At 47.8% G+C, this 60948-nt stretch overlaps 2 protein-coding genes and 1 long non-coding RNA gene across 3 annotated transcripts; all 3 read right to left on the bottom strand.

Annotated features, from left to right (window-relative positions):
* Nucleotides 1-1433: 1433 nt before the first annotated feature.
* On the bottom strand, nt 1434-42937 carry LOC137438757 (ferritin heavy chain B). The gene is made up of 4 exons (XM_068134081.2): nt 42642-42937; nt 2274-2420; nt 2020-2145; nt 1434-1866 (listed from the first exon to the last, which is right to left on the bottom strand). Exons 1-4 carry the CDS (start codon nt 42750-42752, stop codon nt 1717-1719), a joined length of 534 nt encoding a protein of 177 aa, XP_067990182.2. The 5' UTR covers nt 42753-42937; the 3' UTR covers nt 1434-1716.
* LOC137438758 (uncharacterized) lies at nt 39983-42635 on the bottom strand. Its single transcript, XR_010986784.2, has 2 exons — nt 42068-42635; nt 39983-41657 (listed from the first exon to the last, which is right to left on the bottom strand). It is a non-coding gene; the product is annotated as an uncharacterized LOC137438758 (long non-coding RNA).
* Nucleotides 42938-50022: 7085 nt separating the features above from the next.
* On the bottom strand, nt 50023-52735 carry LOC137438755 (ferritin heavy chain B). The gene is made up of 4 exons (XM_068134080.2): nt 52440-52735; nt 50983-51129; nt 50547-50672; nt 50023-50455 (listed from the first exon to the last, which is right to left on the bottom strand). Exons 1-4 carry the CDS (start codon nt 52548-52550, stop codon nt 50306-50308), a joined length of 534 nt encoding a protein of 177 aa, XP_067990181.1. The 5' UTR covers nt 52551-52735; the 3' UTR covers nt 50023-50305.
* Between the last annotated feature and the right edge of the window lie 8213 nt (nt 52736-60948).

The following is a 60948-nucleotide window of genomic DNA, read 5'->3' as shown; positions in this document are numbered from 1 at the left end:
AAATGTAATAAATTCATCTTTGCATCAAAATATATGCTTTTTCCAAATTTGGTCAAAACCCCATCACTGGTTCACAAGTTAGCACGGCAACAGAATTTACCTAATGGGACCTCAGACCTTTCACCCCATAATCTTAGTTCATCCTTACATCATTATACAAAGTTTGACTCGTATCCTTTCAGCCATTCTCATGTTATCGTGGTAACGAAAACCTATCACGCACGGATGGACGGACAACCCAAAAACACCTGGTGCCCCCCCCCCCCCCCCCAAAAAAACGTTGTTTTGAACTGTGACCCCCAAATCTCCACGCTTTCCAGGCATACACCAGGACCAAAATCCCCAAAACAATTTCACGTCTCATGCACCCCTCAATGTTGGTTGAATAGTTTCAGTAAAAAAAAAAAAACCTTTTTTTTATGTTGGAGGCTCCAGGCACGGACTATGTTGACCTCTGAGGAGAAATACATAGAAGAAGAAGAAACTTACATAGAAGTAAGTACATATTTACATAAACATAGAAACCTTACATAGAAGAGAAGAAAAGTTTATGATAAAAAGTGAGAGATTTTTGTTTGTGAGAAAGATTGAAGTTAGCCCGGCAGCGATAATGTGAGCGAGACAAAGTAAAACCAGCAATCAATGACGGAGTGTAAAATGGTTCCGGGCACCACTTTAACGCTCCGAAATCAGGACAGTTGAACGACGCTGTCTACAACCTACAACCTACTACCTAAGGAAGCGGTCCAACCGGATGAGTGTTTTTTTGGACACCATCTCCTTACTGGATGGCCGTTGGCTCCCAGAGGGAGCTCATCCGCCCTTTGACAGGTATTGTCCTGCATTTTTGTCCGCATTTGATCTTGTCCTCTTCTCTCCCTCCCCCCCCACAACACAACATGCATTTTAAGGCCATTTTCCCTGCTAGAGCGGGGGTTAGCCTTGCGGTCCCCATGACTATCTTCTCCATTTTTCCCTATTTTCTGCATCTCCCCTTGTTAACCCCCTTGCCCGCATTTCTTCTTCCACCATCTTTAGCCAAGTCTTTCTCGGTCTTCCCCGTCCTCTACATTCATTTCCATCACTCTTCTCAACCAGTCACTTTCATCCTTCCTCAACATGACCAAACCATCTCAACCTGTTTCTCTTCACAGCATCCATCACAGGCTCTATTCCCATCATTTGTCTTCCTCTCTTACGATACTCCACACATCCACCGAGCCCTCCCTCCAACCTCGGGCCCTATATGATACTGCTCACACCTTGCCCAGTGGTGGCAATAACGACCAAGTTTGGCGCTTTCTTTTTTTGACAACCATCTAGATTCTAGGAGATAGCCTGACAGACCCGATTACAATATCCGCCATATATATATATATTTAATTATCTTTGAAAGTAAATGTGGCTTTTGAATATCCAAAATAAAAAGAAAATTCCATCCTCAGCTTTTATTTCCACAATTTAGTCCAATACCAAAGAGCAAGCAAAGGTAACAATATAATATTGCAATGCCAAAGGATTAAATCATGCTTGCCTCAAGCAACTTCCTCCAATTTATGCGAAAGGTATGGGTGGGGTGGATGTGAGTGGCAAGTTTGCAAACAGGTGAACAGATAGTGACGTAGGAGGTACAATGTCGTAGATGTTTAGATAAAGTGAACCAAAGCGAGCGACAAGGAAGGAAAGAAGCTGAGGTTACAAGGCCTAATCAGACGCCTAATCCTTGAGGGTGAGCTTATCGAAGAGGTATTCGCCAGTACCCTTTATAGGAACACCGAGGCGCTTCAGATTGGTCACGAAGTCCCCAAGTTTCTTGATTGCTTGAACTTGCTCACCAAGGAACTCGCGCTCCAAGAAATCACACATCTGGAATGACAGGAGTGATTGATTATGAAACTTGTGATGTGATGAAAATTGTGATGATGAAATATGTGATGTGATGAAATAAACTTGTGATGAAATAAATTAAAGATCTTAAACGGAACCACTTTGGACAATTGGACTTGGTGTTCAAATTACTTCAGGATCATTATTATCCGAAGCAAGAGCATGGAGTTTCAGCAGTGACTTGTTCACGTCCATCTCCAGTCCCAAAGCCGACCGCATGGCCTCGAGTCCGTTGGACCAATCGTCCTTTGGTGGTTTCTGCAAATCGATGTTTACTTTACAACATGAGGTACCGCCATTTTCAGCCCCAGAAACACCATCCCAAGCACAGGCAATTTGTTCAAAAACAACCAATAATACTATAGACCAAGTCGATCCGCACGTACCTTGATGTCCTTCAGCACAACGTTTCCTCCACGCTGGTTCTGGTGACGCATGAATTTCTCTGCATGCTCACGCTCCTCGTGACTCTGCTCCCGGAAAAACTTGGCGAAGTGATCCAAAGCCACGTCTTCCCGGGAGAAGTAGGAACTCTGGGATTACAGAAAGGTATTGGTAAGGATAAGACCAGTGATGAGGATTAGACCGACTGGTGTCATCGTGCGAAACATCACAGAAGCTGCAAAGGACATTTGGAAGTTATACAAAGTGCTATCTACAATCTCAAGACTTACCTTTGTGTAGCTTTCCCTGGTAGAGCATTAAATATACATGCATATCATATGTGTACCAAGAAAAGGGGGGGAAAAAAAATCTGTGTTCTATGCACAGCCACATATTTACAAACTCAGGGGACAAATACAACTTTGTGTGAGGAGGAAGGGGCAACATGGCGATGTAGCCATGCGAGGGGAAAATGAGATGTGTTGTGATTGATAGAACTTTCCCCATGGTTTTCTTCCTCATTGCCAAACCTTCATTTTCTTTCTCCATCATTTCTTCATGGAACCTCATTTCCGACACCTGTACTCAAACCGCCATGTTCAAGCACCCATACTCAAACCTTTATTTTCCATCACCCAGCCTCATTCTCAAGTATTTCGGCCAGATAATCGACATTCCAGTGCTGTAATTATTGTAACCCATTCCTACATCTTTCAGTGAAAAAAAACCTGTGTGTGTGTATATGTGTGTGTGTGTGTATATATATATATATATATATATTGTTGCGGATATGAGGATTGAGTTTTTTTTTTATTGTGTTGTATTGTATAGTAAATGGTTGTGAATTATTGTTTTAGTCTGAGCCCTCCTTGCTCCAGTGTGTATAAAGGTCAAAGGGCGTTCCGGTAGTTAATTCCATAAAGCATACATTGAAGGACACTATAATACCCTTGTTCAGTAGTTTATTTCCTTATTCTGTGTATTAGGTTAAGGCTTTGTCTTCCATTAAAATGACACTCCATTGCACCAAATGAAATAAGATAGATTCCCTTCATTCTTCATTCCCAAAACCTCCATTTCCCCTTTCGTCATGGCCAAGCCTCGATTGCCAATATTACATCCCCTCCAAAACCACCATTGAACATGTGCTCGGGTCGGGGAAGAAAGGCGTGCCCGCCCGTCATCAAGGGTGGAGCCAGAGGGTCGCGCGACCAACCAGGGCCGAGGTGAGCACACCAATGGGCATGTCCTGAAGGTCGGCGGCTTGATCGCCAGATGCGTTATAAAAGCGCGCGCGCAAGGTACTGCGGAAGGAGATCCAGATGAGCTTTGAAGAGAGAGAAGGTTCAAGGTCAATTACAAGCAGTTGCGCCAGAGACGGCAGACACGTCCTGAGGTGAGCCAGAGAAGCAGCTTTGGCTCCACAAGCAGCGTTGACTCCACCAGGCAGCTTCAACCCGTACCCCGTGGGAACCAGATAGCGGTGGCATCGGTGGCCGTCGAGGTCCAGCCGACGTCCCGTGCGGGATCAAGCCCGAACCATCTGCCCCAGCTGAACCTTCCCAATCCTCCTTCCAGCATTCATTCCTGCCATCCCATCCTTCTTGTGTACGTGAGTTTGTTCTGTTTGTTCTGTCCTGGGTATTTAATTAAGTTTGTATAAGCTAGTATTTTCACTGTGTCACCTGCTTTTTCCATGTTCCCTGTATATAACTTTGACTGCTCCTTTTGCTTGTGTGTGTAAATAATAAATCCCGTTACTCTTCTGTACGTCTTCTTCTTCCTCTTTACATTCGGTCGCTTCAGAGGTTTCCAAATTGAATATCTGTGGCGCGATCCGGCCAACGTTCGGGGATCGGGTTTAGTCGGGGAAAACTGTTCGGCCGCGGTGCCTCCGCTCGGCAAACAACATCCTTATCCGCGGACCGTAACAATATATATATATATATATATATATATATATATATATATATATATATACATATATATATATATATACATATATATTGTTGTGGATTTGAGGACTGTATATATTTTTTTGATTGTGTGCTGTATTATTATTATTATTGTTGTTGTTGTGCTGTGCCTCCTGCCTCCGGAGCTGTGTAAGATCAAAAGGGCGTCCCATAGTTCACAAGCATACATGTCAGCCAATCATAGGATATTCATGTTCGATAGTTATATCTTATTCTGTGTATTAGTGTAAGGCTGTGTCTTCCATTAATTGAAATACTCCATTGCACCAGTAAAAGAGATAGATTCCCTTCATTCCCATTCCCACAACCTCCATTCCCCCTTTTCGTCGTTTGGCAATTACCTCCCCTCCAAAACCGCCATTGAACCTGTGCTCGGGTCGGAGAAGAAAGGCGTGCCCGCCCGTCGTCATCAAGGGCGGAGCCAGAGGGTCGCGCGACCAACCAGGGCCGAGGTGAGCACCCCCGATGGGCGTGTCCAAAGCGCCGGGGGGCGTGATCGCTGGGGGCGCTATAAAAGGGCGCAACCGGAAGTGAGCTGGGAGAGATGCACTCTGGGTTGGTCGGAGAAAGAGAGAGAGAGAGAGGAGGAGTTGGTCGCACCAAGAAAGAGAGAGAGAAGAGTTGGTCTGAGTCGGTTGCAAAAGGAGGGTCAGTGGTCACAGTTGGTTGCGGTGGTGAGGAGTCGGTGGTGAAAAGCGAGTGAGACAAGTCCTGGGAACGCAGCGGACGGAGGCCGCAGCCGCAAGACCACCCAACCGCCAAAGGGGGCCTGAACGGCGGTTTGGAGCAGGGCCAAAGAGGAACGGCGGCTGCTGAACGCGCCGGTTGTGCTGCGGGACCCCCCTTGGACCTCTCCCTCTCCCTCCAGCCATCCACCTTCTGCCATTCCTGGCATCCCCCGCGTGAGTCAGCGTTCTGTTTGTTCTGTCCTGGGATAAGTTAAGCCTGTAGATAAGCTAGTATTTGCACTGTGTCACCTGCGTCTTATGTGTTGTAAATAAACTTAATTGCTCCTTTTTGCTTGTGTGTGTAAATAATAAACCCCATTACTCGTCTGTACGTCTTCTCGTTTTAATTCCTTTTCCTCTTGCATTGCGTCGTTTTTGTCTTTCCCCTCATTGAGCAGCTGCGGTGCGATCCGGCCAAAGTCTGGGTGAATCGGGTGAGTTTTGTTAGGTCGCGGTCTTACACCACCGCTCGGTCTATAACATCTGTCCGCGACCTGTAACAATTGGTTGTCAGGAGTTGGATTCGGACCTGGGACTAAATTTGTTAGGCCCAAATTTTGGAACACCAATTGTGTTATTAAGTAACAATTGGTGTCGGGGAGTGAGATCGATCCGGAGCGCGCTTCACGCGCTCAAAATTATAAAGTACCGAAATTTATTTTGTCTTATAAAGTAAAACCCGAATTTTGAAATCGCGCCATGGCTGTTCAAGGCGACGGGATGCCGGTGGGAGATAGAGGGGTTAGAAGTAACCCAGGACTTCGGGGAAGAAAGGGAAGAGGAGAGCAATGAGGTGGTTGAGGGTGTATCAGGTGCACAAAATGGCGCTCTCGCGCACGTGGTATCAGACGCACAAAGTGGCGGCTCGCACGAGCGCGGGGTAGCCGCGCCCGCTGCGCAAATAGCGGGAATTGATGTGCGGGACCTCATGGCGCAGATTAATGCAACCATACTAATGGCAAATATGGGGCTAGAAGCAAAAATGGATGCTCAGGGTGAGCAAATGAGGGTAATGGGAAACCAAATGGGGGTAATGAGGGACGAAGCGAGGGGTACCGGTGAGGAGTTAGACAATAAATTTGGGAAGTTCGACAATAATTTTGAGGGGTTAGACAACGGGATAAAAGAGGTAAAGAATGGGTTAACGGGGGTGGAAAACAGAATGGCTGCCCAGGAGAATCAGTTAGAGGGGGTGAAAAATGGGTTAATGGGGTTAGAAAATAGGATGGAGGACAAATTGCGGGAAATAGGGGAACAATCTGCCAGGGAAATCAAACAAATGGGAGAGCAAATAGAGGAGGTGAAAATCGGGGTAGAAACCAAACTGGATGCTCAGAGGGATGAATTGGGACAGATGAGGGTGGCATCTACAAAAGAGATGGAGGAAATACGACGAGGGGTGAGTGAGGAGGTCTCGGGGCTACGCGAGGAGGTAAAGCGAGGCGAAAAGCGTATAGAGAAAGAGGTGAGAAATAATACGGCAAAGTTACAGGGGGGAATAGAAGATCTGACGGAGGAGGTGGAACAGCTGACAGAGGGACAAACGAAGTTAGTGGAGCAGGTTCAAAGGAACACTGCAGTACTCGGAGGGTTAAAGGCGACACAAAAAGAAATTAAAAATGACTTGATAGCGACACAGAGGCAATGTCAGATGGTACGGGAGGAACTGACAATGAGGGTAGAGGAGGTGACAGAGATAATGGAGACAAAGGACCGGCAGGTGAGGATGCACATAGAGACGGTCACGGTAGCCTTAGAGGACGAACTTGAGGAGACGCACCGAGAAATAAAAGAGGTTAAACAAAAACTAGACGAAGTGGAAGAGGGGGTGAGTGAAATTAAGAAGAGACGGAGGGAAACTAAGAGGGAGATAAAGGAGGAAGTCATGGAATATGTACAAGGTCTGTGTTCAAATCATGATGAGGTGCTCACTAACCAAATAAAGAGTTTGCAGGTGGCAAAGGAGGTGCGGAGACGATGTACAGAGGTGAGTGGCAATGTATATGATGTGAGGAAAGCTTCAGTCGGCTTGGGGATTGGTTTGGATCCGGGTGTTCGTGAGAGGCCGTTGGTGAAGTGTGCGACAGGTCTGGTGTGCGAAAAAAGAGGTGTGCGAGAATGTCCGACCATGGGGTGTGTGAGGAAAAAGTGCACGCCGAGGAGTGAGGGTGCCGTCAGGAGTGAGTCGGTCGTAGCGCGTGTGCGAGGGAGCACAGGGAAGCGCGGTGTGGTGAGTGTTACGGAGGAAGTAACGAAAAAGTGTGCGCGGGAGGATGCGCGAGAAAGGTGTGTAACGGACGGGTGCATGGGGAAAGCGCATGCTGTCAAGAGTAAGGGAGAATGCATGCCTGTGGTGAGTGTTACAGAGGGTGTAACGGGACAATGTGCGGAAGAGTGTGCGCGAGAAAGGTGTGTAACGGACGGGTGCATGAGGAAAGAGTGTGCTGTCGAGAGTAAGGGTGAGTGCGCGACCGAGAGTGGAGGTGAGAGTAGTGAGAGTGAAACGGAGCGTGAGTTGGTTGTGGCCGGTGAGCGAGGATGTACACCTGGAATAGAAGGATGCACACCTGGAATGGTAGCGCGTGAGTGGGAATGCACGCTGGAATTGGTAGTGAGGCACGTGGTTGGGTGTGCGGGTGAGAGCACACCTGTGATTGTCACAGAGGAGGTGACCGAGAAAGGGGCGCGAAGAGGTGTGTTGGTGAGGTGTGCGAGCGACGAATGTGTGCCAAGGTGTTCGGTGGTCAGGTGTGTGACCAAGTCGGTGAGCGGAATGAGTGTACCGAGGTGTGTAAGAAGAGGTACGACGAGGAGCATGGAAACGGCTGCATGTATGAGCAAGAAAGGGGTAGCGTATGCTTGTAAGCATCCAGGTGAGGCGTCGACGATAACCGGGTTAAAGGTTAGAACGACTTATAGCCGACTCGGGCCCTCGGTGCGTGCCGGGCTTCGCGTGCCGCGAGAACCAGCGGGGATCCGAACCACGGCGGTTTCGAAAGAACCGCCGTGCGCGATCCACGCTGGGCCTCGCGTGGAACGGCCGCGTCCGGGCTCCACTAGGCGGAGCGGGCAGCTTGATAGGAAGGGTCGTCATGGCGACCACTTTTTGTTGAGACGTGCCGGCAGGTCGAGATCGGGACATTGGATGGCTCCACGCCGAGGTGGTGCGTGGGATCTCGGCCCGGGTAAGCCCCCGTCCCTACCCCGAGTGCGGCGGGACGTATCCAGCCGCTGGCACAAAACGACCCGCGTTCATTGCTCGGCTGTACGAAGCCGGGCTGTAGATGTGAATTGGCGCACCGAGAGGACCTAATAAGTAGACGGGTGATGGTGATAGTGATAGTAGTGATTTGATACAAAATTTAGAAAAGTGAATAGAATTGGCAGTAAATGGAAAATTTTTGAATTGGTTGGAATCTGGACGAACAAAATTGATAGTGAGAGACCCCCGATGTGGAGGGATGGCAAATCCACCATCCCTCACACAGTGGGGCAAAGGAGCAATAGCTTATGGGGTGTATGGCAGTGAAAACTAGCCCGGGTGGGTTAGGTTATATTGATAGGGCTCTAGAAGATGACATTAGGTGACGTTAAGGTTAGTTAGTGACTGATACCTGTAGTGGGGACGCAGGTAGATTAGTGTGGATTATAATGACGTGGGAGCGCAATAGTTTAAAGGGACGACTGGGAAGCGCAAGTTTCAGAAGGGAGTAGTTCGCTGAGATGATGCCGTGTGTGTGAGAATTGAACAGGTGTGATTGCACAGGTGTGCAACTGAACAGGTGTGTGGAGCAGTGTATGAGGGAGTAGTGGTGATTGTGTGTTGTGTTGACCAACTGGTCCAGGAAGAGGAGGAGGGTGCAGGTGGCACCAGGTAGGATTGCACAGGTGTGCAACGACAGGTGAATGAAAGACAGGTGTATGGAATAAATGGTATGGAGTATTGGAATGGATGGTCGTGGAGTGAGTATGGTGGAAATTGTGGAGTGGAGTGGATGGTGCGAAGGTGTGAATGGGGGAAGAGTGGACCCCCATCACGGATACCCGGGGCGGGTAGTGCAAGTGTTAGGTAGAGGGTATAGGTAAATTGTGGTTGGATATTGGCATCTGTGGTGCGAGGTGAAAGAATGGTATTTGGATGGGTGCATTAGTGTCGTGGAAATGGCTGGGCGTGTAGCCTGTTAGTGTGTGTAGTTGGTTTGGGCACTCCACCACTGTGAGGATGTCGGCCAGGTGAGGCCGCAGGTGGGCTCTGGGAGCCGGTAGTAGTTGTTGTGGATGGGGCCCGAGGATCTGGAGGACGGACCCGGGTAGCCCAGTGCCAGAGGGCACCATGGGGTGACAGAGCCAGGAGAGGGGCTGTCCCCAGTTAGTTAGGTTAGGGTGAGGAGCTAGGTAAGCTCGGGTGGCAACTACAGTGGTGGAGGTGTGCAGGTGGGTAGACCTGTTGGGAGAGCTAGACGTCGCAGCCCAGAAATTGTGCGAGAGCACCGGGAGATGAATCGGGGGAGTGAGACCCCAAATTGGGGAGCACCACAGTTGATCAATGGGAATTGGTTATTAGAACCCATAGTGTAAGCTGGCCAATGGATTGGCAGGGAGAGACCCCGGGTAGTGTAAAGTGTGTTAAAGTCATTTAGAGGATAGTTAGGATGAAGGATCTCCTCGCACCATCTGCATCCACTCACCTGAGGTGACAGGTACTCCGCACCATGCCATGTTTTGTTATTTTTACTGTGCAAATGTTTGGATGGTGAGACGCATCATGACGTGGGTGTGACATTGTGCTTTGATGTTCCATCTCTGCCTCCTTATGAGGATTGATGATGAATTTGGTGATGGCAAATTTTGCAGTAGAGGGATTGTGGAGACGAATTTGGTATAGGGGAAATATGGGGAAGACGTGACAGTAGTGACGAATTTGTAAATGTGTAAATTTTTGTACATATGGGGTAAGGGTAGGGTAGGTGACAGGGGGGTGACGTACGGTAGGGACGAGCTTTCTCACTTCGCCCTCCGTACGCATTTCGCCTTGCATTGCCTTATTGATGTGTACCCTTGTGACCTTACCCCTCGCTCAATTGTCTTTCCCCTTTTGTCTCCCACATGACCTGTGCGCCGTTGGGCGCCGAGGGGAGCGTGCGTGGGTCGGCCATTGTGCGCCCGAAATTCCCAGAACCAGCTGTCTGCATCGATGCACCACATTATGGACCACATGTCTGTGGCCGAGCACCACTTATGGACCCCATGGGTTGGGGCATGGCCCCTCTGCTGGAACCGGCCATGAGGGCCCGAAATCTTGCTGGCGGACCTTGGCCACAGGGCACCGATGCCCCACAGGTGAACCACACATAGTCGGCCCTGTGGGCCATAAATAAAGCAAATAAAAAGGACACATTGGGCACACTTTATTGAAAATAGGCCGCCAGTAAGCAAAGCAAAAGAATGACAACATCTGGAAGACCAAATAATAATAACCAGCAGAGGGAGCCGAAGAGCAAGAGATCACCTGCAGGGTTAGGGGTTGTTGAATTTATTTTTATTCATTGAACAATGGTGACTGCACCGATTGGTGCTTGGGTGTGTATTGGTGCGTTTTTGGGTGCGTTCATGGTGCGTCGATGCAGAGCAGACTGTCTCCCCCCCAGAAAGAACAATCACAGGTCCTGGGTTAGTTTTGTAAATAAAAATAGCGTCATTGTAAATAATGCTCCCCACCGTCAGTGTATAGTTTGAAGACCATTCCGCAATTCGGTTAACTGTGGGCGAAAGTCTGTTAGGCAGGGTGCAATGGAGCAGCGGGACACTTATTTATGTTTAAACTGTCGCACTCAGGGTCAGGTTAAAAATAGAGGGAACTACACCTACGTGTCACGCTAAAGATAAAAGTTGTAGGCCCGGGACGTGCCTAAGAGGAGGAGGGTGCAGTGTTGTGGATTTGAGGACTGTATATATTTTTTTGATTGTGTGCTGTATTATTATTATTATTGTTGTTGTTGTTGTGCTGTGCCTCCTGCCTCCGGAGCTGTGTAAGATCAAAAGGGCGTCCCATAGTTCACAAGCATACATGTCAGCCAATCATAGGATATTCATGTTCGATAGTTATATCTTATTCTGTGTATTAGTGTAAGGCTGTGTCTTCCATTAATTGAAATACTCCATTGCACCAGTAAAAGAGATAGATTCCCTTCATTCCCATTCCCACAACCTCCATTCCCCCTTTTCGTCGTTTGGCAATTACCTCCCCTCCAAAACCGCCATTGAACCTGTGCTCGGGTCGGAGAAGAAAGGCGTGCCCGCCCGTCGTCATCAAGGGCGGAGCCAGAGGGTCGCGCGACCAACCAGGGCCGAGGTGAGCACCCCCGATGGGCGTGTCCAAAGCGCCGGGGGGCGTGATCGCTGGGGGCGCTATAAAAGGGCGCAACCGGAAGTGAGCTGGGAGAGATGCACTCTGGGTTGGTCGGAGAAAGAGAGAGAGAGAGAGGAGGAGTTGGTCGCACCAAGAAAGAGAGAGAGAAGAGTTGGTCTGAGTCGGTTGCAAAAGGAGGGTCAGTGGTCACAGTTGGTTGCGGTGGTGAGGAGTCGGTGGTGAAAAGCGAGTGAGACAAGTCCTGGGAACGCAGCGGACGGAGGCCGCAGCCGCAAGACCACCCAACCGCCAAAGGGGGCCTGAACGGCGGTTTGGAGCAGGGCCAAAGAGGAACGGCGGCTGCTGAACGCGCCGGTTGTGCTGCGGGACCCCCCTTGGACCTCTCCCTCTCCCTCCAGCCATCCACCTTCTGCCATTCCTGGCATCCCCCGCGTGAGTCAGCGTTCTGTTTGTTCTGTCCTGGGATAAGTTAAGCCTGTAGATAAGCTAGTATTTGCACTGTGTCACCTGCGTCTTATGTGTTGTAAATAAACTTAATTGCTCCTTTTTGCTTGTGTGTGTAAATAATAAACCCCATTACTCGTCTGTACGTCTTCTCGTTTTAATTCCTTTTCCTCTTGCATTGCGTCGTTTTTGTCTTTCCCCTCATTGAGCAGCTGCGGTGCGATCCGGCCAAAGTCTGGGTGAATCGGGTGAGTTTTGTTAGGTCGCGGTCTTACACCACCGCTCGGTCTATAACATCTGTCCGCGACCTGTAACAATATATATATATATATATACATATTGTTACGGATCGCGGTTAAGATGTTATATTGACCGAGCGGTGGTGTATTACCGCGACCTAACAGTTCCCCCGATTCTTCCCCAACTCACCCGATTCACCCCAAACTTTGGCCGTATCGCACCGCAGCTGCCCAATCTGGAAAAGACTAAAACGACGAATGCAAAGAGGAAGACAAAGGCAAAGAAAGGTTTGGAAATACTACTAAATTTATTTACTATTTACACACATAAGCAAAAAGAAAGCAGTCACGTTTATTTACAACACATAAGACGCAGGTGACAGTGCAACGCTAGCTTACCTACAGTCTTAATTAACCCAGGGACAGAACAAACAAAAGACAGACTCACACGGGGAATGATGACAGGAATCGGCTGGAAGGAGAGGATGGCTTGGAGCTGTATTGTGCAGCACGATCGGCGCGTTTAGCAGCCGCCGTTCCTTCGCGGCCCTGCTCAAAACCGCCGTCCAGGCCCCAAGTGGCTGTTGGGTGTTGTTGCTGCTGTGGCCGCCGCTGCTTTCCCAGGATTACAACAGGCTTTGTGCTTTCTGGGATGTCCTCTCCTTGGATGTTCCCTATGTTCTCTTGGTCCAATCACTCCTCACCACCGACAACTCAACGCAACCAACGCAACCACTGACCACCACAACCACACAACTCAGCTCAGCTCTGCTTCTTGGACCCTCTCTCTTCTCAACGGCTTGGGCTCCCTTTTGTCTGCCGGTCAAAGCTCATCTCTCAAAGCTTGTCTCAGCTTCTCTTTTGGGAGCGTCGCGCTGCGGATTTTAGCTGCGGTCACGCCTGCTCATTCCCTCCTCCCAGCGCCTCTTTCTTCTTCAAAGCTCGACTGCTTGGGGAGCGTCGAGCTGTGTGTTATATAGGCCCCGCCCCTCAACCTTTGCGAACCTCCCCGATCGCTCTTCCTCCGCCCTCCCTAGCCAAACCCCTGGCTCATGGTTGGTCGAGTGGGGCTGGCTCACTCCTCCCCTCTGACGAGGTGGAGACACGCCTTTCTTCTCCGACCCTGCCTCGTGGTCAATGGCGGTTATTGGAGGGGAGGTAATTGCCAAACGACGAAAAGGGGGAATGGAGGTTTTGGGAATGGGAATGAAGGGAGTCTATCTCTTTCACTGGTGCAATGGAGTACTTCAATTAATGGGAGACACAGCCTTACCCTAAAACACAGAATAAGATATAACTATCGAACAGGGGTATTCTATTATTGGCTGACGTGTATGCTTGTGGACTAATTATGGGATGCCCTTTTACCTTTACACAGCTCCGGAGGCAGGGGGCGCAGAATAAACAATAATAATAATTCACACAATCAAAAAAATATACACAGTCCTCATATCCACAACAATATATATATATATATATATACATACATATATATATATATATTGTTGTGGATATGAGAATGTTTTTTTTTTTGTTGTTGTTGTAGTGTAAATTGTTGTAAAATATCGCCCTCCTTACTCCAGTGTTGTATAAAGGTCAAAGGGCGTTCCCGTAGTTAGTTCCATAAAACATACATGAACACCATAATATCCCTGTTCAGTAGTTTATTTCCTTATTCTGTGTATTAGGTTAAGGCTTTGTCTTCCATTAAGATGACACCCCATTCCACCAAGTGAAATAAGATAGATCCCCTTTCATTCCCATTCCCAAAACCTCCATTTCCAACTGCGTCATTGCCAAGCCTCAATTGCCAGCTACATCCCCTCCAAGCCTCCATTGCCAACTGCACTGGGCAGTTTGCCAGGTTTGCTACAGCAGTGGGTTGTTGATTTCGCCCCAAAACCACCATTAAGCATGTGCTCAGCTCGGGGAAGAAGGGCATGCCCGCCCATCTTCATCAAGGGTGGAGTCAGAGGGCCTGTGCCCACCAATCAGGGCCGAAGCGAGCTGACCGAGGGGCGTGTCCTGAAGGCCGGCGGCTTGATCGCCTGAGGCGCTATAAAGGCGCGCGCGCAAGAACCGAGTGGGTGGTTGGACTGAGCAGGAGTTGAGTACGAGAAGAGTCGAGTACGAGAAGAGTTGAGTAAGGGATCCCGGAAAGAGCAGCTCCAGCCACCGCAAGTTCAGCCACAGCAGCTTAAGCCACAGCAGCTTTGGGGCCTTGACGGCAGTTTCGAACGGGGCCGCGAAGGAACGGCGGCTGCTAAACGCGCCGATCGAGAAAGGGGCGGCGGCTGCTAATCCCCGACCCGACCGTGCTGCGGGCCCAGCTGAACCTTCCTCCCCCTCCAGCCATCCACCTCCTGCCATTCCTATCATCATTCCCCGCGTGAGTCTGTCTTTGTTCTGTCCCTGGGTAATAATTAAGACTGTAGGTAAGCTAATAATTGCACTGTGTCTCTGATTCTTCTGTATATTATTTTATTATCCTTCCTTCTCCTTGGTTACTTTGAGCGTGTAAATAGTAGGAATAAATTTAGTAGTATTTCCAACCTTTTTGTCTTTTTCTTCTTCTTCACATCCTTCGCTTTAGTCTTTTCCCCATTGAATACCTGTGGCGCGATTTTTGCCAACGTTCGGGAATCGGGTTAGTCGGGGTAACTGTTCGGCCGCGGCGCCATCCGCTCGGCAAAACAACATCTTGTCCGCGGTCCGTAACAATATATATATATTTATATATATACACACACAGTATATTGTTACATGCTCTTAGGTGATGGCAAGTGGTAAAGCATGTGGTGAGGTGGAAAGAACTGGGAAGTGGCCCTGTGCTGTGTGCAGGAAGGGTGTCGAAGTGAATTCCATTCAATGTGCGCTGAGTGGGTTCATCAAAAATGTAGTGTCTGAGGGTCATTAACCAATGTGGCAGCTACATTCAAATGTAAGGTGTACACAGAGGGAGCTGCAGATGGAGCAAATGTTGAGTTGGATCTTGGAGACGGCGTGAAGCTGGAAGGTGTGAAAACATTTTGCTACCTCGGAGACATGCTGAATGGAGAAGGTGGATTAGACTCGGCAATGGTTGCTAAAGTGAGAAGTGCATGGAAGAAGTTTTGGGAACTCAGTGGCATGCTGATGTGGAGGGGAGTGTCGTTGAAGCTGAAGGGAAAGGTGTATGCTGCATGTGTGAGAAGTGTTATGATTTATGGGAGCGAGACATGGGTAATGAACGTAGAGCAGCAACGAAGGCTGGAAAGAGTGGAAATGCGAATGGTTCGGTGGATGTGAAGAGTATCGTTGAGAGAGAGAGGAAGACAAATGATGAATTGCGAAAGATGATGGGAATAGGGCCTGTGATTGATGCTGTGAAGAGGAACAGGTTGAGATGGTTTCGTCACGTGTTGAAGGATGAAAGTGACTGGTTGAGAAGTTATGGAAATGAATGTAGAAGGTAGTAGAGGATGGGGAAGACCAAGAAAGACTTGGCTAAAGATGGTGGAAGAAGAAATGTGGGCAAGGGGGTTAACAAGGAGAGATGCAGAAAATAGGGCAAAATGGAGAAGATAGTCATGGGGACCGCAAGGCTCACCCCCGCTCTAGCAGGGAAAATGGCCTTTAAAATGCATGTTGTTGTTGTTGCTGCTCCTCCCCGACCCCCTGGTCACGGTGTACCTCCGAGCCCCGAGAGGAGTCACGGCAGAAAAATGTGTTATTCTGTATGTCAAAGATCAATGGAGAAGCCACCCCAATTGTTACTCACAAACAAATATTGTATGAAGATCACACAAGAATAACAGTACAACAATAATAGTAGTCAAAAGTACAATCAATATGTCCTATGATGGTACCATCAGTTTTGTAATATATAACTCACTGTGCTCCAAGTGAGTGAAAAGACCATCCCCAATGTCTCTTATTCCCGGCTTCAAGCCCAAAGTTGATTTGCTCCAGCCATCGCCAGAACGATGTCCAATCGAGCCCAGAATCCCGTACGGATGGCAAGTACAGTCACACCGCCCAAAGCTGCACAAAGGCGCCCTCAAGGCGACTGGGAAATCACACCCTCGGGTATGGACGTTAACGGCTCAGTCGGCGAACCGCAAATTAATCTTCAGAAGCCACGGTGCACACACACACACACACCAGATACGTCTGAAAGCGGTGAAAACGGCTGACGAAGCAAAGAAACCTTGCGCGACGCGCGAAGAGCGCGAGTCAAAATGGCTGACGACCCGTTCTCGAGATGTAACGGCCCGGCGATAATTCTCCTCGGAATCCACCGCCAAAAAACCTGACACGCAGGTTGATCGGTCACAGCGATGACAACTCTGTCGCAGGAATCCCTTTCCCGGAAACCCGAAAGTTCGCTAGTGACTCTTGCTCGCCAACGTTCGCTCCAGACCGCAAGTAGCTCGGCTCCTTGTCCGACACTCGCTCCGCCCTTTTTCTTTCCACTTCTTCCTCTTCGTCGTCCGGTTCCCGATCCGGTTTCCTGTTTCTTTTAACATTAACTTTTTTACCTTTTGAAAACAGTTCATGAACAATAAACCTTTTGAACACAATAATAGTACATGGAATCAGAAATATTTACAGTGGATGCAAACCACCACAACGGAAGTGACGAATCCATAACAATATACATATATATATGAAAAGGGGAAAGGGGGCTTATGGGTGTTTCTTGGGTAAACTGACTTTTCATCATTTTCTGACCACCCGCAAGCCCCCTTTTTACATGGCACGCCACATATATATATATATATATATATATATATCTATATATATCTATATATATCTATATATATCTATATATATCTATATATCTATATATATATCTATATATATCTATATATATCTATATATCTATATATCTATCTATCTATCTATCTATATATATATATATATATATATATATATATATATATATATATATATATATATATATATATATATATATATATATATATATATATATCTATCTATCTATCTATCTATCTATATATATATATATTGTTACGTAACCGTGATTAACACCACAGTTACGGATGGCCGATTTGCGAGACTTTAACTCCCGAGGCGAAAACTCAATGGCGGATTAAAGCTCAACACAAAGTTAAACGCGCGGAAGGGCAGACGCAGCAAGCCCCGCAGCCCTATCTATCAAAATGAAACACCCAGGAAACTGCGTTCAGATATATATGCAGAAAATAATACAAGGATTTATTATGGAAAAGTAAAGCCAGTGAAAAAGCCCGCCGGTAAATCTAATAGCCTAGATCGGGACGTCCCCACACGACTGACAGCAAACACGATACGAGGGAGATTATAAATACGAAAATAATAAGTCACGTCGTTCAAAATGTACGCGGATGCGGCTTATCTGTCTTTCGTCGTCTTTGTGGCGGCCGTCCAACACCGCTCCTTTCGGCCCGATCGCACACCACGAGGTCCCTCGCTCCAAGTCCCACAAGGCCGAGCACCACGCACCAAAAAGCACCATGCGTCGACGACCTCCAACGCGGGCACAAACTGCACTTGACCAGGGACAGGAAGGACTCCTTTGATAGCCACTCGACTCGACTCTCTGCGGGAGTGCTGGCAGCCAAGTGCCAACTGTTCAGTGCCAACTGTTCAGTGACAACTGTTCAACGAACTGCTCCCACGAAATGCTGCCTCTGCTGAGTCCTGTGTGCCCTGTGTGCTCTGTGCAACGAACTGCCTCAACTCCGAACTGCCCAGTGCCAACTGCCGACTGCTCACTGTGCTCGGTGTGCCCGGTGTGCCCGGTGTGCTCTGTGCAACGAACTGCCTCCACTCCGAACTGCCCGAAATGGCGTCCGACCGTCGCATATATCTCTGGCCGATGACGTCACATTGGCGCACTCCTCAGCCAATCACAGCCTCCCAACTCGCCGGCTCGCCCCGGCCACGCCCTCTGCGGCATGCTCCACTCTCGCTCACCGACCCCCGCGGTCCCTGTGCTACAACACGTGCCAGGCGAGGTTTGTAGGCCTTGGAGGTGTAAACGGTGGCGGTGTATTGTGGCGGTGTATTGTGGCGGTGTTTTTGGCCTGGTTTCCTGTCCATTTATTCCGAAGTCATTGTCAGGGAAAGGAATTATTTAATGTTGCGCTAAGGACCTAACTAATGTTTATGTGGTTTGCAGTGCCATAATGGACAAAGGTTTGACTACTAGGTGAGACTCACAGGGGCGTTACCTTTAATCCCTCACTATTTAACACTCGAACCTCCAGGTAGGTCCACAATCATACATCTTCCCCCGACAAACGCCTACACATCAAGAACTTATTACATGTAGAGTCCCTGTCACGACAGCCGAATACCTACCTATTCAGATCTACCTAGCTCTAGATGTTGCTCTACCAAATTCATAACACAGCCCCCCCCCCCCTGGAACCGTAGCTCCTGCAAGGTTCACCGCAGGCGCTACCATTCCAGCCTTAACACTTACTGTCACACACTTAATTAACCTATGAAATAAATCAGGAAGGGCTGTGGGAAGTGAGTCGGACTACCTACCTACACTTCCTTAACATGCTGAACCCCTTAACCATCGTGCAAGTATGTACATTTTCTTCGTTGTTCCTGTGGAGGGAGGAAACAAACAACACACAACACTAACTTAACCACAAAACTTAACCATCTTTCCAAAACTCAAAACTCTAACCTTTGTACATACCCCGGTCTACAGACCGCGTCCCCCGGTGGATGCCACAAGACACAACCTTACCTGCGGGGCCATCCCCAATGCATCCCCCTAAATTTCCACGGGCCCTGTCCAGATGTTACAGGTGAGTGACACGGCTCGGTGGATTTCGCCCACATTCATGCAACACAGACCCCTTAACCACTCATTCTCATTCCATAGGTCATCAAGGCATTTTAAAAATCAACAAAGCACTTATTTCAATACACCCCCTGCAGGACCATGGCATTGATGTCATTCACGTGTGTGTGCATTCCTCAACTAGGCAGCGGGGAGGTACCGCACAAAAAGATGGTGGGGGCGCATCAGGCTGTGGTGCCCGCAGTCCCAAAAACAAGTCAACCGACTTACAAGTTCATTGCCCCCCCCCCCTTTACCTCTTGGCCCCGTGACAGCCCAACAGCCCCTTTCCGCCGTTACCTCGCCGGTGAGGGTCTCCACACACACCAGGCTCCTTTGCCTCCTGCTTTCGCGCAGCAACACGGGTCACCGGGGGACTTCCTCACCCCGCGGCGCCCAACCAGACCCTCCACCGACGAGCTCCAATTTCCAGTTACCACCGGCTGCCAGGGGTAATTGCCGCAGAGGGGGGCCCGCAGGCATCGCTCCTCAGAGCTTGCTCTGTACCTGCGGACACACACACCTTCCCCACCCACAAGACCCCAAAACACACTTCCTCCCCCGCTGCCATTCAATTCTCCACACAACTCAGCACAATTCAGAACAATTCCATAGATGGTGTAAAAGGTGTTACAAGGCTTGCCATGGCCTGCCACATGTGAAATCCCCCAGTTCACATTTAAACCATCACACATTTCCAAAAGCACAAGTATCACCCCTCATTATCTCCAATAATCATCACTCACTCTCCAGGTTCCACTCTCACGACCACATCAAAACACCTAACCACAATACAAAAACATGCGCCACCCACAAGACACTGTGGCTCCCATTCCATCCCCTCACCGGCCATGTCATCACTCTCACCCGCCTCCCAACTCCAATTTACATGTCCCCAATTTCCAAAGCAAGTCCTGAAGCCTGGGACAGTACTCCTCAAAACACTCACCTCAAGTGCAGGTAGTTGCAGGTTGGTCAGGTTCAAGAGTGTCATCCACCACACCTAATTTCCCCCTCACCCTTCCAATCCACTCCGGAGCCTCCCGACCCATGTAGGAGCTCAATCTATCCCCGTGAACTATCTGTGGAAGGGTATGCGGGCCCATCTGAATTTTGAACACCACATCAGTCACCTGCCGAAGCACCACCCCAGGGCCCTTCCAAGGTGAAGTGAGTTTTGGGCACACCCCCTTCCTTCTCCGGGGCCAGTAGAGCCAAACAAGGTCTCCGGGAAGGAAACGAGGTGTGTGAGCCCGAGCGTCATACCGCGTTTTCATCTGCGAAGAAGCCACCCCAATTTGCTTCCTCGCAAACTCATGAGCCTTTTCCATGCTCGCTTTCAAATTGGTTGCATAGCTCTCCACAGTTGGCTCACCCGGTTCCCCTGGTGACGGTCCCATCAACAAATCTGTGGGGACTCGCATCTCCCTACCGAACATCAACAAGGCGGGGGTGCACCGAGTGGTCGCATGCTGGGCGGTCCGGTATGCCATCAATATAAAGGGAAGGTGCTCGTCCCAATCCTGTTGGTTTTCAGATGTAAAGAGGGCCAATTGTGTCAACAGTGTCCGGTTGAACCTCTCTACCATCCCATCCGATTGAGGCCTAAGGGGAGTCGTCCGGGTCTTATGAATTTGGAGGAGCTCGCACACCGACCGCAGGAGGGCAGATTCAAAGTTCCGGCCCTGGTCAGTGTGTAGCTCCCTTGGGACGCCAAATCGGGAGAAGAATCCCTCAACTAGAACTTGAGCTACCAGCCGGGCTTCCTGGTTGGGCAATGGGTAGGCCTCTGGCCACTTGGTGAAGTAATCCATTGCCACCATAATGTACCGATTCCCTCGGCGGGTGGCTGGCAGGGGCCCCACCACATCTACTGCCACCCGCTCGAGCGGTGCCCCGACATTGTACACCTGGAGCGGGGCCTTGCGCGCACGTGGGGGTCCCTTCTTACCGCGGCAGAGGTCGCAGGATCTCACCCAATTTTGAATGTCTCTGCCCGAATTCACCCAGTAGAACCTCTGCCGTAATTTGGACAAAGTCTTGGCCACGCCCAAATGTCCCATTGTCCTAGTCCCATGCACGTGCCCCATAACCACTTCCTTCAATTTGTTGGGTACAATTATCAACCAGGAAGCTACATCACCCATTGGTGTCACCCACTTTCTGAACAAATAGCCCTCTTTCAACCCCAACATCTGCCACTGTGCCCAATAGGCCTTTACCTGGGCTCCGTGTGGAGCAATCTCCTCCCAAGAGGGTCTTTTGTCCTCCTCTAGCCAATGAAAAATGGGCCCCAAAACAGGATCCTCCCTTTGACTCTCTTGCCAATTCACATCGCCCAATTCCTGTGGGGGTTGTGGCAAAGTTCGCCTGGTCACTTTTGCTGCATATAGGCACGCATCAATTTGGCCCTGCCCAATTGGATCCTTGGCTTCTTGTCTATCACAAAATTTACACTGTGCCTCCCAACAGGGGCGCCGAGAGAGAGCGTCTGCATTGGCATGTGCTTTGCCAGGCCGATGTTGCACAGTGAAATTATACTGCTGCAGCCTCTCAAGCCACCTTGCAATTTGTCCCTCCGGCTCTTTGAACCGAAGGAGCCATTGCAAGGAGGCATGATCCACTCGGATCACAAACTCCCTCCCATAAAGGTAAGGGTGAAAGTGTCCAACTGCAGACAGCAAGGCCAATAGTTCTTTGCGGGTAACGCAATAATTTCGTTCGGGCCTCGAAAGTGCCCGACTGTAATACGCAATAGCCCTCTCGACTCCCTGTTGCATTTGTGACAACACAGCTCCCAATCCCTCCTGGCTCACATCTGTGTCCAGGATGTAATTGCCATCATCCGTCGGGTATGCCAAAACTGGGGCCTCCACCAGATGTTGTTTTAAGTGACTGAATGCCTCGATGCAGCTCTCTGACCATACAAATTTGGCTCCTTTCTCTGTCAATTTGTGCAAAGGTCTTGCAATTTCCGCGAAATTTGCCACAAATCTCCTGTAGTACGAGCAGAGGCCCAAAAATCCTCGGACCTCCCTTACATTTTTAGGGGCGGGCCACTCTTTTACAGATTTTACCTTTCCAGGGTCAGTGGCCACGCCGCTCTCACTGATCACGTGACCCAGGTAAGTGACTTCCCTCCTGAAAATTTCACACTTGCTCGGATTTAATTTCAACCCGGCACCCCTTAATCTCCCAAATACGTCTGACAAATTTTCGACAGCCTGTTCAAATGTGGGAGCGTGGACCAATACATCATCCAAATAGACGAGGCAAGTCTGCCACGGTAAGCCAATTAAAACACGTTCCATCAGACGCTCAAACGTGGCAGGGGCATTGCACAATCCAAAGGGCATGACGACAAACTGCCAGAGACCCTTTCCTGTGGTGAACGCCGTTTTCTCCCTCGCCTCTTTATCCATTTCCACCTGCCAATAACCACTCTTTAAATCCAACGTGGAGAACCATGTTGAGCCTGAAACGGCATCGAGGGTGTCATCGATCCTTGGCAGGGGATACGAGTCCTTGAGTGTCACATGATTGAGCTGGCGGTAGTCCACACAGAACCGAGTGGTCCCGTCCTTCTTCTTCACCAGCACAATGGGTGACACCCAAGGACTCACCGAGGGCTCGATAAATCCGGCTCTTTCCATTTTGCTCACCTGTTCCTCTGCCTCCTCTTTCTTAGCGAAAGGGAGCCGCCTCGGCGGTTGGCGAACAGGCCGAGCCTCGCCAGTACTAATTTTGTGCCTGACGAGACCCGTGCGTCCAACATCCTCGGGGGAGAGAGAAAAAACACCCAAGTTCTTACCAACCAAATTGTGCAACGTCTCTACCTGCTCCGATGTTAGGCCCTCTTCAGAGCGTGTCATCATGTCCCGCACTCCCTCTGACCAATCACATTTCCCCAAATTTTGCCCTCCTTCCGGCTGTACTGGCAAGCATGTGGATCCACCTCCTCCGGTGACCTCTACTACACTACTGCATTTGGCTACGATGGCTCCGCCCCTTATAGTGCGGGGGCTGTCGGACAAGTTGAGCAGCCTGACTGCCAGCATAGGCCCACGGGTGTCTACGAGGGTGCGACCCACCATTAATTCCTCCGTCCCCTGCGAGGACCACGACTCCACTAGCCCCAGCTGGCCAATGGGTTGAGCACCTGCTGCTAACTCTGCCATCACGACTCTCTCGGACCTGGGAGGCACGGTCACAGTGCGCGGCACCTCCAGCCACGTCCCCTGCACCTCCTCGTCATCCCCCAGTCCCATTAACTGCAGCCTCTCGGTGCCCAACCACATATGACCACGCCCAAGGTCTAATTGGCAGTCATGTTCCACCAGGAAACTCAGTCCCAACAGACACTGATCGCACACCCCCGCCACCCACACAACCACGCTGACCTCCAGGCCACCCAACTCCATCCTCACCACTCCGCGTCCCAATATTGGTGCCGTTGCCCCCGTAGCCAGTTGAAGGCTGTGTCCTTTTACCCTATCAATTTTGTCCCAGCCTCCAACACTCTGGTCTAGCACACCCGGATTGATAATGGTGTCACTGGCTCCAGTGTCCACCACAGCCTCACAAAATTCTCCCTCAATTTTGCATCTAACCCTTAGATTACCTGTGCCAATTTGTCCGCAATTCACTACTTCCACCAAAGGAGGGCGCTTCTCCACACACTTGCCAGCCGAGCATGGCCCCGTATGCTCGACTCGTTCTAGTTTCCCGCACACTCTACCGCTATTGGCCCAGGCGGAGGTGGTGGTCCTCTGTCTGGCACCTGTGGACCTACTGGGGGCCCCCTCCTTTCTGGACTGCGAAGCCTGTCAGGAGGTGGGGGCCCATATGGTTGCCGACAATTCCTCTGACTGTGCCCTCTTCTCCCACATCTAAAACAAGTCCCCAAGAACGGACCCCTCTGGTAGCCAGGCGGAGCCCCCCTTTCTCCCGGCCCAGCCCGATAAAAATCAGGCCGTCCTGATGGCCAACCTGGACCACCCTGTCGTGACTCGCTCCCTGCAATTTGTCCCCCCATCAAATTTGTCAGCTGGCGGCTGATTCCCCTTAACATTCGCCCGATGTCATCCTCTGGCTTTTCCCGATCCCGCACCTCGGCCTGCCGTACCGTCACAGGTGCCCTCCGATGCGCGGTTCGACCTTCTCAAAAAGGTCAGTCTCGCCGCGCATTCCGCTGCCCGGTGCACCGTGGGTGGGTCCTGTAACTCCACCAACGTCCGGACCTCAGGATCAGGGAGAGCCGCCATAAATTTTTCTATCGCCAGCTTGTCCCACGCCTGTGCTGGTAGGTCCCTGTATGCTATCCTCACAGATTGGTATATATCCTGGGCCAACTCCTGCAACGTCTCATTAGGCTTTTGCCTGCGATGCAGCAGCTGTGCCCTGACCAGGTCGCACCTTGCGCCTGTCCCGTACCTGTTATTCAAGGCCTCACAAATGGCCTTGCTGGTCAATATTCCCTCTGGGACTACGTTTAACACGTCGGCGGCTGACCCCCGCAGTGTCGCCACCAGATTCCCCATGCGCTCCCGCTCTCCCCAACCATTGAGCCGAGACACGCACTCAAATTGTGTCAGGAAAGCCTCGAGGCTCCCTGATCCGTCAAAATGTACGAGGGGGATTGTTTTTCCAGAGACTCTATTCCCCGATTCCTCTCTGTCCAAATCCAGTCCGGGGCCAAAACACCCCCCCAACTGGGTATTCCGTTTCGGAGCCTCTGGTGTCCAAATGTGGCTCGTGGTGAGGGTCTCCTGGGTCACCTTAATCTGGTCCTGAAGATGTTTAACCGACTTACTCACCTCTTCCTTCAGGCTCTCTTGAACCCGACCAACCTCCTTCTTGATGGTATTGTCCCAGATCTCCAGTCGCTCCTGCATAAAATCACTCACCCTTTCATTATCCATTAGTGGCCCCCACAGGCCTTTCTCAATTAACCCTTGCTCCTGCTCTTTTATGCGGGTTTCCAACCCCCTCACCTCCTCGGCCAATTTGCCCCCCTGTCGGTTGAGCAGTCCCCATTCCTCACTCTGCTGTAGCATTCTGGCATCCACCCGGCCCCGATAGCCTTCCAGGTCCCCATTTGCTTTATCAATTCGACCCTCCAACGCTTCCCCCCTCCGGACAGCCTGGGTCACGCCCTCCTCTATTTTTGACATTAATTCTGTCCGTATCGATTCACTTGCCACCCCTATGGCTTTTTCCATCTCCCCCCCCTCTAGTTTCTACTTTATCCTCCAATTCCCCCAGTCTGCCCGTAATTTGGTTTTGCACACTCCCTTCTATGCCATCAATTCGTTTCCCCAGCTGTTGTGCCATTTCCCCAATTTTTCCTTCCAATTCTTCATTCCTCTCTTTCATTTGTTCATTCATTCGTTCATTCACTTTTCCCTCCAATCCCTCAATTTTGCTGTCCATCCCTTCGATCTGTTCTTTCAAACCCTCCTTCAATCTATCCATTTGCCCCTCCATGTTTTTTGTTTGGGCATTAATTCTGTTCTCCAATTGCTCGTTCTGAGCATTCATTTCCCCTTTCAATCCATTAATTTGGTCACTCATATCCCTCAGTCCTTCCCTCCATTCCTTCCCCTGCGACTCCATTTTATTTTTCATTTCTCCCATATCATTACTCATTCCCTTCATTCCTTCCCTACATTCCTTCCCCTGGGACTCCATTTTTCTTTCCATTCCTTCAATTTCCTTACTCATTTTATTTTCCAGCCCGTCAATTTTATCATTTATTCCCCGAATTTCTGCAAGGTTTCGCTCACCGTTCTTTTCCATCCCTTCCATTTTTCGAAGCAATTGACCCAACATCTGGTCGGTTGTCGGGGCCGTTCCTACTGCTCCCGACTCCCCAGTGGGGGAGGGGGATAAGTTGGTGCTCGGGACGGGGGAGGTTCCAAGGCTCACCTCGACATCTAATTCCCCTATTTCCGGCTCACTCCCAACGCTGACGGAGGCCTCGCTGCGTACTTCCATCTCATCAATTTCCGACATCCGCTTTCCGGAAGATTGTTTCCCGCGCGCGTATTTATTTTAATAATTCCTGAAACAATTTAAATTTGACGAAGACGCGATATCGCGCTCCGTTTGCCCGATTGATTATTAAATTTCTCCGCCTCGACTATAAAAATCTTGCGTTCGAACGTCGGGCGCAATGTACGCCCGACCGTGTCGATGTCTCGCCGCGGACAAAAAAAATTTGTCCGACGGGTTCAAATCCTACACTCCTGACACCACTTGTTACGTAACCGTGATTAACACCACAGTTACGGATGGCCGATTTGCGAGACTTTAACTCCCGAGGCGAAAACTCAATGGCGGATTAAAGCTCAACACAAAGTTAAACGCGCGGAAGGGCAGACGCAGCAAGCCCCGCAGCCCTATCTATCAAAATGAAACACCCAGGAAACTGCGTTCAGATATATATGCAGAAAATAATACAAGGATTTATTATGGAAAAGTAAAGCCAGTGAAAAAGCCCGCCGGTAAATCTAATAGCCTAGATCGGGACGTCCCCACACGACTGACAGCAAACACGATACGAGGGAGATTATAAATACGAAAATAATACGTCACGTCGTTCAAAATGTACGCGGATGCGGCTTATCTGTCTTTCGTCGTCTTTGTGGCGGCCGTCCAACACCGCTCCTTTCGGCCCGATCGCACACCACGAGGTCCCTCGCTCCAAGTCCCACAAGGCCGAGCACCACGCACCAAAAAGCACCATGCGTCGACGACCTCCAACGCGGGCACAAACTCCACTTGACCAGGGACAGGAAGGACTCCTTTGATAGCCACTCGACTCGACTCTGCGGGAGTGCTGGCAGCCAAGTGCCAACTGTTCAGTGCCAACTGTTCAGTGACAACTGTTCAACGAACTGCTCCCACGAAATGCTGCCTCTGCTGAGTCCTGTGTGCCCTGTGTGCTCTGTGCAACGAACTGCCTCAACTCCGAACTGCCCAGTGCCAACTGCCGACTGCTCACTGTGCTCGGTGTGCCCGGTGTGCTCTGTGCAACGAACTGCCTCAACTCCGAACTGCCCAGTGCCAACTGCCGACTGCTCACTGTGCTCGGTGTGCCCGGTGTGCTCCGTGCAACGAACTGCCTCCACTCCGAACTGCCCGAAATGGCGTCCGACCGTCGCATATATCTCTGGCCGATGACGTCACATTGGCGCACTCCTCAGCCAATCACAGCCTCCCAACTCGCCGGCTCGCCCCGGCCACGCCCTCTGCGGCATGCTCCACTCTCGCTCACCGACCCCCGCGGTCCCTGTACTACAACACGTGCCAGGCGAGGTTTGTAGGCCTTGGAGGTGTAAACGGTGGCGGTGTATTGTGGCGGTGTTTTTGGCCTGGTTTCCTGTCCATTTATTCCGAAGTCATTGTCAGGGAAAGGAATTATTTAATGTTGCGCTAAGGACCTAACTAATGTTTATGTGGTTTGCAGTGCCATAATGGACAAAGGTTTGACTACTAGGTGAGACTCACAGGGGCGTTACCTTTAATCCCTCACTATTTAACACTCGAACCTCCAGGTAGGTCCACAATCATACATCTTCCCCCGACAAACGCCTACACATCAAGAACTTATTACATGTAGAGTCCCTGTCACGACAGCCGAATACCTACCTATTCAGATCTACCTAGCTCTAGATGTTGCTCTACCAAATTCATAACAATATATATATATATATATATATATATATATATATATATATATATATATATATATATATATCTATCTATCTATATATATACCTATCTATCTATCTATCTATCTATATCTATCTATATCTATCTATATCTTGTTGTGGATTTGAGAATTGTGCTGTGTTTTTTTTAAATTGTAGTGTAATGAATTGTTGTAAAAATCACCCTCCGTGTTGTGTGTAAAGGTCAAAGGTCGTCCCTACGTTAGGCCATATACAATCACGTAGCAAATCATAGATCTCCCTGTTCAGTAGTTATCTCATTATGTGTATTAGTTTAAGGCTGTTCCCACTAGTTGACACTGCATTGCACCAAATGAAATAAGGTAGAATCCCCTTTCAATTGCCACCAAAATGCAATTGCCGGCAGGGTTCGCTGCCCTTTGGCTGGGGCTCGCTCGAATCGCCCCAAAACCTCCATTACGCACGCGGTCAAGTTGGGAAAGAAAGGCGTGTCTCCACCTCGTCATTAGAGGTTGGGGCCAGGAGAGCCCCTACAACCAACCAAACAAGAGGGGTTTGGCTTGAGAGGGCGGAGGAAGAACGATCAGGGAGGTTCGCGAAGGTTAGAGGGTGTGGCCGATATAACCCGCGGCGGGACGCCCCCACCTCAGATGAGTCCTGGGAGAGCATGCGACGTCCCCACGGCGGCACGAAGAGACGATTGAGGAAAGACGTGAGGGGGTGCCTGTATTGCGGCAATAGGACGAGACCCTCTAGGCCCTATTGCCGGTCGGTGAGACGCGCGGCCGTTTTTGCCGGTGTTTCGCCTCGAGCGTGAACCGCGAGCGTGGACCTCAACGCCTGAACCATCTGCCCCGGACCTTCCTCCCGGACCACCTGCCTGGACCCTTCGCTCCACCCATTCCTGCCATAACATCCTTTTGTGTACGTGAGTTTTTTCTGTGTGTCTTGTCCCTGGGAATAAGTTAAGCCTGTTTAGATAAGTTAATATTTGCACTGTGTCTCCTTCCATTCTTTGTCTTTATTTTATTATCCTTCCTTGGTTTCTTTGATTGCGTAAATAGTAATTAGTAAATAAATCATATTTGTATTTCCTACCTTGGTTCTTCTTCTTCTTCTTCTTGACATCCGTTCGTCTTTGTCTTTTCCCCATTGAAAACCTGTGGCACGATTTGGCCAACGTTCAAAAATCGGGTCTAGTCCTTGTTAATAGTTCGTGCCGCGGTTGCTAAAACCGCTCGGCAATTAACATCTGTCCGCGGTACGAACGGGGCTGCGCACCTGCCTTTCCGGAGGTAGCTGTGTAGCGTCAGGAGCAGAGACGGCCAGTGAAAATAGAAGGGGGGATTAACCCCCCCCCCCCCAAGGGGAGTGCCGTACTCCGGTTCCGTAACAATTGGTGTCAGGAGTGTCGGATTCGGACCTGAAGCGCAAATAGTGCGCTCAAAATTTCGAGTGGCCCGAGATTTTGTTTTCAACATCCTAAATTTAAAAATCGTGCCATGGATGGTCAAGGCGACGGGATGCCGGTGGGGGAATTAGAAGAGGGGTTAGGGGTAACCCAGGACCAGCGGGAAGAAATGGAGGAGGAGAGAAATGGTGAGGTGGTTGAGGGGGTTTCAGGCGCACAAAATGGCGCCCTCACGCACGTGGCTGCAGCGGCACCAAATTTAGCCGCGCCCGTGACCGTAGCAGCACCGGTGGATTTAAACTTTTTTATGGTGCAAATGGAGGCCCTTATGGCCAAGAATAGTGAGCAATTGGGAAACCAAATCGGAGGTTTGGAAAATAGAATGGGGGGCCAAATGGGGGCAATGAGGGACGAAGCGAGGGGTACCAATGAACAGTTGGGAAATAAATTTGAGCGATTAGAAAATCAAATTGAGGGGTTAGACAATAAATTTGAGGGGTTAGACAATAGATTTGAGGTTAGGCAATAAATTTGAGGGGTTAGACAATAAATTTGAGGGGTTAGACAATAAATTTGAGGGGTTAGACAATAAATTTGAGGGGTTAGACAATAAATTTGAGGGGTTAGACAATAAATTTGAGGGGTTAGACAATAAATTTGAGGGGTTAGACAATAAATTTGAGGGGTTAGACAATAAATTTGAGGGGTTAGACAATAAATTTGAGGGGTTAGACAATAAATTTGAGGGGTTAGACAATAAATTTGAGGGGTTAGACAATAAATTTGAGGGGTTAGACAATAAATTTGAGGGGTTAGACAACGGGATAAAAGGGGTGAAGAATGGGTTAACGGGGCTAGAAGACAAGATGGAAGACAAATTGCGGGAAATAGGGGAGCAATCCGCCCGGGAAATCAAACAAATGGGGAACCAGATAGAGAAGGTGAAAATCGGGTTGGAAGGTAAATTGGATGCTCAGAGGAATGAATTGGAATAGATTAGGGCGGCATCTACAAAAGAGATGGGAGAAATGGGGGAGGAGATCAGACGGGGTGTGGGTGAGGAGTTCTCGGGGGTACGCAATGAGGTAAAGCGAGGTGAGGAGCGTATGGAGAAAGAGGTGAGAACTAGTAAGGCTAGGTTACAGGGGGGCATAGAAGATCTAACGAGGGGAGTGGAACAGCTGACGGTGGGACAGAGGGAATTAGTGGATCAAGTGGAAAAGAACACCAATAATCGGGGGGTTAAAGGCGACGCAGAAAGACAAAGAAGGAACTTATAGCAACAAAGAGGGAATGTCAGATGGTACATGAGGGATTGACAAAGAGGTTGGACGAGGTGACAGGCAGTGGAGACAAAAGAACGGGAGGTGAAGACGCACATAGAAACGGTCAAGGTGGCATTAGAGGAAGAGATTGAGGAGACGCACCGGGAAATAAAAGAGGTGAAGCAAAAGTTAGAGGATGTGGAAGAGGGGGTAAGTGAAATTAAGAAGAGACGGAGGGAAACTAAGAGGGAGATAAAGGAGGAGGTGATGGAATATGTACAAGGTCGGTGCTCAAATCGTGATGGTGTGCTTGCTAACCAAATAGAGAGTTTGCAGGTGGCGGAGGAGTTACGGAGACGAGGTGCCAAGGTGAGTGGCGATATACTCGGAAATGTATATGGTGTGAAGGGAGATTCAGTCGGCTTTGGTGTTGGTGTAGACCCGGGTATTCGTGAGAGGCCGCGGGTAAGGTGTGCGACAGGTACAGAGTGTGAAGGAGGAGGTGTGCGTGAGGAAAAAGTGCACGCCGAGGAGTGAGTGTGCTGTCAAGAGCGAGTTGGTCGTAGCACGTGTGCGGGGGGGCACATGGAAGCGCATAATGGGGAGTGTTACAAGGGATGTAACGAGAGAATGCACACCTGTGGTGAGTGTTACGGAGGGTGTAATGGGAGAGTGTGCGAAGAGGATGCGCGAAAAAGGTGTGTAACTGAGGGGTGCATGATAAAAGAGTGTGCGGTCGAGAGTAAGGGTGAATGCGCGACCGAGTGTGGTGGTGAGAGTAGTGAGAGTGACACGGAGCACGAGTTGGTTGTGGCAGGTGAGAGAATGTACACCTGGAATGGAAGGATGCACACCTGAGATGGTCGAGCGCGTGCGGGAATGCACCCTGGAGTTAGTAGTAAAGCACGTGATTGGGTGTGCAAGTGAGTACACACCCGTGGTCGTCACCGGGGATGTGACCGAGGAGGGGGCGCGAAGGTGTGTTGGTGAGGTGTGCGAACGACGAGTGTGTGCTAAAGTGTGCGGTGGTCAGAGGAGTGACGAAGCCTATGAGTGTACAGGGGGGGTGTGTAAGAGAAGGTGCAATGACGGAGAGCATCGAGACAGCTGGATGTGTGCGCAAGGAACGGAACGCGGGGTTTGACCATGCAAGTGAAGCATCGACGCTAAACGGGGTAGCAGTTAGATCGACTTGTAGCCGAAGCGAGGCCTCGGTGCGTGCCGGGCTTCGCGTGCCGTGGGAACCAGCGGGGATCGTAACCACGGCGGTTTTGAAAGAACCGCCGTACGCGGTCCACGCCGGGCCGCGCGCTCAACGGCCGCGTCCATGCTCCGCTAGGCGGAACGGGCGGCCCGGTAGGAAGGGTCGTCACGGCAACCCCTTGTGGTTGAGACGTCCCGGCAGGGCGAGATCGGGCCAACGAACGGCTCCGTGCCGAGATGGTGCGTGGAATCTCGGCCCGAGTAAACCTTCCCTGAACGAAGTGCCGGACGGATCCAACCGCGTGAGACGAACAACCCGCATTCATTGCTCGGCTGTGCGAAGCCGAGCTTCGGAAATGAATTGGCGCACTGAGAGGCTCAAGTGAGTAGACGTGTGAGGGTGACAGCGTAGTGAATTTGACAAGCAAAATTTGTGATTGGCAAAAATTTGATGATTGGCAGATGATTGGTAGAGTGATTGGCAAATTTTTGATTGGTTGCAATTGGATGAGCCAAATTGATAGTGGGAGATACCCGATGTGAGGGGGTGGCAACTACCATCTCTCACAGCGAGGGGGCAAAGGAGCAATAGTTTTGTGGGGTTTGGCAGTGAAAACTAGCCTGGGAGGGTTAGGATAAAGTGTGTAGGGATCTAGAGAAGATGACCATAGGTAACTAAGTTTAAGTAGCAACAATGGACAGGTAGTGGGGACAGAGGGTCGTTGGATTATAATGACGAGGGAGCGCAATAGTTTAAAGGGGCGACTGGGAAGCACGAGGTTCAGAGGGGAGAAGTTAGATCAGATGATGCCGAGTGTTTGAGGATCGAAAGTGTATGGAGCAGTGTATGACTGAGTAGTGGTGATTGTGTGTTGTGTTGACCAAATGGTCCAGGGAGGAAGGAGGGTGCAGGAAGCACCAGTAGGAGTGATTGCACAGGTGTGCAACTACAGGTGTATGGAGAATGGTTGTGTGGAATACATTGAGTATGGAATATATGGAGTATGGAATGGATGGTATGGAGTGAGTATGGTGAAAACTGTGGAGTGGAGTGAATGGTGCGAAGGTGTGAATGGGGAGAAAAGTGGACCCCTATCACGAATACCCGGGGAGGGTAGTTTAAGAGTTAGGTAGAGGGAGTAGGTAAATTGTGGTTGGATATTGGCATCTGTGGTGCGTGGTGCAAGAATGGTGTTTGGATGGGTGCATTAGTGACGTGGAAATGGCTGGGAGTGGGGCCTGTTAGTGTGTGTAATTGGTTGAATGGGCACTCCACCACTGTGAGGATGTCGGCCAGGTGAGGCCACAGGTGGGCTCTGGGAGCCGGTAGAGTTGTTGTGGATGGGGCCCGAGGATCCGGAGGACGGACCCGGGTAGCACAGTGCCAGAGAGGGCACCGAGTGGGGAGAGCGCCAGAGGGCCTTCCCCAGTTAGATAGGTTAGGGTGAGGAGCAGGTAAGCTCGGAGGCAACTGCAGTGGTGGTGGTGTGCAGGTGGGTAGACCTGCTGGGAGAGCCACACGACCCAGTCCTGAAATTGTGCAAGGGCACAGGGAGTTGAATCGGGGGAGTGAGATCCCAAATTGATGAAGCACCACAGTTTGGCCAATGGGAATTTGGTTCTTAAAACCGCATAGAGTAAGATGGCCAATGGCTTGGCAGGGAAAGACCCTGGGTAGTGTAAAGTGCGTTAATGTCATTTAGAAGATAGTTAGGATTGAAATCTCCTTGCACCATCCGCATCCACTCACCTGAAGTGACGCTACTCCGCACCATGCCATGGTTATTATTGTTTTTTGTTGTGCAAATGTTTGGATTGTGAGATGCATCATGACCTGGGTGTGACATTGTGCTTTGTGTTCCATCTCTCCCTCCTTATGAGGATTGATGATGAATTGGTGATGGCAAATTTTGGTTAGAGGGATTGTGGGGACGAATTTGGTATAGGGGAGATATGGGGAAGACGTGACAGTAGTGACGAATTTGTAACTGTGTAGGTTTTTGTAAATACGGGGAGGGTCAAAGGGGGGGTAGTGTAGGTCACATGTGGGGGGCGTACGGTAGGGACGAGCTTTCTCACTTCGCTCTCCGTACGCACCTTGTCCGACATTACCTTGTTTGATGTGTACCCTTGCGCCCTTACCTCTCACTCCCCTGTCTTCTATCCCCCTGTCTCCCACCCGAGGACTGTGCTCTCTGGGCACCGAGGGGAGCGTGCGGGAGTCGGCTATTGTGTACCCGAACTCTCGCAACCACAGCTGCCTGCATCGATGCACCACTTATGGACCACATGGGTTGGGGCATGGCCCCTCTGCTGGAACCGGCCATGATGGCCCGAGATCTTGCTGGCGGACCTTGGTAACATGGCACCTATGCCATACAGGTGAACCACTCATAGTCGGTCCCTGTGGGGCATAAATAAAAACGGACACGTTTTGTGCATTTCATTTTATTATGTCCAAATAGGCCGCCAGTAAGAAGATGAAGAAAGACAACATCAGGAAGAACATTGGCCAGCAGAGGGAGCCGAAGAGCAAGAACACCACCAGGGGTTTGTTTGGTTATTTTTATTATGAACTGTGGTAACTGTGCACCGATTGGTGCTTTATGGTGTTTTGGTGCTTTATGGTGCGTCGATGCAGGGCAAGCTGTCTACACCTCCCCAAAAGAACAATCACAGGTCCTGGGTTAGTTTTGTAAATACAAGTAGCGTCAACTGTAAATAATGCTCCCCCATCGTTCATGTTGTAGTTTGAAGACAATTCCGCAATTCGGTTCGCTGTGTGCGTAAATCTGTTAGATAGGGTGCAATGCAGCAGGGGGACATACTTATTTGTGTTTTAGAACTGTCACACTCAGGGTCAGGTTGAATGTAGAGGGAACTACACCTACGTGCCACACTAAAGGTAAAAGTTTAACAGGCCCGGGACGTGCCTAAGAGGAGGAGGGTGCAGTGTTGTGGATTTGAGAATTGTGCTGTGTTTTTTTTTTTTTAATTGTAGTGTAATGAATTGTTGTAAAAATCACCCTGTGTTGTGTGTAAAGGTCAAAGGTCGTCCCTTAGTTAGGCCATATACAATCACGTAGCAAATCATAGATGTCCCTGTTCAGTAGTTATCTCATTATGTGTATTAGTTTAAGGCTCTGTTCCCACTAGTTGACACTGCATTGCACCAAATGAAATAAGGTAGAATCCCCTTTCAATTGCCACCAAAACACAATTGCCGGCAGCGTTCGCTGCCCTTTGGCTGGGGCTCGCTCGAATCGCCCCAAAACCTCCATTACGCACGCGGTCAAGTTGGGAAAGAAAGGCGTGTCTCCACCTCGTCATTAGAGGGTGGGGCCAGGAGAGCCCCTACAACCAACCAAGCACGAGGGGTTTGGCTTGAGAGGGCGTTGGAAGAACGATCGGGGAAGTTCGCGAAGGCTAGAGGGTGTGGCCGATATAACCCGCGGCGGGACGCCCCCACCTCAGATGAGTCCTGGGAGAGCACGCGACGTCCCCACGGCGGCACGAAGAGACGATTGAGGAAAGACGTGAGGGAGTGCCTGTATTGCGGCAATAGGCCAAGACCCTCGAGGCCCTATTGCCGGTCGGTGAGACGCGAGGCCGTTTTTGCCGGGTTTTCGCCTCGAGCCTGGAGCGTGAACCGCGAGCGTGGACCTCAACGCCTGAACCATCTGCCCCGGACCACCTGCCTGGACCCTTCGCTCCACCCATTCCTGCCATAACATCCTTTTGTGTACGTGAGTTTGTTCTGTGTGTCTTGTCCCTGGGAATAAGTTAAGCCTGTTTAGATAAGTTAATATTTGCACTGTCTCCTTCCATTCTTTGTCTTTATTTTATTATCCTTCCTTCTTCCTTGGTTTCTTTGATTGTGTAAATAGTAATTAGTAAATAAATCGTATTTGTATTTCCTACCTTGGTTCTTCTTCTTCTTCATCTTGACATCCGTTCGTTTTTGTCTTTTCCCCATTGAAAACCTGTGGCACGATTTGGCCAACGTTCAAGAATCGGGTCTAGTCCTTGTTAATAGTTCGTGCCGCGGTTGATAAAACCGCTCGGCAATTAACATCTGTCCACGGTACGAACGGGGCTGCGCACCTGCCTTTCCGGAGGTAGCTGTTTAGCGTCAGGAGCGGAGACGGCCAGTGAAAATAGAAGGGGGGATTAACCCCCCCCCCAAGGGGAGTGCCGTACTCCGGTTCCGTAACAATATATATATATATATATATATATATCGACACACACACACACACACACACACACACACACACACACACACACACACACACACACACACACACACACACACACACACACACACACACACACACACACACACACACACACACACACACACACACACACACACACACACACGGCATTTTAAGGCCATTTTCCCTGCAAGAGCGGGGGTTAGCCTTGCAGTCCCCATGACAATCTTCTCCATTTTGCCCTATTTTCTGCATCTCTCCTTGTTAACCCCCTTGCCCGCATTTCTTCTTCGACCGTCTTTAGCCGAGTCTTTCTCGGTCTTCCCCGTCCTCTACGTCCTTCTACATTCATTTCCATCACTCTTCTCAACCAGTCACTTTCATCCTTCCTCAACACATGATCAAACCATCTCAACCTGTTCCTCTTCACAGCATCAATCAGAGGCTCTATTCCCATCATCTTTCGCAATTCATCATTTGTCTTCCTCTCTCTCAACGATACTCCACACATCCACCGAACCATTCGCATTTCCAGCCTTCGTTGCTGCTTTACGTTCATTACCCATGTCTCGCTCCCATAAATCATAACACTTCTCACATGCAGCATACACCTTTCCCTTCAGCTTCAACGACTCCCCTCTTCGTCAGAACACCACTCAGTTCCCGAAACTTCTTCCATGCACATCTCACTCGAGCAACCGTTGCAGCGTCTGATCCACTTCTCCAATCAGCATGTCTCCTCGGTAACAAAATGTTTCCACGCCTTCCAGCTTCATGCAGTCTCCAAGATCCAACTCAACATTTCCTCCATCTGCAGCTTCCTCTGCGCACACCTTACACTTGAATGTAGCTGCCACACTGGTTAATGACCCTCTCAAACCACTACATTTTTGATGAACCCACTCAGCCCACATTGTACATTGAATGGAATTCACTCCGACACCCTTCCTGCACACAGCACACGGCCACTTCCCAGTTCTTTCCACCTCACCACATGCTTTACCACTTGCCATCACCTTTGTCTTTCCGATATTCACCTTCAGACCTTTTGTCTCCATACATTCCTTCCACTTGTTCATCTTCTCCTTCAGTCCATCCATACTTTCTGCAATCAACACTCAGATCATTTGCATACAACAACTCCCACGGTAAACCCTCCTTTACGTTCCGAGCGAGCACCTCCATCACAGCTACAAATAGTAGTGGACTTAGTACCGACCCCTAATGCACTCCCACCTTCACCTCAAACTCACCACTGTTCCCGTCCTTCGTCCTGACAGCTGTGCGTGCTCTTTTGTACATTGCCATCACTACTCTGATCAACCATTCCTCCACTCCTAACTTCCTCAATGCCCATGTCACTACTTCACGTGGAACCCTCTCGAATGTTCTCTCCAGATCAACAAACCCAAGAAACAACTTCTTCCTCTTCTCCATGTACTTCTCCTGCAACTGCCTCAATAAAAAGTGCGTCTGTCATTCCTCTTCCTGGCATAAATCCAAACTGCATTTCGTCAATCTTCACTTTCCTCCTTATCCTCCTCTCCAACACCCTTTCCAATAACTTCATTCCATGCTCCAATAACTTTATCACTCGATACGAGCAACAGTCCAGAGTGTCACCTTTCCCCTTTTATAGAGTGACGAGGGTACTCAGTTCCCAATCCACTGGAATGAGGCCTTTTCACCAGCAGATTGCATATCTCTGTCATTCTCTTCACACCCCAATTTCCCGCTGGCTTTTTTTTCTTTTTTTTTTGTATACAAGATCGAGGCTCGTGAAAGAGCGAACATTAATCATACAGAAAGACACACCGATACATAAAACAAATAACATCGGGAGTGGTAGACAAGATGGGGAGAGAGGGGGAAGGACACAAACACAACATTTGAGAGCAGGGACCGAGAGACATGGAGACATCGAGAGATCGAGAGATCTGTGTGAGGGAGAGGGCTTTGGGGGGGGGAGGCATGGGAAGGGGGGGATTGGGAGAGGTATAAAACATATTGACACTGCCAGAACTTCCAGGAAAGAAGTTGGAAATTTCAAACAAGGTGGATCTAGGGTGAATTAGGGGGGTAGAAAAGATCAAGGTTTTGGATGGGGGAAGATAAGAGATGGTGGTGAACAGCTGTTTTAAAGACCTGGAGGGAGGAGTGGGATGGAGGGGAGTGTGGAAGTTTGTTCCAGAGGCGGGAGAAAAGAGGAATGAAAGTGTGAAGGTGAGCAGAGCCGAGATTTCGGCAGTTTAACCATCAGAGGGTTGCTGGCAGATCTTGTGCGACCTGTAGGAATATTTGGGGGACAGAGCACAGAGAGAGCTGGGGGAGCAAGGCCGGAGAGGAGTCGGTAGAAGACAGAAAGACCACCTACCTGCCTGCGGTGAGTGAGTGAAAGGCCCTCAGAGATAGCTTCATCGCGGGAGATTCCAATGATTCTGAAAGCTTTGGTTTCAACAGCGTGAAGCCGAGCTAGGTGTGCGGCAGGAGCACCAGCCCATAGGGGAGAACAGTATTCCATTGAGCTGCGGATGAAAGCCTTGTATGTGGTGAGGAGCTCAGGTGTGCCTAGGAATGACTTCGCACGACGGAAGATGCCCAGTCGGCGACTGGCTTTGGAGGCCAGCTTGGAAATGTGGTTTTCCCAAGAAAGATCATGGCAGATAGTGAGACCCAAAAGCTTGAGCGACAGAACTTCTTGGAGAGGATTGTTGAGAAAGTAGATGGGAGGGTTGTCCAGTCGATCTTTTCGGAGAGACATAGTAAGTGTGAGATTTGTCAGGATTGAAAGACATGTTCCACTTGTTTGACCAGTCTGATTTTGTCCAGGTCTTCAGAGCGTGAGGAGGCTGCAGACTGCCGATCTGAGGGAAGAGGAATGGAGCGGCAGAGAGTGGAGTCATCAGCAAAGAGATAGAGGATTTTCCAGAGAGTCGGAGAGATCATTGATAAAGACCAGAAAAAGCACAGGGCCCAGCACACTGCCTTGGGGAACTCCAGCCTGAACAGGAAGGAGAACAGGAACAGGAGATGAGAGAAATCCATTCAGGGCCACACGTTGACTACGACCAGAGAGGAAGTCCGCAAGCCATGCATGGAGATTTCCATGGATACCATAGGAGGAGAGTTTGGTGAGCAGAGCTGGGTGCCAGACCGTATCGAAGGCACGTGATATGTCAAGGGAGACGGCTCTGATTTCCTGTTTGGCATTGAGGACCTCCATCCATTGTTGAGAGCAGAAGCAGCATGTCCAGAGTAGAGTGACCTGGTCTGAAACCAAATTGATGATCAGAGATCAAGCCATTGGAGAAGAGGAAAGATTTCATATCCGAAGCAATGATGGATTCCATGACTTTGCTGATAATTGGGAGTAGGCCGATTGGTCTGTAGTTGCAAGGATCTGTTTTTGCACCTTTTTTGTGGAAAGCGGTAATGTTTGCCGATTTCCAGGATGCTGGCAGATGTCCTTGAGCAAAAGAAAGGGTGAAAAGAACATGGAGAGGGTGAGATAGAGCGGCAGAGCAGGATTTTAGGACCCGTGGGCTGATGCCGTCTGGTCCAGTTGCAGAATCAGAGTCGAGGTTAGACAAAAACTCCTCCACCTTGTCAGGAGAGAAGAACAGAGTCCAGGAGCAGTTGGGTTCGACTGGGAAAGGTGGGAACAGAGAGAGATGGGTTTGGGACTAAAGATTTTGAGGCAAACACAGAGTTGAGGCATTCGGCTTTGTCACGTGCGATGTCAACTGTGTGGCCATTTGAGGTAAGGTTGGGGCTGGAGGGGGAACAAACACCAGAAACGGATTTGACCAGACGCCACCAGGATTTGGAGGAAGAAGACAGGTTTGAGAGTTCCAACATATCTCCCACAACTCCTGTCAGCCTTCCCGCTTTTCTACTCTTCATTGCTTTTATCGCTTCCTCCACTTCCTTCTCAGTTATCTTCTCTGCCAGTCCTAAAACTGGGTTACTCTCCATGTTGCCATCCCATTCATTCTCTGTATTCAACAGCATTTCCATATATCCCTTCCATCTTCCTTTAATTCCATCTGGGTCCACAACGATTTGTCCCACTTCATCCTTCAAGCAACTCACCCCCATCACATCACACCTCTTTCGCTATCTGCTTTGCAATCCTGAATACTGCTCTGACCCTCTTCCAAATCCAAGCGTTCTCCGAACATTTTCCTGCATGCCTCCTGCTGTTACGTGCTCCTCCCCAAACCCCGGTCACGGTGTACCTCCGAGCCCCGAAAGGAGTCACGGCAGAAAGATGCGTTATTCTGTATGTCAAAGATCAATGGTGAAACCACACCAATTGTTACCAACAAGTATTGTATCAAGATCACACAAGAATAACAGTACAATAACAATATTAATCAATTGTACAACCAATATATCATTCCTATGATGGTACCATCAGTTTCGTACAATATAACTCACTGTGCTCCAAGTGAGCGAAAATAACATTCCCAATGTCTGTCCCAGCTTCAAACCAAAGTCGATCCACGCTCCAGTGATCGTCAGAATGATGTATCGAGACCAGAATCCCGCTCGGTTGACAGTCACACTGCCAAAGATGGGCAAAGGTATCCTCAAGAGGCGACTGGGAAATCACACCTTCGGGTATGGACGTTCAACGGCTCAGACGGCGAACCGCAAATTCCCACTCAAAATCCACGTTACACACACACCAGATTAACGTCTGGATGGTTGTGAAAATGGTTGAAGCGAGGTGAAGAGCCGAGAGCGATGCGAAATCGGTCGCGAGGCAAAATGGCCAACCGGCCCGTTCGAGACGTAACGGCTCTCCAATGATTCTCTTCGGAATCAACCGCAAAACCTGTCATGCAGGTTTATCTGTCACAGCGATAACAACTCTGTTGCAGGAATCCCTTTCCCAGGAAACCCAAAGTTCACTCGTGACCCCCGTTCGCCAGCGTTTGTTCAAAACCTCAACGCAGCTCGGCTTCTTCTCCGACCTCACTTGCTCTGCCTCTTTCTCCTCTTTTCTTTCTTCCTCTTCGTCCGGTTCCCGATCCGGTTTCCGGTTTCTTTTAAAACACTAACTTTTTTACATTTTGAAAACAGTTATCTCCAATTCACTTAAACGATAATAGTACATGCAACCAAAAATGTTTACAGCAGATGAGAACCACAACAACGGAAGCGACAAATCCGTAACACATGCGCCTTTGCTACCTCTTTCTTTGCAGCCTTCTAACTTTCATGCTCTGCCTTTTCTGCCCCCATACCCTTTGCCTTCTGCCACCCCTTGAACTTCTTACTCTTCTCATCAATCTTCTTTCCAACTTCATCATCCCACCACCATGTTTCCGAGTGCCTCGGTGGTCCTTTTGTCCATCCACATACCTCAGCAACGGCTCCCAACAGACTTTCATTGACATCCAACAGACTTTCATTGACATCCAACAGACTTTCATTGACATCCAACCACTTTCAAGCTCAACCACATCATCCTCTACCATACTCAGCCTCTCTTTTCATGCCTCCCTCACTGTCACCTCTTTCAACCTCCACACCTTCATTCTCGGTTGGTACTTCACCTGCCGAGCTCTCCTCGCACCTTTCACCCTTATGTCGCAGACAACCAAGTGGTGCTGTGAAACAGCCTCCTCCCCCGGGATCACCTTTGTGTCCCGGAGGTGCCCCCTATCTCGCCTACGCACAAGCAGGTAGTCAACGGTTGTCGTCGAGCCAACTGACGTGTATGTAACAAGCTTATAATCCTCTTTCTGGAACTGAGTATTACAAATCAACAAATCAGCTCCATCAGCAAACTCCAAAATCCTTTCACCTTCTCCATTTCTCACACCATATCCGTAACCCCCATGAACTCCCTCAAAACCATCCATACTCCTTCCCACATGTCCATTTAGGTCTCCTACCACACCAACTTCCTCATCTTTCACGTTTTCCATCAGCTTCTCTATAGCACACCAGGACTTGTCCTCTTCATCGCTCCGACCAACCTGCGGAGCATATCCCGGTGACGTTCACCAAGAGCTTTCCAATCATTTTCACTATCAATCTATCACTCACTCTAGTCACACTCACCACAGTCTACAAACTCCTCAGAAAACAGGACACCAACACCATTCACGCCTTCTGGGCACCCTTGCCACAATAATCAATATATATATATATATATATATATATATATATATATATATATATATATATATATATATATATATATATATATATATATATATATATATATATATATACACACATTTAATGTCAAATTAATGAATTGACAACGCATACTATCAATATCATTGCAAATGCACAGAGGGAGGGACAAGTAACCATTGTTCAAATATGTAAGGATAGTTTCACAAAGCAACCTATTGTGACTCTCCCAACCTCGTTTACACACCTTTGAAATTTTATTAGAGACCACGACACAGATGCCAATCCCTTACGAAACCCACAACATAACGCAATCGCGTATTGAACCGAAAACAATCTCCGATGTGATGCAACCAACAGAAGGTCTGAAAGTTCGAGGTCGGATCGTTACAAGAACGAAGCGCAGGTAACGATATAAAAGGTTCGTTCACCTTGATGGTTTCTGTAATCCAAGGAAAGAGAATGAATAAAGGAATGAATAAAAAAAATTAATCATTAAAACAACCTTTGGTATCCAAACACCAAATACAAGATAACCGCATCGTATCCACAACCACCAGGTTTGTTTTACACCGATCGCAAACAGGTAAAATAATTAATTAAATTATTGAATAAATTTGTTGATTTTACCAAAAAAAAAAAAAGTTTATTAAATTATTGAATTTTCAAAAATTATTGAATTTTCAAAAATTATTGAACGAATAAAAACAACAACAAATAATTGGTAATAAACAACGATAATAATAAAGCAGAGAAGCAGAGGGAGGATAAAACGAAACAAAGGAAGCCCTGAAGAGAAAATAACGTTTGGCCGACCTCACCATGGACTGGTAGACGTACGAGGCGTCCATCTCCTTGTTGATCTGGTTGTTAACAGCCGCCTCACATGCGTCACTGTAATTCTGACGAATTTGGGATGCCTTGGTGGTCATGATTGCTGTTGTTTCGTTTCCGTTCAAATGAAAAAGAGAGAAAGAGGTGAAAAGGTAAAACACACGAAAGCACAGGTGACTAGTTCCGTTCAAGCACTGTTGAAGCGGGAACACAACCCTGTATCTCGCAAACTGTAAACGAGCAATCGAGGGAGATGCTTATATAATATTGTGGAGAAATGGGCGTGCCTTTCTCTCTTTCTCATGAATTATTAATCATATGGAGACTTCTCATTGGCTGGCGGCATTGGATGTTATTGTATCGGATTACATTATACAAGTTAATTTGCTCCGTTTTATGTCAGTTATATTTGATATATAGTTCGGTGTATCCGCGTACCTTTTAAAAGCTCCTGCTTCTAAAAACCTCTATGTACGGTAAAACATTCTAGGAAGGACAAGGATTCAAAACAAAAAACATGATAAAGCAATGTGTGTTTTTTTTTTCTCTTTTCTGGTTATTTTTCTACTTCATTGGAAAAATCACAACGAGCAATCACGATGGAATATTGCAAAGCGCCTGTGATTATACACCGCCCATGTCATGTTTACAACAATCGAAGTTCGACTTTACTCACATAAGAGAGCAGTCAATACGATTTTATTTTTTACTTTCTAAGTTCAAAGAATATCGGACAAAGCGTTATTATCCTGACAATAAATTTATATTTGGGTTCGTACGAAGTACGGAGTCCATTGACGTTGCAGTTGCGCTGCCATAGCAACCCGAGAAATGCGCGCCAGGTGTCTCATTCCTCTCGAACGTTGTGGAGACGGACTCGCCCATAATGAATCCTCCTCTGCTGAGGTAAACCGCATCACGTGACTGGATTTACTTTCCGTCCTTGTTCGCGTACTGTTTCCAAAGTCATCATATTATATCCCTGATTGAATTATTTTATATGACGAGATCGACGTATTTATTGGAAGGAGGAAAAATGGAAAATGTCTTCGCTGTTTTGCGTATGTATATATTATTATTAGCATTAACTTGTCGATTTATATATCGTGACCCTTTCCCCGTTTAGTGAACTGCAGGTCACGTGGTGGTGACGCACGAATGACGGAGCGCCTTGGCGCGTGATTGTGACGTCACGTGCTGCGTGTGCATGACTCTGCACAATTTGTTCACTTGTGAATAACACGTATTATATAATGACTACATTTGGTACTTTTACTGTTAATTATGCTATAGTGAATCTTAATTACGTTATGGAAACGGATCTGAAATAACTCGTTCATGTTATTCTCTTATTCATGTTGGATTTCCGACTTTTAATGGTGTCAATGAGAAATTTATAAACACCTTGAACGTCCCTCGTTCGAGCGCGCACCTGCGTCAGGCTGAACGATTTACGTTTTGTATCCCACTGATTTCGGCCGGATGATCACACACCCAACCTGTCCACCAAGTTTCGTCCTTTTCACACCCAACCTGTCCACCAAGTTTCGTCCTTTTCACACCTAACCTGTCCACCAAGTTTCGTCCTTTTCACACCCAACCTGTCCACCAAGTTTCGTCCTTTTCACACCTAACCTGTCCACCAAGTTTCGTCCTTTTCACACCTAACCTGTCCACCAAGTTTCGTCCTTTTCACACCCAACCTGTCCACCAAGTTTCGTCCTTTTCACACCCAACCTGTCCACCAAGTTTCGACCTTTTCACACCTAACCTGTCCACCAAGTTTCGTCCTTTTCACACCCAACCTGTCCACCAAGTTTCGTCCTTTTCACACCCAACCTGTCCACCAAGTTTCGTCCTTTTCACACCCAACCTGTCCACCAAGTTTCGTCCTTTTCACACCCAACCTGTCCACCAAGTTTCGTCCTTTTCACACCTAACCTGTCCACCAAGTTTCGACCTTTTCACACCTAACCTGTCCACCAAGTTTCGACCTTTTCACACCCAACCTATCCACCAAGTTTCGTCCTTTTCACACCTAACCTGTCCACCAAGTTTCGACGTTTTCACACCCAACCTGTCCACCAAGTTTCGTCCTTTTCACACCTAACCTGTCCACCAAGTTTCGTCCTTTTCACACCCAACCTGTCCACCAAGTTTCGTCCTTTTCACACCTAACCTGTGTTAGGTGTGAAAGTTTCAAAACAAAGATTTTGAAGCAAACACAGAGTTGAGGTATTCAGCTTTTTCACATGCGGATTCCGCTGTGAGGTAAGGGAGGGGATGGAAGGGGAACAAATAACAGGAACAGATTTGACCAGATGCCACCAGGATTTGGAGGAGGGAGACAGGTTTGAGAGTTCAGTCTGGACAGTAGAGAGATAGTGCTTTCTGGCACTCCTGAGGGTAGACACACACTTGTTCCGAGATTTGTGATAGGAACGGAGATTGCCTTCCATGAGGAGAAGGCAACTTGTTTCAGGGCAACTGCATCACCACAAGATTCCGTGTACCATGGATGGGAGGAAGGGTATGACAACTGAAGACGAGATGGGATACATCTGTGCATGAGTGAGAATAATTTACTTTGGAAGAATTTCCAGGATGAGTTGATGTCAGAAGCAGTGAAGATGGGAGACCAGTCCAGATGATTGATGGCTGCTTGAAGACCGTGCCAGTCGGCCTGAGTGAAATGAGAGAGAGGTACCCACCAGCCAGCTGGCATAATGACAGTTGAAATCACCACATATGAGGAAGAGAGAGTTGGGATGAGTGGATAGAAGTTGGTCCATGTTATCAGACAGTGAGATGTAGATGGAGTCATCACTGTTTGGTGGACGGTACAACACACATATGAACAAGAGGTGGGAGCGAAGGGGAAGCCGTAGCCAGAGGTAATCCTCGGGGTGAGGTGGAGAGAGGGCAGTGCAGGGCGAGTAAGGAAGAGAGTTTTTGATAAAGATAGCAACCCCCCCCCCCCCCCCCCCCCCCTCCAGAACGAGGCTCAGGTCTTTCATACCGGAGGATGGAGTAACCAGGGAGAGATATTAAGGAATCAGAGACGTCTTGAAGGAGGAAAGTTTCTGTTAAGCAGATTAAGTCTGATCTGGACTGTCCGTCTGGGCGGTCTGGCTGTGTACAAACGTCGGATTATGATTTAGGAACAATTAAATTACAATTGAATGTTATGGGTCAGTGCAAGGCCTGAGTGGACAGTCGTTTGCCACACAACCCCCAATCACTACTGGTGAATGGACTATGTATCTGGATTAGGTTCTTCAGAACACCCAAGGGAAGGACTTATCTGGCTTGTGAATGTACGGGGTAAATTTATAATGATGATATTTGCTATTAATCATGTTAGGAGGTGGGAGCTGCGGGAACTGTGAGGGCTGTTATAAATATAATTCAGGTTACAGGGCCACAGAGAAATTATACGAGATTTTTGAATCTATTGCTAAAAGTTGAAGTGTCTTTCCGTGTGTGTGTGTGTATGTATCTATGTGTGTGTGTGTGTGTGTGTGTGTGTGTGTGTGTGTGTGTGTGTGTGTGTGTGTGTGTGTGTGTGTGTGTGTGTGCACGCGCACATGCATGTTTAAAAAGTATCCGTGCATATTTTGAACTTGTATTGTTTGTTTTTGGACGGAGAGGGAGAGGGACGGAGAGGGAGAGGGAGAGGGAGAGGGAGAGGGAGAGTGTGTGTGTGTGTGTGTGTGTGTGTGTGTGTGTGTGTGTGTGTGTGTGTGTGTGTGTGTGTGTGTGTAGGATCTTTTCCTACTTTGTGGATCGGAATGATAGTGCACTGTTTCCAGTCGCAATGGAGCTTTCCTAAAGACCAAACGTTGTTGACGAGTTCAAGGAACACTCCAAGCACCCTATCATCCATATGCTTGGACATAGAGTCGGTCAAGTGGTCTGGGCCAGGCACACTATTCTTGGACTGGCTTGCTCGAGTTCCCAAAGTGAGAAATCCAGGTTGAGCGTCGAGCTTCCAGGACAGGCATCATTGAGGATGGCTCTATGTTGGTTGACAAATTGATGCTTATGCACTTTGAACTCCGAGTCAGTGCTCGTGTCTCAAATGAGGTTAGAGAAATGTATTCCCAAGCTCGAGAACTTTGGAAAGGTTCCACGAAGGGGGTCTGTCCATGTCATATTGGTCCTTTTCCAATTTGAGGTTAGTGATCACCGGAAGATGGTCACCACCCAAACTGTCTGAGTGGACACATCATTCACATCTCACTGCTGCAGATGAGACAAAGGTGACGCCGAGAGGAGAAGACTCCCCGGTGGATGGATTGGCAAAGGTCCCATTGCCGTCATTTAGAAGAACCAGGCCTAATGAATTGATGATGTTTCGATGCACTCACCATCTCTGCAAGTAAGTTTGGAGCTCCAAAGAATATTGTAGCCGTTGAATTCGATACACCAATTTACATTACCTCTGTTTAAGACCTCTTGGAGTATGTTAAAGATCAACGGTTGGCAAGGGTTGTAGAAATTAACGATTGTGAGAGCCTTCCTTGGGTAGAGGATTTTAATAACGTTACATCCCAGTTCGGCCTTGCAGTCAATTCCCATGAAGGGAACACCCAGCTTGCCAAACTCCCCACATCCACCTCCATGCCACATTCTGATGCTCCACACTCTGCCGCTCCATTCCTCATCTTTCAGATCGGCAGTCTGCAGCTTCCTCACTCTCTGCAGAACTGGACTAAATCACAGACTGGGCAAACAAGTGGAACATGTCTTTCAATCCTGACAAATCTCACACTCTCTCTATGTCTCTCCGAAAAGACCGACTGGAAAACCCTCCCATCTACTTTCTCAACAATCTGCTCCAAGAAGTTCTGTCACTCAATCTCTTGGGTCTCACTATCTGCCATGATCTTTCCTGGGAAAACCACATTTCCAAGCTGGCCTTTTTCTTCTTTTTTTCTTTTCTTTTTTGGATACAAGATCGAGGCTCGTGAAAGAGCTAACATTAATCACACAAAAAGTCAAACCGACACAAGCCGACACATAAAACACAAAATAAGGGGAGCGGTAGACAAGATGGGGAGAGAGGGGGAAGGACACAAGCACAACATTTGAGAGCAGGGACATCGAGAGAACTGTGGGAGGGGGAGGGCTTGGGGGGAGGTGGGAGAGGTATAAAACACATGGACACTGCAAGGACTTCCAGGAAAGAAGTTGGAAAAGCGAGTCACCGTCTGGGCATCCTCCGTCGTGCGAAGTCCTTCCTTGGCACACCTGAGCTCCTCACCACATACAAGGCTTTCATCTGCAGCTCAATGGAATACTGTTCCCCCCTCTGGGCTGGTGCTCCTGCCTCACACCTAGCTCGGCTTCACGCTGTTGAAGCCAAAGCTTTCAGGATCATTGGAATCTCCCGCGATGAAGCTAACTCCAAGGGCCTTTCACTCACTCACCGCAGGCAGGTTGGTGGTCTTTCTGTCTTCTACCGACTCCTCTCCGGCCTTGCTCCCCCAGCTCTCTCTGTGCTCTGTCCCCCAATTATCCCTACAGGTCGCACAAGATCTGCCAGCAACCCTCTGATGGTGAAACTGCCGAAATCTCGGCTCTCTGCTCACCTTCACTCTTTCATTCCCATTTTCTCTTGCCTCTGGAACAAACTCCCTCACTCCCTTCAATCCCACTCCTCCCTCCAGGTCTTTAAAACAGCTGTTCACCACCATCTCTTATCTTCCCACATCCAAAACCTTGATCTTTTCTACCGCCGTTAATACACCCCAGATACACTTTTTTGAAATACCGACTTCTTTCCTGGAAGTCCTCGCAGTGTCCATGTGTTTTATACTTCTCCCACCCCCCCCCCTTCCCATGCCCACTCCCTCCCCCCTTCCCATGCCCACTCCCCCAAGCCCCATCCCTCCCACAGATCTCCCGATGTCCCTGCTCTCCATCTTGTCTCCCACTCCCTTTATCTTATGTTTTATGTCAGTTTGTCTTTTTGTGATCAATGTTAGCTCTTACACGAGCTTCGATCTTGTATACAAAAAAAGATTCTCACTTGCTCTGTCTCTGCGTATAAAGGTATAAACAGGTTTCTTGTGTACAGATTATACCCGGTTAGGATGTGAGATCGCTGATGTAATGAGTAAACTCAGACCCACGAGCAGCTCAGCTTTTTGCATTCCATTGGATGATTCTCATTAAACTGCGGGGCAGTTCCGGGACTGTTTCGAGCCCGACTCTATGCTCTTATGGCCTGAACATTTTGTTCATCTTCCTCGTTTATTGTGGTCTTCATTTCGGGGATCTTGAGGACAGCCTCAGCATAGGATCGTTTCCCTGAAGTTTTCACCTGTACAGCTAGGAAGCTCTTTGGAATTCAGGGCTTCGTCTGGAGGCTGCACTGTGGTCCCCACCACAATTGGCACACGACATGGTCTCCATTACATTTGCTGCAGCGTTGTTTGCCCCTCCAGGCAGGAGCAGTATGCCCGAACTTTTGGAACTTGTAACATCTAAAATCTAACTAAAGGGGGAAGGGATGTATTCACTGCAGTGAAGACTTTATAGCCCAGGAAAACTTTTATTTTATTGATAACCCTAAAATCAGTTTAGCGTGGTGCTCTTCTGGGATGGAGAGGGCCTTAACCACTTTGGGAGTGTCTGACTCATCGCTACTCGTCCATGACCTGCCCAACTTCCTAGCTCGATTAAGTCTGACATGAGCGTCACCCTGACTGCACATACGTCTATTAATTACGTACGTTTGAAATGTACTTTTTTAAACCTTGAGACTGCTGAGATCCCTTCGACATTTGAAGACCCTTTCAACGATGAGACATTTACATCCTTGAGACCCCTCTATACCTTCAGACAACTCGATTTGGGCGAGAGAACCGCTTGGTGGAATCTCGTCAGAGCCCGAAATCAAACCCATAACAACCTGCGGAGTGTTGAGGGGCACGGGATCGAATCGAGTGGCAAGAAGCTCTGGCGAAGTTGATTAGTGAGAATCAAAGGAATGATCCGTCACCTGGAACCGTAATTAGCATAAAGATTGTGGCGAGAAAAGCGATGAGCACAACCACAGGGCCTAACTCCAGGTGTTTGTCAAGGCAGTCCTTGGTCTGACTCACCTCAATATCTTTTGGACAGGTGGACTTTTTTTTCTTTCTGGTACTATGGATACATTTTTCAAACACGGCTCAACTCTTGTATATAAAGTCTCGAGCCACCTTTAGATTTAAGCCTCAAATTTCACACCAGGCACATCGAGATGGGAAGGATAAACTTGTATTCCCAGTCATCAATTAAATAAATTGGAAAACAATCATGCTTTTAAATACCCCACGCTCAAAAAAAAACAAAAACAATAATAATTACAAAAAAACATTTCCAAGCTCAGTTTTTATTTCCACAATTCAGTCAGAAACCACAACACCAAAGAAATCGGAAAAGAAAATCATGCAAGGCCAAAGGATTCAATCATGCTTTTGCCTCAAGCAACTGCCTCCCATTTAGATGAAGGGAATGGGCGAGGTGAATGCGAGTGACATGTTAGCAAAAAAATTCAAAGATAGTTATGTCGGAGGTACAAAGACGTAGATTTTCAGACTAAAGTGAACCGAATTGCGTAAGGAAAGAAGTTTTGAGGTTACAAGGCCTAATGAGACCCCTAGTCCTTGAGGGTGAGCTTATCGAAGAGGTATTCGCCAGTGCCATCTGCCGGCACACCGAGGCGCTTCAGATTGGTCACGAAGTCCCCGAGCTTCTTGATTGCTTGAACTTGCTCATCCAGGTACTCGCGCTCCAAGAACTCGCACATCTGGAATGACAGGAGCGATATGAAACTTCCACTTGAGAAATAAATAAATGGAACAACTCTGGACAACAGGGAATCATGTGATTAAAATCACCTGAGGATCCTTATCTTTCGCAGAAATTGCATGGAGATCCAGCAGTGATGCGTTCACTTCCCTTTCCAGGTGCAAAGCCAACTGCATGGCCTCGAGTCCGTTGGTCCAAATGTCCTGCTCTGGTTTCTGCAAATAGATGGACACGGCCGTACGCTCAGATTACAGTCGGCTCCAAAAGCACGATTCCTTGACCAACGAGACTACGTTTCATTGAAAACAATTCCTTCGGAGATGCTCAAATATACAACGGTTGCTTTAACAATCCGAGTGAATGAAACTTTCAACTAAATTTTACATTTTAAAGATTGGCCACTGGGTTTACTTGAAAATACAGCAACAGTGAGCTACTGCCAGTTTCAGCCTCAAGGACACTACCCCAAGCCCTGCATCTACAGCTACTGACAATACGCTATAGACCGGGTCGATCCACAGGTACCTTGATGTCCTTCAGCAAAATGCGACCTCCACGCTGGTTCTGGTAACGCATGAATTTCTCTGCGTGCTCACGCTCCTCCAGACTCTGCTCCCCGAAAAACTTGGCGAAGTTCTCCAAAGCTACGTCATCCCGGGAGAAGTAGTGGCTCTGGGATTAGAGAAAGGCATGGGTAAATCAGAGATGGATCAGATCAACTGGTGCCGTGTTGGACATCACAGGAACTTTTGAAAAATCTCTAAAAATCTCCTAAATCTTAAATCTCTCCTAAATCTTAAATCTCTAAAAATCTCTCCTAAATCTTAAATCTCTAAAAATCTCTCCTAAATCTCTAAAAATCTCTCCTAAATCTTAAATCTCTAAAAATCTCTCCAAAATCTTAAATCTCTAAAAATCTCTCCCAAATCTTAAATCTCCAAAAATCTCTCCGAAATCTTAAATCTCTAAAAATCTCTCCTAAATCTTAAATCTCTAAAAATCTCTCCTAAATCTTAAATCTCTAAAAATCCCTCCCCATATTTCCTCCCGCTCCCTTCATCTAATGTTTGTCAGTTTGTCTTATGATTAATGTTACCTTTTACACGAGCCTCGATGTTGTATACAAAAAAAACTAAAAAAACATGTTCCCTTGCAAGGAACTTCAACAGAGGCAATCAGTCCCATCAAAACCTGGTGAAACTGTACTTGGTGCCCAAGTGTCCCCAAACCCGCAGAATCAAAACAATTTGGGATTTGGCGAAGGCTCCTCCCACTACCCAGGGCCCCGCCCCGTTCTCCATTTTCCGAAAGATCCCCGACGCGCCGCCATTTTGAGATGGGAAGGAACAAAGTAGTCTTTGTAACAGTTGCAAACAAAACCTCATTCATAAATGGCTTTTGCAGAGCATATTGCAGATAAAAATTGACCGATTTATTAAATAAATAAATATAGCGAGAGGAGCACAACACAGATAAGAATCTTTTACGAAATCCACAACATTACGCAATATCATGTTAAAGCGAGAAAATAAATAAACAATCTCCGATGTGATGCAACCAACAAAGGGGGTCCGAAAGTTCGAGGTAGGATCGTTACAAGAACGAAGCGCAGGTAAATACGTATAAAGGGTAAGCTAACCGAGATGCAGTTTCTACAATCCAAGGAATGAGCGAAAGAATGAACAAAAGAGTAAACAGTTTCATTCCTCACATCGATAACAATCAAAACAACCTTTGGTATCCAAACACCAAATACAAGATAACCGCCTTGTGTCCACACCCGCAGGTGAGTTTTACAGCGATCGCAACAAGCAGGTAAAATAATTAAATTATTGGTGAAATTTTTCTTTTATTATTTAACGAATAAAAAATACATAATCGGTAATAAAATAGGATACAAGAAAGGGGGGATAAGGTTCCGTGGTCACATCTAAACCCTCAAACGGTAATAACCGCGAAAGGCAGCTTCACGACGACCTCACCATGGACTGGTAGACGTACGAGGCGTGCAGCTCCATGTTGATCTGGCGGTTCACACCTGCCTCACAATCGTCACTGTAGTTCTGACGAATTTGGGATGCCTTGGTGGTCATGATTGCTGTTGTTGTTTACGTTCAAATGAAAAAGAGAGAAAGAGATGAAAAGGTAAAACACACGAAAGCACAGGGGACTAGTTCCGTTCAAGCACTGTTGAAGCGGGAACACAACCCTGTATCTCGCAAACTGGAAACGAACAATCGAGGGAGATGCTTATATAATATTGTGGAGAAAGGGGCGTGGCTTTCTCTCTTTCTCATGAATTATTAATCAGATAGAGACTTCTCATTGGCTGGCGGCATTGGATGTTATTGTATCGGATTACATTATACAAGTTAATTTGCTCCGTTTTTATGTCAGTTATATTTGATATATAGTTCGGTGTATCCGCGTACCTTTTAAAAGCTCCTGCTTCTAAAAACCTCTATGTACGGTAAAACATTCTAGGAAGGACAAGGATTCAAAACAAAAAACATGATAAAGCAATGTGTGTTTTTTTTTCTCTTTTCTGGTTATTTTTCTACTTCATTGGAAAATCACAACGAGCAATCACGATGGAATATTGCAAAGCGCCAGTGATTATACACCGCCCATGTCACGTTCGCAACAGTCGAAGTTCGACTTCGCTCACATGAGAGAGCAGTAAATACGATTTCATTTTTCACTTTCCAAGTTCAAAGAATATAGGACAAAGCGTTATTATCCTGACAATAAATTTGTTGTTATATATACGTATAATATATAATTATATATATATACGTATAATAAAGTATCAAAATTAACTTGTGATTTATAAATGGCTGTTTTCATAATACCTTCAATTCACATTTGTCGAACTAACCCATTGGGTGTCCATTTAAAGTGTTTTTCGTTGAACTGTCTATTAAATCGTGGCCCTTTTTTCGTTTTGCGAACTGCAGGTCACGTGATAGTGACGCACGAATGACGGAGCGCCTTTGGCGCGTGATTGTGACGTCACGTGCTGCGTGTGCATGACTCCGCACAATTTGTTCACTTGTGAATAACACGAATTATATAATAACTTCAATTGGTACTTTTACTGTTAATTATGCTACAGGGGAATCTTAATTTCCTCCACCACCAAAGGTGGATGGAGGTTATGTTTTCACACCTGTCTGTCTGTCCGTTTGTGAACAAGATGTCTCAAAAAGTTATGGACGGATTTGGACGAAACTTGGTGGACAGGTTTGGGGATGTGTCAAGGACTAATCCTTTCGATTTTGGTGAAGATCTGAATATCGATTCTAATACGCGAATTATTTAATTTTTAAGTGATTCTTCACCATTGAGAGATCTGGCGAAAAGCGATTTATAACATGCTATTTATAAAAGTTGTGGATGAGTGCTGAGAAAACTTGGTGGACGAGTTGGTTCGGTGGCAAGAACAAGTGATTACATTTTGGTTCAGGTCCGGATCCAGATCCGGCGTATCAGAGGGATACAAAACATAAACGGTTCAACCTGTATATGCTCCTGTATGCAACCTGTATGCGATGTTCAACCTGGCGGAGGTATGCTCTCCACCGAGTGCTGTTCTAGTTTATTTATGAAAACTGATCTGAAATAACGCATTCATCTTATTCTCTTATTCATGTTGGATTTTCGACCTCAATGTATTATTAGTGGCATCAATTAGGAACATATAATAAATTAATTTTCATCGTACAAATTTGGGTACACGCCCAGAGGTGAAAAGACCGATATACAACAACAACATGCATTTTAAGGCCATTTTCCCTGCAAGAACGGGGGTTAGCCTTGCGGTCCCCATGACAATCTTCTCCATTTTGCCCCATTTTCTGCATCTCTCCTTGTTAACCCCTTTCCCGCATTTCTTCTTCCACCATCTTTAGCCAAGTCTTTCTCGGTCTTCCCCGTCCTCTACTTCCTTCTACATTCATTTCCATCACTCTTCTCAACCAGTCACTTTCATCCTTCCTCAACACATGACCAAACCATCGCAACCTGTTCCTCTTCACAGCATCAATCACAGGCTCTATTCCCATCATCTTTCGCAATTCATCATTTGTCTTCCTCTCGCTCAACGACACTCCGCACATCCACCGAACCATTCGCATTTCCACCCTTCGTTGCTGCTCTACATTCATGACCCATCTCTCGCTCCCATAAATCATAACACTTCTCACACATGCAGCATACACCTTTCCCTTCAGCTTCAACGACACTCCCCTCCTCATCAGCACGCCACTCAGTTCCCGAAACTTCTTCCATGCACATCACTCAAGCAACCGTTACCGAGTCTGATCCACCTTCTCCATTCAGCATGTCTCCGAGGTAGCAAAATGTTTTCACACCTTCCAGCTTCACGCCGTCTCCAAGATCCAACTCAACATTTCCTCCATCTGCAGCTCCCTCTGTGCACACCTTACATTTGAATGTAGCTGCCACACTGGTTAATGACCCTCTCAGACCACTACATTTTTGATGAACCCACAGCGCACATTGTACATTGAATAGAGTTCACTCCAACACCCTTCCTGCACACAGCATGTGGCCACTTCCCAGTTCTTTCCACCTCACCACATGCTTTACCACTTGCCATCACCTTCGTCTTTCCTATATTCACCTTCAGACCTTTCGTCTCCAGACATTCCTTCCACGTGTTCATCTTTTCCTTCAGTCCATCCATACTTTCCGCAATCAACACCAGATCATCTGCATACAACTCCCACGGTAAACCCTCCTTTACGTTCTGAGCCAGCACCTCCATCACAGCTACAAATAGTAGTGGACGAAGTAACGACCCCTGATGCACTCCCACCTTCACCTCAAACTCACCACTGTTCCCGCCCTTCGTCCTTACAGCTGTGCGCGCTCTTTTGTACATTGCCATCACTACTCTGATCAACCATTCCTCCACTTCTAACTTCCTCAATGCCCATGTCAATACTTCGCGTGGAACCCTATTGAATGCTTTCTCCAGATCAACAAACCCAAGAAACAACTTCTTCCTCTTCTCCATGTACTTCTCCTGCAACTGCCTCACAATAAAGAGCACGTCTGTCGTTCCTCTTCCTGGCATAAATCCAAACTGCATTTCGTCGATCTTCACCTTCTTCCTTATCCTCCTCTCCAACACACTTTCCAATACCTTCATTCCATGCTCCAATAACTTTATCGCTCGGTACGAGCCACTCTCCAGAGGGTCACCTTTCCCCTTGTATAGAGGGACGAGGGTACTCAGTTCCCAATCACTGGAATGCGGCCTTCTTTCACCACCAGATTACAGATCTCTGTCATTCTCTTCACACCCCAAGTTCCTGCTGCCTTCAACATATCTCCCACAACTCCCGTCGGCCCTCCCGCTTTTCTACTCTTCATTGCTTTTATCGCTTCCTCAACTTCCTTCTCAGTTGTCTTTTCTGCCGGTCCTAAAACTGGGTTACTCTCTATGTTGCCATCCCATTCATTCTCTGTATTCAACAGCATTTCCATATATCTTTTCCATCTTCCTTTAATTCCATCTGGGTCCACAACGATTTGTCCCACTTCATCCTTCAAGCAACTCAACCCCATCACATCACACCTCTCTTTCGCTATCTGCTTTGCAATCCTGAATACCGCTCTCTGACCCTTTTCCGAATCCAAGCGTTCTCCGAACATTTTCCTACATGCCTCCTGCGCCTTTGCTACCTCTTTCTTTGCAGCCTTCTCACTTTCATGCTCTGATTTTTCTGCTCCCGTACCCTTCGCCTTCTGCCACTCCTTGACCTTCTTCCTCTTCTCGTCAATCCTCTTTCCAACTTCATCATCCCACCATCATGTTTCCGAGTGCCTCGGTGGTCCTTTTGTCCATCCACATACCTCACCAACGGCTCCCAACAGACTATCTTTCATTGACATCCAACCACGTTCAAGCTCAACCACATCATCCTCTACCCTACTCAGCCTCTCTTTTAATTCCTCCCTTACTGTCACCTATTTCAACCTCCACACCTTCATTATCGGTTGGTACTTCACCCGCCGAGCTCTCCTCGCACCTTTCACCCTTATGTCGCAGACAACCAAGTCGTGCTGTGAAACAGCCTACTCCCCCGGGATCACCTTTGTGTCCCGGAGGTGCCCCGTATCTCGCCTACGCAGCATCAGGTAGTCAACAGTTGTCGTCGACCCACCTGACGTGTATGTAACATTGTAACAAGCTTATTATCCCCTTTCTGGAACTGAGTATTACAAATCAACAAATCAGCTCCATCAGCAAACTCCAAAATCCTTTCACCTTCCCCATTTCTCACACCATATCCTTAACCCCCATGAACCCCCTCAAAACCGTCCATACTCCTTCCCTCATGTCCATTTCGGTCTCCTCCTACCACACCAACTTCCTCATCTTTCACGTTTTCCATCAGCTTCTCTATCGCACACCAGAACTTGTCCTTCTCTTCATCGCTCCGACCAACCTGCGGAGCATATCCCGAGATGACGTTCACCAAGAGCTTTCCAATCATCATTTTCACCATCATCAACCTATCGCTCACTCTTGTCACACTCACCACAGTCTACAAACTCCTCAGAAAACAGGACACCAACACCATTCACGCCCTACGGGCACCCTTGCCACACAAACTTGTATTTCTGTCCCTGCCTACCCTTCACCATTCTCACACCACTTCCCTTCCATCTCGTCTCTTGCACACAACATATGTCCACTCTTCTTCTGACCAATACTTCCACCACTTCTCCTGATCTCCCTGTCATTGTCCCTACATTCCATGTCCAAAACCTCAGAAACCGATCTCCACTTCGGGCTGTACCCTGCCCATATGTAGTTGTAATTGTCATGGTTCTCTTTTTGAGGCAATGTTTTTTATGGCCGGATGCCCTTCCTGACGTCAACCCTCTTTGTCGCCTCTTACGACACGCAGGGATACGGTGTACCTATTCTAACCAGGGTACACACTGGGAAAAGACCGATATAAGGTACAAAATCCAAATGCTAAAGTGAAGAAGACAAAATACTTGTTGATGTGAGGTGGTGGCTATTTCCAAAGAAACAACTTCAAAGTGAGAGACTTCCACCGACAAGAGGATCTCGATACCCTGGAATCCAGAGTGTAATCTACAGGCAATTCAATGGCATCAAGACATTCACCAACATCCTGAACTCCCATTACCTTCAAATCTTGGGTGAAAACAAGTTGGAGATAGATTCGAGCCTCTGGTATTCACAGTGCCCTGTTACTAGTTTGGAACTTTATTGAGAACTATTTTGGAACATTGCAGGTGTTTGGGTATGCAACGTAGGTGTGCCCACCATGTATCTGCAAGACAAATAAACTGAGGTGCACTCCATCTGCAGTGGAGATGAGGAACTCTGTGACAAGTTTTATGCTGATGATGCAGATTCAGATATTAGTGATGACATTGAAACGGCATAAGCTGCATTACTGTCATCTCATCTGTTACATTGTATTATTTATTTATGTGTATTGCATTTGTGCTGTGAGTCCATTTTATGAACTGGAGGGCCTGTTGGTCCATTGGACCAAATTTTCATTGGTCTTCACCACCTTGTAACATACCTGCCTGCCGGACTCGGGAGGGCGGGGAGGTAATCTTTTGGGTACTTGGAATCTTTTGGGTCCTCTGGGTCTTTAGGATCTTAGGGGTCCTTAAAGGGCCTTCAAAGGTCGAAGGGGTCTCAGCAATCTCAAGAGTTGAAAGTTACATTTCAATAGTACGTAATCAGTTAATAGACATACATAATTAATACACAAAAAGTATGACACACACACACCTCATCCATTTATCGTACATGTATGCTCATAGTTGGTATAATAATGTAATTTAAAATACTAGGGCATGCCCGTACTATATCTATATCCCCCCCCTCTATTTACATGCAATGGTTTGGTCCAAAGCGAACGGCTTCCGGAGTTTGGTAAAGAAATCGCCATCGCGTGCACAAACGCGCAGGAAAGCGAATGAAACGCAAATTCGTTTTTATTAGTTGTAAAACATAGTTTAACGCCAACATAGTTTGCAAACGTGAAATAAATGAATACGCTCTCAAATGTGCCATCCGAGGCAGAGTGTGTCCGCCACGTTCGGCACACGCGATCGTTCGCTGCTCTCTGATTGGTTGAATCGTTTTTTGGACATAGCTCGGTAAGTAATTGTCCGATTAATATGAAACCTTGAAAAGGCACATCCTCGGGTCCCCAGCAATATACCTGGCAAGTTAAAAGTATATCGGACCCGTGGTTGTCGAGAAACAGCGGTCACAGACAAACGTACAGACAGACAGAGATTACTGGAATTATAGATAGATACATACAACTAATTACTCATTTTTATTGTACCAAAAAACATTTATCAACTAATATTATTCTTTGTACCAACATTACTTTTCATTTGATACCATGAAACCCATATTTGGTGTGAATTAAATAAAACAAGAGCAAGAATTGCTTTGCAATAATGCCCCCTACAAAGTTTCAGTACAATCTATCTATAATTCCAGTAATCTCTGTACGTTTGTACGTTTGTCTGTGACCGCTGTTTCTCGACAACCACGGGTCCGATATACTTTTAACTTGCCAGGTATATTGCTGGGGACCCGAGGATGTGCCTTTTCAAGGTTTCATATTAATCGGACAATTACTTACCGAGCTATGTCCAAAAAACGATTCAACCAATCAGAGAGCAGCGAGCTATCACGTGTGCCGAACGTGGCGATCAGACTCTGCCTCGGACGGCACATTTGACAGCGTATTCATTTATTTCACGTTGGAAAACTATGTTGCCGTTAAACTATGTTTTAAAATGAATTCAAACTGCGATTAAATTAAAACGATTCATCGTAACTGCGATTTGCGAACTTCCGGACAGTGAAGACTGTCCGGCAGCACGCTTTCCGGCAGCCAATCACAGAACGCTTTGTTGCGTAGGCGTGGCCGATGTGAGAGCGAGCGGAGCTGAGCGCGTTACGAGCTGACCGCCATTACGGTTCGTAATTCGATTTCTTATGCGCATTATTTCTCCCAATTCAGTCAGAGCGAAGGGCAGAAGCGAAGAGCGTTGTTTTTTTTGTTTACGGGCGTACGGGCGGGGTAGAGCGTACGGGTAGCGTTTTTTTTTTTTTTTGGCAAGGAACGGGCACCCACGTACGGGCAATGCCCTAGTATTAGTAAACGCATCCCTTTATTTGGGCGGTGTATAATGTCGTGCTCGGTGCAGGAAATAACCCGATGTACATGTATGAAGCAAAAACATTCATACGGCTCATGAGCATGTACAATTATATTGTCGTTATATACCTGGGATCATTTGAATTGCACTGGGCCATTGGCTAATGCCCAGGCCTAAGGCTTGCTGATCTGTGCTGCTTCATGGAATGGCGGCGCATGATTGTAATTATGGTGGAGTGAGACCAGCTGTCCAGCCAATGGGTGCAAACCAGTGGGGTGGAGTCAGGCCAGCTGTCCAGCCAATGGGTGCAAACCAGTGGGGTGGAGTCAGGCCAGCTGTCCAGCCAATGGGTGCAAACCAGTGGGGTGGAGTCAGGCCAGCTGTCCAGCCAATGGGTGTAAAACAGTGTGGTTGACTCAGGGCAGCTGAAAACTGACCCATGTATAATATGTGATATTTTCAAAGTTAAAAAAGGACATAACTCCGTGAAAAGTTGGGGAAACGCCCCGAAACTCAAACTTGTTCTGTAACTTATCATAACGCCATGTACAAAGTTGAATATGTTGAAGGGTATTGGAAAAAGTCTGACAAACTACAAGCGGGACGGACAGACAGATGGAAGGAGAGCAAACCCATACTCCCCTCTGGATAGGGTACTAATAAACATGTATGCAGACAGAATCGTTAGACGCCATTTTGTTTTTTTAAATAACTCCACTCTGCCAAGGATGCGAGTCGGGCACCATCGAAATTCATGACCTGCATGATCCAACTAAAGAATTGACACCAGTCATGTTGGTACCACTGTGTCCCACAGGGACATGTTTTCCCTACATTTTGCTGACAGACTATTTGAGGCGACCACGATAATCATACCGGAAGCTGAATGATTAGTGATCCCACGTTCCATTAAACGGATTCAAGGCCCAACATTCATTACTTGTGCATCGGATCGCCTCATGGTTACCCAAAGGTGTCTGTTCGTTGACGTGTTGGGCCACAGGTACCGTTAGACAAGGTGATCAATTCTGTGGAGCATCTACATATTATGTACAATGGGGAAGATAATTTAAGAAAAGGAATATTTATACTGGGATCATAAAGTCAACCGTTGGTGCATGCATCCCCAATATGTATTCAAATAGAAGATGAAATACTGCATCAGTCATCAGAAGTAACCCGAATAAGCAAAGAGCAAAGATGGAGTCTGGAGTGGAATCGGGTTTCAGTTGCTACCTCTCCAACCTCAAAAACATCCAGGCATAGCTAAGTGATCCTTAA

The sequence above is a fragment of the Myxine glutinosa genome, chromosome 13 (assembly GCF_964187855.1).
Source record: "Myxine glutinosa chromosome 13, kmMyxGlut1.1, whole genome shotgun sequence".
Classification (NCBI taxonomy): domain Eukaryota; kingdom Metazoa; phylum Chordata; class Myxini; order Myxiniformes; family Myxinidae; genus Myxine; species Myxine glutinosa.
The sequence above is the reverse complement of the archived record's forward strand: the minus strand, read 5'-3'. Positions and strand labels throughout refer to the sequence as shown.

Coding starts and splice junctions, on each gene's coding strand:
- LOC137438757 (XM_068134081.2), bottom strand. CDS start 42,752: ATGACCACCAAGGCATCCCAAATTCGTCAGAATTACAGTGACGCATGT. Junction 2,421..42,641: donor CGTACGTCTACCAGTCCATG/GTGAGGTCGGCC, acceptor CTGTAATCCCAG/AGTTCCTACTTCTCCCGGGA. Junction 2,146..2,273: donor TTGTGCTGAAGGACATCAAG/GTACGTGCGGAT, acceptor ATCGATTTGCAG/AAACCACCAAAGGACGATTG.
- LOC137438755 (XM_068134080.2), bottom strand. CDS start 52,550: ATGACCACCAAGGCATCCCAAATTCGTCAGAACTACAGTGACGATTGT. Junction 51,130..52,439: donor CGTACGTCTACCAGTCCATG/GTGAGGTCGTCG, acceptor CTCTAATCCCAG/AGCCACTACTTCTCCCGGGA. Junction 50,456..50,546: donor CGAAAGATAAGGATCCTCAG/GTGATTTTAATC, acceptor CTGTCATTCCAG/ATGTGCGAGTTCTTGGAGCG.